At 40.0% G+C, this 72,089-nt stretch overlaps 1 protein-coding gene across 1 annotated transcript; it reads left to right on the forward strand.

Moving 5' to 3' along the window:
* Positions 1-12,971: 12,971 nt before the first annotated feature.
* On the forward strand, positions 12,972-45,275 carry RFX6 (regulatory factor X6; the record flags this gene model as incomplete). The annotated part of the gene is made up of 19 exons (XM_084201748.1): positions 12,972-13,140; positions 13,345-13,501; positions 15,016-15,139; positions 16,377-16,438; positions 23,068-23,145; positions 25,671-25,698; positions 29,177-29,284; positions 31,577-31,654; positions 31,748-31,861; positions 33,836-33,885; positions 34,294-34,453; positions 35,813-35,957; positions 37,198-37,307; positions 39,446-39,563; positions 40,665-40,787; positions 42,026-42,235; positions 42,707-43,216; positions 44,162-44,380; positions 45,109-45,275. The coding sequence occupies 19 exons, from the start codon at positions 12,972-12,974 to the stop codon at positions 45,273-45,275; spliced, it is 2,730 nt and encodes a 909-aa protein (XP_084057874.1).
* Between the last annotated feature and the right edge of the window lie 26,814 nt (positions 45,276-72,089).

Raw genomic sequence — 72,089 nt, forward strand, 5'->3', positions numbered from 1 at the left:
GTACCTTTTAAAAATTCTCCAATTTATTTGAACCTATATAGACTAATATTAAATATGAAAATTAAAGAATGGGAAGATAAATACCCCTTATTTTGATTTGTGGTCTGTTATAAAAAACAAACAAAGACAAAATTAAAAATACACGAACAGTGAAATGGAATTTGGATGGGAGCCAACAGCTCACATTAATTCCTGAGAAACAAACTAACTCAATTTTCAAGTTCATTGAGTTTGTCCTCCAGAGGGTGTCAGCTGAGCTGCATGGTGGGAAGGACAAATCCTATTTTTCTTTATCAGGTCACAATGTTGTAACATGTCTCCTGATGTTCCTTGAAAGTTGAATTTCCCCTGATGCAAATGACCTTGTTGGAATACTTCTGGTGGAAAACTGAGATGCTGGGGCATGGAAGTGCCTTCAAACTCCTCCCTGGACTGTCAGGGACATCCTGGGCAGTCTCACAGCAATTTCTTTTACAGAAAGTGTTTTAGAATCAGTCCATGTTGCACTCATTCAGTGCACCTCTGCTGTTTATGCTAGAAAAAGGATACAAGAAATTAAAACAGAATTGTGAAAGGGCCTACATTTGAACTAATGCCTACAGGTTTTTTTGCTAGTTCAGATCAGATATGTTTGTTTCACTTAGCTTTTCTCTAATAGTTTAATATACTTAGATTAAATTTCAAGTCAAACACAATTTTAATGTGAAAAAATCAAGGGGATTTGAATTTTATGCTGTTGACAGGATATATTTCAAAATTGAATTTACTTGTAAAGTACTGGTTGCTTTTTTAAATAATCCAGCAAGTGTAATCCTATCCCACCCAGCCAAGATAGTAAACTACATAGGTTGGATGCAGGACAATTTTTCATAAAAGCCAGCATGTTAGGCATGTTCCAACTTATTGAGATGACATTTTCAGAATTTTTCAGGTTTTATGTCTCTCCTTTGTTCCATCTCCTCCACTTTTAATTGAAAATCAAGAGAGCAAAAGTGTCATTCATCTGTTGACAATGCAAATATTTGGTCCCAGCCTGCTGTGAAAGGGTCACTCAGAGGGAAAGAAAACCTCTAACTTAGGTATTTGGGCTTTCTCCTGAGAGGCTGAAAGCCAGGGGTTCTTCTGCCAGGGACTGCTCTCAATCCTAGAGTGAGAGCTTTGCTGCATAAAAGGAGGGGACTCATACCTTTCTTCTTCCAGCGTCCTGTACTTACTAGAATGTCACTGAAAATTGGTTTGAGAAAGCCCTTCTTGCCAGAGCAGTAAGAACCTTCCTAAGAGACTCAGCAAATTCAGAAATGTCTGGAATTGTATTGCCTTGTACATCTAGCATGTTTTGGAAAGGCCTGTCAGCAAGAAAGCTGGGCTGGAGATCACGTCACACAAAAATGCCAATGGCAAGCAAGAATGAAGTTTGTGCCAAGCAACTCTCAGTGTTAATTATAAAGAACACAGTTCAAAATAAAATTAGGTTTATAGGAATTTTAAAATGTAAGTGGTTACGCTTTTTAGACATCTCCAAGGGTATTGATTGTGGAGGATCTGAGAGTGTTGGTTTTGAATACAGGCTGTGAAAGGGACAGGCAACCACACAAATCCAGATAGCCATCTTGGTGACCTTGTGCTTATTCTCATTAAATCACTTTTGCAAAGAGCATTTAGTGATTTTTTAACTCTTGCACTGCTTGTCCCACATAAGTTCCTTTAAAAATATTCGCATTTTTCTTCATTCATTTTGGAGATGAAACAGAACTGCTAATATTAAACAGTAACTTGAATAAGAAAAATGAAAATAGGTTTTGGAAGCAGGGACTGAAAGTCAGGTGGACCCCAATTTTAAGGGAATGCCTTAATTAGTAAAATATATCATGAAAATACTCACCCAAATGTTCAAGTCTATTCAAATATCAGCAATAATAATAAGAGAGAATTAATTTGCTTCCATCCCTCAGTATACTTTAACATGAACACATTTGGAAAACATGGGTTTAAAACTCTTCAGATAGAGAAGAAAATCAAGTCCACGTCTCCCAAATGTGCTGACTGGCAGGACCTAGAATGGTGCAGCAGGAAAAGAGCAGGTCTTTCCCATTTCATAAACCTTTATTTTGTTACTGTCTTGAAACCACATATCTTTTCCCTGAGTACTTAGTTATCTGACACACAGAAAGATACTTTGGGGTTTGACTGGAGTATTTCCAGATGCCCCTTCCAACATCATCTATTGTGTAGTTCTGTGATAATGCCACACTCAATAGCACCTGGGAATAGGTGCCCATAGATGCCCAATTCTAGAAGACACAAGTGGGATTTGAGGCTCCTCTCAGGACAAACTACTGTGGGCAGTCCTGAGCTCAGCCAGCAGGTCTTGAGGAACTCTGTTTTTGAGAACCTAAATCTCCTTATGTTTGTACAGGAGATAAGCTGTTAAGAGCTCCTTACCCAGCTGTGAGGAGCTCTGTAGGCAAGGAACAAGATTCCCGAAGGTAGAGAGGTTTTATGCCTTAGTCCAGGCTTGATGCTTATTGATTCAAGGTTGTCATTGTCACCCTTATTCTGGAATTTTTAATTTACTTTGGTTAAGATCTTTTGAGATCCTAAAAGATTTCAGTTCACGTTACAAGATTTAACTGATGGTGTTATAAAAGTAAACATACACCTGCAAAGAAAGTACAGGCAGAACAGGTGACGCTCATAAAAATTCCTTTCAGATAAGGAAAAGAACCCAAAATAGTAAATCCATGAATCACTCTGGAGGCTGACTTCAACCTTCAGATTGAAAGACTGAGGAAAAAAGAAAAAAGTTTCACACATTAACACCATTGGGAAAGTTTATTTCTAAAAAGTTCACAGTTATAATATTGTAGAGTAACACAACATTCTCCACACTTCCTTCAGAATATGGTGCACTACTGTTTAAGGACAGCTTACATATTCAGAAATACTGCATTGCTGACTTTGACTAACAAGAAAACAGCAAAGAAAATTCCGCTGTAATTTCTGTTCCCTTCAAATTGTCTTTGAAGAAATACTTCAAGGATGGATAAACCCATTAATCTGCACTTACTCTCACAAGCATTCAATTTATACACATTTTTTTAGAAAAACAATATGAAGTGGCTACCAGCACACAAATGAATTTGATCTTAAGTTTGGTATTAAATCTCTTTGCAATCACCCAGCCTTTATAGCTGAGGGTGATAGAACAACTATCATGACCTCTATTAATTGGAAGGAACAAGTTATGTCAGCAGCTTTCCAAAAGACAGCAAAAATTTACTGGGATCAACCAAGAACAGAGCAAAATTACATTAGCTATGTGAATTTTTCTTTTACCTGTTGCCAGAGATTTGTTCATATTTTCCCCAGTAGATTTTCAGGCATTCCATTTTCTGCAGTTTTCAGGTACTTCCATCATGGCCTGCATAGATCAAATGGTTATTGCCACACTGCCAGACAGAAAGTTCATGATTTCATAGGAAAGCTAGGAAGTTTTATCTGGAAAAAAAAAAAAAGTTAGTATTTTCCTAGAGGGATACTTAAATATTTCTATGTATAAAGATAGAAATAGAAAAGATAAAAATATTTAGAAATATTTAGTCTTTTCTGTCAGATGGGGCCACTCCAAAGTCTGAAAGGATAAGTATAAAACCTTAGAACAGGTTGTTCTAAGGATTCCCCTTCTTTCAACAGAAAAAGGGGCTTCCATCATACAGAAGTAACCCAGAAGGGCAGCAAGAAAAAAGAACTTAAGGAGTTTGTGGCGAATTCATATAGTGTTTTTCCATCTGTTGTTTTGGTTTGGTTTTTTGTTTGTTTGGTTTGGTTTTAAATTAGAATGGTTTCCTTCTTTTCACACATTAATTCCTTTATGTAAATTTCCACCACCCACTGGGGGAGCTCTGTTTTATGTCACTCCTAGTGATAAGAAAAATCATATTTGTGTGGCATCTAATATCTAAATTGTTAAAAGCTTTACCTCTAATACATTGAAATGCAGATACTGCTTCTTCTAGATCTGTAGAATAAATGTATTTATATGCAGAATGTACTTAGATGCAGAATCCTTTGACATTCATTTGTCTAAGCAGTTTAATAAGGGCAGCAGATTCTGAAGACATATAAAATTGAGCTGAAAAGGACCATTAAAGACCATCTAGTTCCAAAGCTCCTGCCATGGACAGGGACACTTTGCACTAGACCAGACTGGTGAAAGCCCCATGCAATCTGGCCTTGAACACTTTCAGATATGGGGCATCCACAACTTCCCTGGGCAACTTGTTCCAGTGCCTCACCACCCCCATTGTAAAAATGTCTTCCTTATAAACAGTGTAAATCCACCCTCACTCACTTTTAAGTCATTGCCTCCTGTTCTGTCACCACAGGACTTGCTTAAAAGTCTTTCTTCATCTTTCTTGTAAGCCATTTTTGTGTACTGAAAGACTGCAAATATTTTCTTATTGTTCCTGAGACAGTTTCTTGGTTAAAAAAGGTAATGCCATTATTTCTACACAAATGCATTCACAAATCATCAACAAGGCAGGATCAAAACCTGATGATGATGATTATGATGATGATGATGATGATGGTAGTTCTCATTAGAGTCTGTGGATATATCTGTAGGTTAATGAAAAGTGATTTGTAATATCATGATTACAAGAAGTGAGGCAGTAAAAAAGGTCTTTGCACAGGTGCCACATCTAGTCCTATCTCATTAATGAGAAATTAGAAAACAGAAAACTAAATTATATTCTGCATTACACCAGAGTAATTTACAACCTAATTCTTCAGAGGTGTTTAAGCTACGCTCATCTGTACCCCCCCCCCCAGGACTGAAACATAATAGATCTCCACATAAGGTGTGAGACTATCACTAGGTGTGAGACTATTCAGAAATGCCCCAATATGCCTTCCAATTCAAAGATCACAAAAATAGATCACAATGTGATCTGTTAAGTACCAAGGTCTTTGAAGACACAATTTTTAATATGCGGCAATGTAGCACATGCATTGTATTATTAGGAAATGTTAATGGAAACATGAAAGAAAAGAAAGTGAATTTTAGGGTCAGAATTGTTTAATCACATATATCTAACACAAATATTTTGAAAAAACTCCATAGTCACCAGAGTTTCTCATTGGGAATTTAATGCCCATGAGAACTTTTTCTTTGTCCAAAAGTCTAACCCTTATTCAGTCTGGTTTATTTATGTTATTTCAGATTCCTAAACTGAGCATTTCCAAGTGCCTTGTTTTTAATGACATGTAGCAGTAGTATTTGATTGGAATTTTGATATATGTGCAGATATATCCATGTGTATGTTCTGCAAGCTTATATGCAAATACATGAAAAAATAAAATGTAGCTAGATAAAACACCAAGTGCTGCTCTCTGTTGCCGTTGCTATCATTCTTCACCACAAAATAGAATGTATTATGATATTTACAAAGTTTCTCTGTGGAATTCCCCTGGCTGTTGAAATAATGTGATGTGGTATAGTGGCCATGGTGGTGTTCAGTCAAAGGTTGGACTTAATAATCTTGGAGGTCTTTTTCAACCTTAATGATTCCATAATTCTATGAAAATTACTCTATAATTAAAACAAGGACAACAGAACTGGAGAAGGGTAAATCGAACATGCTAAAAGCATGGAATAAACCTGTTTCTTGGAGCACCCTTTACTACCACCACAGTAACCCAGGCATCACTCCAGGATGCCCTTAACTCGAGCTAGTTCAGATTGCAGTGGGATGTACTGCTAAATCCTGCACAAATGCTCTCTGCCCTTAATCACAGAAACCATCTGTTGATAAGGGACACAGTAAAGACCTTTCTGGTGTTTTCAAAACATGTAGCAGGTGGAACAGGTGGTGTTGAAGGTGTTCTGGGTGAAGAAAGGACTAGCTCAGGCTGGCTGGAGCTGAGGAGATACTCAGCCTGCTTCAGCCTGGTGTGTAAAACAGAGCAGGAAACAGGCAAGGTGGCTCATTTAATGTCAGTGATTTAGGAAGCACCCTGATCACCAGGAACCTGGCTGTTACTGAGCACACCCAGTATCCCTTTATCAAAAAATCCTTATCAATTTAGATCCTTTGCATCATGCAAGGTTTCATACTGTGCCCTCCCCAGGGCATGCCTGGCTTTCAGTCCACGATCCCAGCTACCCCAAGGATCTTGTCCTTGGCCAGGATTTATGCTCAGAAGTGCTGAAAACAATATGACCACTTTGTGGTTGAAGTTAGATCTTTGACAGCAAGCAACATAACTCCTCTTATGCAGATATTTGAGTGAATTTCCCTCCAGACCTGATTCCAGAATCTGTTACCAGCAAGAAGTTGTGATTTTTCTTAGAGCACAATACCTCTCTGACCGTGTACATGTCACAATGTGAAGTTTTATTGAGTGTTTGCTTAGCAAATAAGGACCTAATCAAGAGCCCATTGAAGTCAGTGGGAAGGATACTATTGCCTCTGCATCAGGCATTGAATTGCTCCCACATTGTCATTAAATGTAATGTATATATTAAATGCTTTTCAAAATATTGTCCAAATATATAATGAAGGGAAAATATAGTTTTTTCTTCTGTCCCAAGTTTTAAAATAATTGGCTATAACTTCTTCATTACTGGGAAACATCATTTCATCAGTGAAAAACAGGGCACAGTAACAGCAAACACTTGGTTCCTCACCTTAGAAAACACTTGCCTGAAGTAAGTCAGAGGCTAGAGTGTCTCTCCATCCAGGAAACAGCCTCACTTCCTCATCATTCAAAGCCTCACTCCTGCATCTCAAAACTGAGCATGTGCTAGAAATGGGAATATGCAAAGGGGCAAGTTTTGTTTCCAGATTAATTGAGGGCCTGAGCAACTTCCAGGTGAAGGCACTGTTTGTCCCTGTGCTTTTGTGTAGTGTGGCTAATTGATCTCAAGAAAAAAAAATATTCTGGGGTGAAAACCAGAATTATTCAGAGTAACAGAACTCTAGATTCAGATACAGAGCACTTAATAGATTGCTAGTGCAGCATGCTTCTGTTCATGCCTAGCTGGAAAAACATTGGTAACATTCCTAAAAAATAGAAAGGCAAGGCAAGGAAAGGCAAGGAAAGGAAAGAAGGAAAAGAAAAAGGAAGAGGTTTGTTCTACATGACGGAATTGTAAAGTTGCACAGTAACTATGTGAGATTATTTGTTCAAAGGTAGCTGCATTAATCTAAAAAGCACATTTTGCACATCACCCATTAACAGGTCTGTGGTTCCACAGGCAGTTCAGCAGGTTTTATTGCTGCAAAAGGGAGGAAATCTTTCTCCCCTCCAATTCTTATCTATCCTGACCATCCTCTTTCCCTTTCCCTCAGTCCCAGTGGTACCATCCCACCCACATTCTGGCTCTGATCACACTTCTGGGCTCATTTAGCAATTTGAAATATCAGAAAGCCCTTCACTGTTTTCTCTTGGCCTTGTTTCCTGTATCTTCAGTAAATTAAACTGACACAGAAGTGTTGACAAGGGCTGAATGCTAGCAGAAGGAGTATGTGGCTAGGAAAAGGGTGGACAGACAGACACAGAGGGGAAGACAACTTGCCTTGAGAAGTGGTGAGCTGTCTGTGAATGTAGCAGTTTAGTAAGCTGCACCCAGCTGGTGGTAGAACCTTCAGGACTCAGCTTTGCATAGAGAGAATAGTCCCTGGACTTTAGTGGTTTGCTTCTGTTAACACCTATTTAGAACTTGTTTGCAGATAGGCTAGTTACACAAGAAGTGCTGCTAATAGACCTGTTTGGAGTATCTGCAGAAACTCTCAAAATCACTTTAAGGGTGAACATATCCTCTAAGCTCAGCTCTATTCTTGGATCATTCATAGAGGAACACAAGATGTTTGAATAGCTGCCGGGTGAAAAACTCTGCTGGCCTCCTTAATATTCTTTTTCCTGAATGTGCCGACCAAAGCACAGTGCAAATACATGAATGGTGAAGTGGTTGTTCAGTCTGTAAGCTTGTAGGAAGGAGCATGTACTTATATGAATACAAACATTTTCTCCCAATTTGGCACAGGAAGAAAGAATACATACTGAAAAATGGCATTTCAAAATCAATATAAGTAACGTGAGACAACTGTTTAACATTTCCTGAAGAGAGATGAAGAGAGAGGCAAGCATTGAGATTTTTTGCTTCCATGTAGCCACATAAGGACAGAACTACACAGTTTACCTCAACTACCTACAGAGCATAGAGTCTCCCAGGGTTTGTAGAGGATAGAGACATGTGAACTGTGAAAGGGGTTAGTTAATATATAGTTTATTTATTTTGAAGTTTGTTATTTGGGAAGAAAAATAGAAGGGCCCACTCCTATACAAAACAGAATGGGTTTTCATTTAAAGATCATAGGAAGAGGCAGTGAGTAAAATACCCAAACATAAAGAGACAGAGAGACAGGTCTGGCTTTATCATCTGGAGACAGAGCAGGAAATACCTTATTAAACATCACCATCTACTGGATGCCAGCAATTGTTCCTTATAAAGGAAACTGTAAGCTTTTATACTGAATTAACTTGTCAGACAAGCTGATGCTATCACGGATCTTGCCCTGCTTGTAAAGTTATTGGCAGGGCAAGGTTTGTGGATCTTTTCCATACCAAGCTGGGAAAAGATTTTCAAAATTATGGAAACTCAAAAAGTTCAGGGTGATATAATAAAAGCTATGAAATGGCTAATAAGGCAGAATGAGAACCTACAAAAAGAAGGTGGGAATAGTCAGGCATGGAGGCAATAGCATCCTTTGGGTAATCAATTTATCTTGTGGAATTTTTTGTGTAGATACACACACACATGTTCCTGATGGAGTTGAATGGTTCTCCTCCTGCGTAGTTTGTGCTTATTGCAGTTCTGTATTAACTTTTCACTCTGTTGGCTGCACAGATAAAGTTCAACTATATTTGTGTGATTTTACAGCATCAGGACTGGCAGTTCACAGAGCTGAGGTCAAAAGGCAGTAGTGCAGCCCTGCTACAGCTGCTGAGCTGGACTAGCTGGGCAATGAAAGATCCACCTTCCCCTTCCCACTGAGAGCAGAAGTCTCCAGGCCCACATTGAAGGATGCCACTTCCCTTGCCTGGTGCCCTCCCTTCACTTCCACATCTTTATCCACCTTCTTCGACAAGCACCAGAGAAGCCACAGCACAAAGTGACAGCAGTGGGTGATACAAGTATCCTCCTCTGCAGTAGAAGAGAGATGCAATGGAAAAGTGCTTTGAGGGCCCTCCTCTTTTTTTTCCTTTGCTTTCTCTAAGGTTTCACCTGGTTGCATGCACAACACTGGTGACCCAAGACGCTAGAAAGAAGCAAATTCTTTAGAGAAATCACTTTTTCTGACGTATAAGAACCTTGAGAAGGGCTCAGGAAAAAACTGCAAAGACAAAAAAAATTTCCCTTATCACTGAGTGATGTTCTCAAGCCATCACTACAGTTAATTTATCAAAAGAAATGATTCAATAATTATTGGAAACAATAAAGCTAAAATTTTGGAGGATGTTTCAATTTGTTTCAAATTTGACCCTTTAATTAATAGACATTCTTATCTAAAGAAATATTTGTGGTAAAAATCTATTATTGGATATAGGCTTTCGAAAAGTGTTGCCAGTGATAGCATCAAATGCAGGAGCTCCTAGCTTAGTGCACGGATTTTTATTTTTTTTTTAATTTTCAAGATGAGAATACTCTCAAAAAGTAAACACTGAGATGTGAAAAGGACCAAAATAAATGGGAAAGCTATCTTGTTTGAATTGGAGCTGATTAAAACTGTTTCTTGCAAAGAGTCACAGAAAACCAGAAATGGAGTTTCAGGAAGAGCTAAATAGATTCATGCTATACCAAAGCAGAGACAATGACAAACACTGACAATTATGACAAATTGATTTATTATATCCTTGTGGAATACTAATAGGTGCCATATTTTACTTTTATGGTACTATCAGCATATTTGGAAATAAACAGGTATTAGAGTCTACCAAAGAGTCCTGGCATCAACACCATATCAGGGCTTCTGTGTAGTTCATTTGTCTGGGGAGGATATGAGGTGAAACAGTTTCCAACACTTAAGTAAACATCATGCAGGATTACACAGGAACAGATCAATAACAAATTGTATTTCTATTGCTGCATTTATCTTCCAAACATTGTGCAGTTCAAAACAGAGAACCCCTCAGGCAGATTGTTGTTAATGGCAAGTCACACTGATATGAATAAAGCTGAAAAATGTTTTGTTTTCATGCACTGTGTTGGCAACAAGGAAAAGAAAACACTGCAGCAAGATGAAATGGTGCAATACCTGAGTGCTGATATAAAAGATATTTCACATGTGAGTTACAGAAACATAATTCTGCTGTCCTACAGAGCACATGTATCTGATCATTTACTCCAAGCTATACAACAGACTGTTGAATTTTGGTGGGATTACATTACAAAATTCACCTAAAACTAAGCAAGGCTTTCTAGGCTCTCAGTACAGACCCTAGAAGGGAAACAGATTTATGAGAAGATGATCTGTTCACTGGGTAATGTGCCTGGTATGAATTAGCTCTGGGACACACCTTCTCTTCTCCACTGACTCTAAAGGGAGACTGAAGTGAACAGATTAGACTAGGAAAACCAAATCTGAGACAAAGTTAGGCAAGAGGTGTTGCATGCTTCAAGTACAAATTATAGAACCATAGATTAGTTTGGGTTGGAAGGGACATCTCCAACTACATCAGGCTGCTCAGAGCCCCATCCCATCCAGCCTTTGAATGCTTCCAGGGATGATGCATACTCCCACCTTGGGAGTATTCATCTTTGTGCCTATGTATATAAAACCCAGAACAACATTGAAAATTTCTAAGCACAAGCAGTGCTGTAACATCCTTGGCACTTGTGGTTTCAGCTAGCCCAGTTCTATACCTGCCCCATTCTTTCTGTCTACCAAAGGCTGAAATCAAGCATTCAGGTGGACTGCTGACTCCAGCAAGAGGGAGCTTAAATGTGGGGAAGGATTGTCCATCTGCCATAGCTTTTGGTTTGTCTGTCCTTTGCTTCAGCAGGATTACAAATGCTTGCTGCAGGGTGGAAACTAGCTGGTCCCTAGGCTGGACCCTTTACTCAGTTAATCCCTGTGTTGATGATGATGGATAGAATTCATCAGTGTCACTGAGGATATTCTGCCACCATAAGAATCCTGCCCTTTAAGAACAAATAGCTACATTTAGCTCCATGATTCCAAAATATCCATGTTCAATGTCACATTGGATTTCGATCACAAAAGATTCAACACAACAATATGCAGCTGAGAGGTTTTATCATACCATGGAAATACTGGTCATGGTGGACCAAATTGTGAGCACCTGAGCCAGTGCTCAGGTCGGCCAAAAGTCAGAGAGTCAAATGAGATTTTACTACAACCTCTAACAAAGCCATTGGAACCTGCTGAACTGTCCCAGTGAGTTACAGTAAGAATTGACACAGACACGTGTGGCCAAAGCCATATGTAGCATCACTTAATGAAGTAAAAAGGGAACATGGAAACAACGGAGAAATGTTGACTGGAGTAACTGGTAATGAAAGAAATATATTTTTCACAGTGGGGGGAAGAGGTGTAAGCAGAACAGCAGAAAGTTCGGGCTAAATGCCATTTTTTGACTCTGGGACCCTCTCACAGGTCTGCCTTGGGTCTGAAACCCATCATTTATTTTTTATTATGAGGTTTTGGGCCTTTCAGCAGTTATGGGCACACCACATTTGTTAAATAGCTGGTCTGACGATGCATCTCTGCAGGAATGGAAGTGGTCATATTCTGCTGCTTTGTAGTGCTGGTGGTATCAATGACTTGAGGTGCATCAGAAGACTGGAAGAGAGTAGAAGGAAAACAGCTGTTCACGATCTTTGTGTTTGTGACAGCCCAGCACTACTTGATGGCTCAAAGAATGCTTCACAATTCATCCAATATAACATTGCAGGGCCGCTCGCTACCACAAGTCATACTACAATTTCCCAGTCCTTATCTGGAACAGCACAACACCTAACAGTTTTTTTTAATGAGAATTTACTAAAACAGTAGACGTTGCAGTGATCAGACTAGATTTCCATCCTACGGACAATTTTGTTCTCTGGAAAAAGCAAGGACCACTTTCTGTGATCCTCTCCTGCCATCCCACAGTCAGCATGCTGAAATGGAGCAAAGCGAAGACACGTCTGCCAGATGAATGTACAAAATGAAGACGTTTTGCTCCATCACCCACAAAATTACTCTGGGAATTAAGGAAATACGGACAGTGACAGACAGTGCCCAGAAGGGTTCCACCACTGGCGCTGCGGCTGTCAGGAGGCAGCTGCGAAGCGCAGAACGCCCGTCGCCCTCCGCCGGAGGGGAGAACCAGGAGAGCCGCCTCCTGCCCTGAGGGACGAGGGGACCCTGCGGCCGCCCCCTGCCGCGGCGGGCCAGGAGCTGCTCCCGACACCAGCCGGAGCCTCAGCCGCCGGGAGTTAATCATTAAATCCCCGGCAGATCCGCTCCTGGCCGGCTCCCCCGAGCCTCCTCGGCCTTCAGCCGTGCCCTGTCCCCTTCTGGCCTGGCCGAGCACGGCGGCGGGAGGGGAAGCGGAGGCAGGGACGGAGACACCTCCTGCCACGGCCGCCTGCGGGCCGGGCGAGGCGGAGTCCCGGGGCGGGCGGGCCGCCCCTGCCCGCTCGGGAGCCGTGTCGCCTCCCTGGACGGCGCCGTAGGGCACACCTGTTCCCCGCTGCCGCCCCCGCATCGCCTCTCCTCCCCTTCACGGCGGCGCTTGGCCGACACCGTCTCCGGCCGCGGTGCAGAGCCCCGGCCCACGCCTCAGCCGGCGCCCCCGGCCGCCGCCGCCGCGCCCGCCCCGTCCGCCCGCTCCCGTCCCCTCCCGCCGCCCATGGGCGCCGCCCGCGCCGCGCCGGGGCAGAGCCGGCGCCGCTGAGGAGCATGGCCAAGGGACCCGAGCAGGGGGACGCCTTCCTGCACCTCCCGGCCGCGCAGGCGGTGCCCGCCGAGGCGCAGGAGGAGCGCTACGCGGGGCTGCTGGGGCGAAGCCTGCTGCCCTGCGCCCGGGAGGCGCTGCCCGAGCCGCCGCTGTCCGCCGGCGTCAAGGCAGGTAAAGGCGGGGAGCCGGCAGCGTGCCCTGCTCCGCCCGGCCGCGGCAGGCAGCGGCAGCCGCTGCTCGGGCTCCGGCGGGGACGCGGCTGCCGGGCCCGTCCCTCAGCCCGCGGCGGGCAGGGCGGCGGGCGGGAGGGGGCGGCTTGTGGCGGAACCGTAACGATGCCCTTGGGCCTCTCTTCTTGTCCCCCGCGGCGCTCAGAAACACGCCTCGGCGGCGAAACACTCTCCTCGGAAGAAGAGGATGCGGATGCTCGCGACGGCGCGCTGACAACCGCCGAGCAAAGCCCGTGTTCGAAGAGGAGCATCACGCAGATCATGAAGGACAAGAAGAAGCAGACGCAGCTCACCCTGCAATGGTAGGGCTCCGGAGAGCCCCCGCTGTCCGCCCTGGGGGCTCCAGGACCGAGCCGGCGTGTCCGTCTAACTCAGAGGGACCCTTCTCTAACAGCTGAGCCGGCGAGGAGGGCGACATCTCTTCTACAAAGAATTTGTCATTTTTGGGGTGTTTCGTTTGTTGGGTTTTGTTTTCTGTTTTTGTTTTGCGGGTTTCTTTTGGATGAGCCTCATCTACAAATAAGGACACCCATCCCCAAATTTCTGAGTTTTGAAATTATCAAAGGTTTGTCACATAATAGAAGTCTCAGATTCTCACACAATGTGGCTATCAATTAAATGTTTCATCAAGATGTAGAAATGAAACATTATATAAGAATTGCATTTTTTAGCGGCTGCTTTAATTATCCTTTAAAGTTGTGACAGTTAGATTTTCACTGTCTTATAATGTACTTCTTTTACATTATGTTCTCCCACTCACTGAGGCTCTAACTTTGGTTTATTTTATTGGGAAAAAAGTTAACCAAATAAGAGGTCAAATTCTACAGACATTAACTGATAAATGTTTATATTAAAATACACTTGAAATTAGGGAGGAGTTCTGTTGAATTAAATGGGAACTTAATTATGAAATGCAGACTGTCATTTTTTTCCTTCTACCTGAAAAATTAGACTAATCCAAATTGTTCACTTTGTTATTCTAGTTTACTTCTGAATGTAAATAGTTAAGGATTTAAGTCTGGTGAGTCAGTGCAAAATTATTCAATATGCAGCACTTACTACACAGTATTTTCTTACAAATTTGTGTAATTTGAGAAACAAATTTGTTGCACATCATCTCAGGAGTAGTGAACAATGTAAAATGATAAAGAAAAAAAACATCAGGACGGAGAAATATCCAGCTGCTACCAAGGGTTCTCTTCAAGTGAAAATAATCAGGTTTTTGCTTCAGTTTTAAAAATTTTACTTTAATGATCAGCACTTGTATTCTGAAAACTGATTGGGAAGCTACATAGAAATTCACCTTCTTCGAAAAACGCTGTTATTTGCTTTTCCCACTGTGGTTTGAAGCAGAGTGGAAATTAAAAAGCAAAACGATGAAGAAAAGAGAGATTAGCTCAGGTGTAGAGGATACAGTGGGACAGAAGATGTAAGTCCAGATCCCTGCTCTTAAATCCTTTCAAAGGACTGCCTTAAACCCAGGTCTTTCATAGTCTAGTTAGGACTCTTCAGACTAAGGCTGGCTCTTAGGTGATGATAATTTAGTTATTTAAATAAAGCAAAAAAGTGAAGACATTGAAAAAGACTCATTAAAAACAGGGATCTGGTTCCAGGTTTTCCATATTCTGCATTTAGCATGTGGAGTCTGTCTGTATGCCTGTCATGTTCAGGAGAAACTCATTTGTGTGCTCTGATAGAATTATTCAGTAAAATTAAAAAAATTAGAACAACCAAAAAAATAGAGCAAAAACTGGGAAATGCAATCAGGAAAAATGTCATGTTGCTTCTTACTCTGGCAGTTTCTTTCTCTACACAGGCTGGAAGAAAACTACATTGTATGTGAAGGAGTTTGTTTACCAAGATGCATCCTTTATGCACATTATTTAGACTTCTGCAGGAAAGAGAAGCTGGAACCTGCCTGTGCTGCAACTTTTGGGAAGGTAATAAGTGAATGCCTTAATATGTTAGATGAGTTGTTTGGAAGAGTCACAGTTTAGTACACCTGTAAAAGAATTCTTCTGAAATTCACATGTTTTCTACTGCAAATGTTCAAGAAATCAGACTAACTATAACTACACTGTCTCCTGTGAAGGCATTTCTTAACATCACCTGTAGGAGACTGAAGCTGAAATTCCCTTTGATTTATTGCTGTTTTTTATGAAAAAGAAAAAAAAAGACATTCTCTCTGAGTGCTTCTTTTCTTTCCCTGTTTGTTCATGACATCAATAGGCTCTTTCCAGATCTGACATGGAGGAGACTTATAATTATACTAAAGGCAGTGTAAGGTGAGATGTGACACAGGCAATACTACTAGAGGGGGAAAAGAAATTAATAATACAAAGAGCTTCCAAATGAAAAATTGTTGATTCATTCTCTTTTCTACCCTTCTCTACAATTAATCCTGAAGTAATTTAATGTAAGAGAGATGTGAGCGCTCCAAATTAAATCCTGAGTATTTAGTGAAACAGGAAACCAAAAATGCTTCAAGGATCATCTTTTTTTAAGCACTACTGATCTAGTAATGGTTTATACATAGCAAAATGCATTAATTTAATTAAATAATGGATTTAAAATCTGGTTCATAAAATGGTAATTCCCTATTTTATTCCTCTTGAACTAGATATACTAAAAAAATGGATATCTAACTTTCATATACAGTTTCAGTATAAATGAGAAAGAAAATGGGTTCCATTTAAGCATTATTTAGACAGTGATCTGTCTAGTAGATATATCTATTAGATCTACCTCTATTACTGAATTAATTTTTTCAGATCACACTTTCAAATAAAGAAATCAATTTCATTCTAGTTGTTTGTCTTTGAAAACAGAATAGCTAGAAGGCAGAGTTTCCCCTGATGATGTTTGAATCTCTGAAGCAAAAAATACAGTTGTACTTAAGGAACTTGAACATAATAGGATTCTGGTGAAGAAAACTAGATTTTAAAATGTAAAAGGGAAAACAGGTGGGAAGGCTGGAGATACACAGCAAGATGGACAAGGATGGAAGAAAGCCTACAGTGTGAATCATGGCATAATCGTTTATGTTGTGCCATAAGTATTAAAAATGTTAATTCATGAACTACCTTAGACCATATATTTACACTACGATTTTTCTGTGAACAGATTGCTAAGAAAGTTTCCCAGTGTTAGAAATTAATGCAGTTATTTTCTCTTTAGACCATTCGCCAGAAATTCCCTCTCCTTACCACAAGGCGGCTTGGAACAAGGGGCCATTCAAAGTAAGGCACAATTACGTGTGTATCGGCTTACAGAACACATTTTAGGAATCGTGTATTTCCGTGTCTCCTTAATATGTGCTGATTGGCAGGGGAGTTTATTCAGATGGCACACTGCAAGTGATAACTTTCATGTGCGTGTTGAAACTGATACTCAAACTCAAGCATTTAAATTTGAAAACACTGCTGCTTAATTTTAATTTTCAAAATTAAACTGATTAAGCTTCTAAGTCTTGTCATTGCGTTTATAGACCCATGCATATGTTGCAAATTTATGTCAAATTATTAGATATAAAAATTGTTTATAATACATGTATTTTTATAGCTTGTCATCTTTCTATAAATAGTGATTTTATTTCTCTTTTGCAAGCCTAACGACTTTCATTGTGTTCTCTCTCATGTAACAATATGGGTTCACCTAAATATACCACCAGAAAAAGCATTGTTTTAAATTGAAGTTAAGGTATACTTCTGCTCTTTGTTTTGGGTATTTTATAAAACTCTGTAAAATACACTATCTATAGTGTAGTAGTTTCATAAATAATGTATCCTATTAATTTGTAGATTTGATCTGTGAAATATTAGGTTGTAGGAATCGATCATAGACAGCTCTATATCACCTGGTGCTAAAATTTTTATTAGTTCTGGTTCTGGAATTATGCTTTTGGCCATAAATAATTTAGTGTAAAACTATTGTGAAGAGTGGTAATACACATCCATTTTGCTAATGAATAAGATGGAAAACCAGAATAATGATAGAAATAGGAGAAACTCAAAGCATTCTGTTTGCTTGGGAAAAGTCTTTATTTTGAGTTACTTAGCCTTGAAAGACAAAGTTACTGTTGTCTTTCAGTAGTTTATAAGCAAAACTCAAAACAAAAGGAGACTGAAAAGAAAAAATCTACAAGACTCGTTTTCCTAAGTGCTTTGCAATATACTAGAAATGTCTGAAAGATAATTTTTTTTATTTTCATAGTTTTGAGAGTTATTAAATATTGTTATACTTGGTTTTTTTCCTGCCTTAGAAATACAAGAAATAGCTAGTTATTCCACCTTAGTTTTGCTGAAGAATGAATGAGATGTCATTTGTGAATTTTAGGTTTTGTTGCAGAAAAAATGAAGGTGGGGAAGAATTTAAATTCCAAAAATTTGCAAAGGCATTCTATTTCTTGAGCATGTCTCAAGCATTTATTTTAAACAACACTAATAAAATCCAAAGGAAATAAAGTCTTCATAGAACATTATTTCTTTTTAAATTTTTTTATTGTTGGTTTTAACAGAGGATAGTTCTTGCATAGTGTCTCTTACAGTCCTACAAATTTGTAATCCATTCACCTCTTTTAGGAGACAGTATGCAGCCTGCAATGTATAGAGGAAAACTGGACCTGAAGTTCATTTCTCTTTTTGTAGGTGACATATAGATGCTGAGTAGAGGTGTTTTGAAGAGAGCAACTATTAGAAAGGTTATTTATTAGGGAAAAGAGGGTTTTTGTGCATTGTCTGCTGTGCTGAACTTAAGCTGTGATTACAGGTATAAGATGATGTAGACGTAGCTTTGCTGCTGATCTTCTGTTTAAGACTCCAGGAGATCTGGCATTCACAGTCTATGCAGAAATATTTGACAATGTGTGTATTCATCAATGCAGTGGTGAATTCTTAGTCAGGTACGTAACCCAACATATTTGGTGAACTGTTTAGTTACAATGAATGAGATAATGCAAGGGAGAAGTCTCCCTCATGCTCATTATATACTTGTTCTGACATAGCTAAGGATTGATAGACAGGATCCAATGAGGATCCAAACTTCCAAGCATATCCTGTGTCTTCATGATTTAAGCACATTAAGTAAAACTTTATTAAGTAAATGAGTATGTTTCAAATTTGTATATAGCTACAAAATTAATTGTATTGGAACATGTGTCACTGTAGTGTCCTTTTTTCAAAGACATTAAACAATATTAATATAGAAACAACGCATGCCCAACATTTCTTTGGCAGATTCCCTATCCCTATTGACCTTGTTGGTATTATGTGCCATATTTTCATATGGATTAACTGTTCTTGAACAATTTCCTCAAAGAAATGAGGCATCATCAGGTTTTGTTTGAACATCTGGCACTTGTTTCTCTGTATTTTTTCATCAGTTTTCCTCAGAGGCTTTTCCTATTCAACTCTCATTTCTGCTAAGATGCACTTACTTTGATCTTACTGTGCTAGAAAGGACCTCACAAAAGGCACAAATGACAGTATTTCCAGTTCAGAGACCAAATACAGCAGCAAGTAGTCATATAGAAGTGCCAGTACAAGTCATAGAATTATAGAGGCATAGAATGATAGAATGGTTGGGGTTGGAAGGGACCTTAACCCCTGTGCCATGGGCAGGGATGCTCAAAGCCCCATCCAATCCGGCCTTGAACACTCCAGGGATGAGAGATCCACGGCTGCTCTGAGCAAACTGTGCCAGCACCTCAACACCCCCACCACAAAGAATTCTTTTCTAATATCTAATCCAAATCTACCCTTTTTCAGTTTAATGATCTCTGATAATCAATTTTTCTGTCTGTGGTTTTGTAGGCCATGTCCCCCTCAGAACTACAGACTCACAGAGGAGTAAATTAATTTCTGATTTCACCAGGTAGCAGTTAGTCACACAAATGTTATTTACAGAAGTATTTCCATTAAATTAATAATAAAGTTAAGGGACTGTTCTTCAGTTTCAATAAATTACTAGTTATTCTCTTTTTATGTTAGCATGGACTCTGAATGTTACAAGCTGTTTCTGAGTCACTGGGACTAGTAGGAGAGTTGTTACTAGCAATTAAGTAATATTTTTTAAAGCACAGTAGTGTAGTGACATGATATTATTTCTGTCGCTATCTTTATTACCATATAATGCTAGCGCTCACTATTCCTAGCAGTGATGTTTTATATAGCAGTATTGCCCTGGAGCTCTGATCATTGTCCAGGTCTCCAGATGCTGCAAAAGCATAAAAAGCAAGAAGACAATTGTTCTCCAATGGAATAATTGTTAAATTTAGAGGGAAAAAAGTGCCTTCCTTCATACTACAAGCATGCGTGGTGATTTATTGGTAGAGCCTGGCTGTGATCAGAAGAAAGGAAAGAAAGTAATTTCCTTTTTCCATCATCTTCAAGGTGGTGGAAATTATTTTAATTATTTTTCTCCCACTCTGAAGCAAGCTCTTTCTGACATTCTCATGAGCATGGATTGGATTTGAGTAAAAGCTCCTGCACTAACGTATGGAATACAGCTGCTGTCGTAAGGTGTGAGATACACAAATGTTAGTTCTTCCTCTGTTCCCAAACAGCATTTGTCATCTCTAATTCCGGGCAAAGGATAAACTTAAAACTGAGTCTGATGATCCCTAGAATTCAAGTCAGAATCTCTCTTTCTCTGTGTTTACATCCGACAACCCATTTGTGCATAAGTGTCAGTATTCAAGCTCATTTAAACATTGGCCAAGAAGGTCCAACACATTGGACACAATTTTGTTAACAAAATATTTTAGTCTCTCATGCCCATGCTACTCACTGCACATAGCTGAAAGTAAGGAAATTTTCTGTTTTCACTCTGCTGGATGAAAGAAGATGCAGTACCATAAATACTGCAAGCTGCTCTCTTAGATTAGTGTTTCATAAGCAACAGTTCTCGGTTCTGGACCCACCTTTTTGCATTGGTAATTTTGAACATACCGTGGTCAATGCTAGAACTCAGCTGTGACTTTCACCGTACACAAATCACCTGAAGCAGCTATTTGGGAAAATGTAGAAACTGCTCAGTCCAAACATGCAGGAAGACTGTTTGAGCTCAAGTTACAATTTAATTTCTTTGTAGACTTTGATCAATGATGAATCTTAGCTTTTATCCATCATGTCTGAAAACTATTATCTTATTTATTAGGAGTGATTTAGTGGGTTAATAAAACTGATATGGCAGCTGGCCCTGTGATAAGAAGTTATTGCAAGTCCCTGAACAGCTTAAGCCTATCATTTCCTTATCAGCTATCATTTGTGTCAGTGTATGCTAAAATCAGAGCTACAAGTTGTGTAGGAACATATGTTACGACAAACCACTGAAATTAAAAGAGAAAAGTAGTTCAGCTTGTTTTATAAAATGTTTCAAAAATTGAGAGTAAATTCCTTGTAGTAACTGATTACATTTTGTTAATTACACAATAGAAACAATAAATAGTAAAATACAAATATACTGAACATACACATAAAAAAATGCACATACAGAGATAGACGGCATTTGAAGATGTAGGTTAAAAATGTTGTCAATGTGTCTGGTATGGGTATACTACTCTCAGCAGGGAGCCCAAAATAAGCTATTCAGCTAATGGCTTGTAAGAGAATAATAATCTTCATACCCTGTTACTATACGGGGAATGCCAGACAGAGCTTGAAAAGTAAAATTATATTATTTTTAATAGTTTCTTTGTTGTGAATGGAAAGCTCTGGTTTTTAGCAGTAAAAATTCAACTGCATATTATTGAAGAAAAACAGAATGATACCTGCTGTGCCTTTAATACACACAGAATATGTACTGAAAATATCTATTCTCTACATAACAAGATGTCTCAGTGAAAAATTCTGATATCCTGGGATGTTCCAGCAGGAACAAGTGTATTGCCTGCCACTGGATGCTTGAGAATCTAAATCATACAGCAGTTCCTGTTCCTTGCCCAAATATATTAATATTGAATTAGATGTAGAATAATCTAGATACTGCATCATAACTTTGTAAAGAAGTACTGCTTTTCCTTGCCTCTGGCCCACTCCAGCCTCAACTGGAGGGAATGCCAAATTTATGGTGAAAGTCTAAAAGTCTTTATTTTAGAATTTTAAAAATGGCATGTGATTGAAGCTGGGAGATTTAAACTGTTGGAATGAGACGTGAGCAGCTGCTTGCTGCATGGCCAATGACAAATGGACAGATAACATTGTTAAAGAAGCAGTCACAACTCTATTCTGTTTTTCGTCCTGTTCAATGGACACCCTTTGCCATATAAATAGTAAGTAAATGCTGTCATTTCAAAGAATCCATACCTGTATGTTTTCAATACCTCTTGTATCACAGTAAGGAAACAGGGGAGACACTTTTAGCTTTCCTAGGGGTGCCACAGTGCTCTAGCAGTGTTATGTAGACTCACCAGTTTCAGGAAAGCAGTAAAAGCAGTGGTGCCACATTCTGTCATGTTTCTTGGCTGTAAAATCCTGGATGCACGCAACAGACTGTCAGAAACAGAAAAATTATTTCAGCTGAGATTGTCGCAGCTATCTAGGCTAGGCAAATATCCTAATGAACATTTTCTTAGGCATAATTTGTATCTAATGCCTTTAACCAGCTTTGTAAATATAAAGCACGTGAGGGTTTTGCTCTTACCTGTCACAGTTCCATACAAGAACAAACAAAATACTGTGATTTTTTTTTTTTAATGGTCATCATCAGGAAGAGCAGAGATGAGATTAACACTTTTGTTGATGTGCTCTATGAACTATTTGCTGGGGCTTTGTGTCTTAAAAATGCATTTCTTCAAGCTTTTGGGGAGTTTGAGTGAAATAGGTGCAATGTGTTGTAAAGTGGTACTTTGAAGCAGCTCAGTTAAACCAGCTGCCGTGGTACTTTCAAGCTAATTTTAGTAAAAAGCAAATTAACCTTTCTATTCCATCCATAACATTCTTAGACAAATTTGGTTTAACACAATCAGCTTTTAAATCTATTGAGTGGAATTTATAAGACAGGGCCTATCAACTTTGATAGATAACTCAAGCAAACTTTGCTATGACCAGTAAGGAAAGAGCTGCCCCCAGCTTGCTCTCCTGCCCTTCTCTCAGAGGTCACTTATTTTGTAGCAAAATCAGTGGAAAGCAGTAAGTAGCTACTGCACAGCCAGTTTTCTTAGCATCAACTCGACCTTTTTTGTGTCTTTGGTGTCTTTGGTTAAGGTGTTGAGTGTGAGCACTGCAAAGTCCGAGCAATGGGCATGTTTCCTTTTTCAGTCTCTATTTGGGGGCAGTAATCTCCAGGAGAGCAACAAGGGAGACAAATGTGGATGAGAAGTGCCCAAATGGCTTAGTAATTTAGAGTTAGTCAGCCTACAACCTGACAGAAGAATGAATGAATGATCATTATTAGTCATAGGTGACTGAACACTAAGTTATAAGGCGCACTGGCAAGCTATTTTCAACTGAGAAAGGCTCTGAGGGACTGTAAATGTAACAGTGGCAAGCGAGATAAAATGAACCTGATAGATCAAACCCAGCACCCTTTCAAACAAATGAAGTGAAACAGAAGGCATATTAGGGAAAAGAGATGTAACGTGTTTCTGTGTTTTCTGTTCTAGCTACATTCTTCTAGTAAGAGAGAAAGTATTTTATCAGTTGAATTTGGATCAAATCCTGACAATGCTCTTTTCTATGAGACTAGATTTTGTTCCGTGTTTGTGAAAGGAATTGTTATACCCTGTTGAGAAAAGTTTTCAGAAAGCATTTAAAATCAGTCTGACAGCTTCCTTTACTTTCAGTTTGGCAGCTTGGTTTACTTGACATGTCACTCATAAATGCTCTTCTTTTTTTTTTTTTTTCCTTTTTTTTTTTTCTTTTTCCTGCAGATATCACTATTATGGAATTGGCATTAAAGAAAGCAGTGCATATTACCACTCTGTGTATTCTGGAAAGGGCTTAACCAGGTAAACTAATTTCTGAGATTTAATCAGTGAAGTTCTAACTATAATTTTCCCTTAGGAAGGTATATGTTGGACTGTAATTTTTGTTTCTACCAGAACTAGAATTGCTGGTTATCTCAGTGTTTAAAAGGCTGATCTCTATATTTTGCTAGAGTCTTCCAGTTTGACCCCACCACAATCTGTGTAGAGCTGTCAACTTTTAACAGCAGAACATTTGTTCAAGTCTGTATGAGGGAGCAAAATCCCATTTCCAGAACACTTGTCTAATTTTGTTTGCCTGTGTGTCACCCTGTGAGTTCTTTCCCCGGGACAGCTTTCCATTATGAAAGGTCTGGAGAATGGTGTGAAGCTGGCACCTGTGGGGCAGGAGGGAGGGGTCAGTGTAGATTAATATTTACAGGTCCTTTGACTGGCTAATATCAGTTTAAACCTAACCCAGGAAGCTCTAATTATATTTATTTAAGGGACAGCTAGCAGGATCAATATGTTACGATAGCTGCCTGTTGGTTTGCCAAAGATTAATAGTTCGTAAAACAAATGTCTCTGTTCACATATGGCTTGAATGACAGCTTTCATTGTCTGTGGCAGTATACCTGGATAAGTGGGACTCTGAGAAAGGAAAGGAATAAATGAGTTTATAATCACACATAGAAAATTCGTCTGGTGGCAGATTTAGGTCATATCCAAAGAGACCTTTTCCAAGCAATAAGACAAGTGTACAAATTGAGGGTGATGCTGCCAATGATGCCTAGAAAGGGAGGGTTCTCTCCACAGCCGTACTTGGGGTGAAATAGATTAGAATATTCTATTTATTTGTCTGATATGTATCCAGAGCTGTGGAGGTGTTGCTGGTACACAGTGTATTTTTCTTTCATAATACAGAATTATCTTGAACAAATTGTTCATTTTGTTGACTAAAAGACAGTTGTTTTCATTTATAAGAATATAATAATTCCTACTCCTCAGCTTTGTGTTGGGTAGGTACAATCTAGTAGCAATGAGTGCAAAGAAAGTGGAGGTTCTGCAAAATTCCCCAAGGCCAGATTTCTGAAGGTATACACTCACATGAAGATGACATAGATACTCTAAGATTTTCAGGACTACTCACTAGATTCACTGATTAGCAACCTTTTATTTCTATTAGGACCTGTATGACATGTTGAATTTTCAGGGTCCAACAGTTCAACTGCCTCCCTATCTGAATTAAAGCAGAAGCTCGAATGCTCATTTTTCACAGTCTGGCCCATCATAGTAGCTGGGTTTTTCTGTGTGAAGAGAATGGTGCAGTTGCTTGGGGTTAAGAACAAGCTTCTGGATAATGAAAGAATCAGGCAGTGTAGGGATTCAAAACTCCCAGTTCCTGGCTGCTGCATGTAGTGATCCATAAATCTGTCCTTTACAGCTCTTCTAGTCCTTGGGCTCTGGAAAATCAATGCTAGCAGATGCTGCCTCTCATTTTTGCTGTACATGCAGTACATTTTGCTGAACATGTGGAAATCCAGAGTCCAAAACAAATACATCTAGCCTTGAAATTAATGAGATCCACGTTTTAATCAGCTGAGTGATGCCTTCATTTATACTTAACTATCAACATGCAAGGGAACTGTCTAGGTAGCATATGCTGGATTGTCATGTGGTGGGAACTGTCAGGCACCTGTACCAGGCCCAGGCAGGAGGAATTCCAAAACAGCTCAACCTCTGGATTTCTGAGAGCATCTCAGAGAGCAGGAAACAGCCAAGGAGCATCTCAACAGCAGGAAACAATGATATTGCCTCTAATAATTATGAGATTTCATATTGCCCGCAGTATCTTATCAGTTGGCAGCTAGTGGTACAGGAAATAACAATAAATCAAACAACATTTATCATTATACTGATCTATTAGAATCACTATTATTGCCCATTCTCTACTTTAATAGTTATAATTTAAAATCTTCTTCAATGACTTCATTGGGAATCTCTTAATTGGGCTCTTAATAGGACATTCACCATACAGCAACATATTTTTGCCAGTTAAGGAATCTTTTCTCTCAGAAATGTATTTCATTGCATCAAAATAGTACTATAGTAAAAAAAAAAAGGGAAATCACTATGATTTCTTAATTTTTCCAAGAAATGTAAATTTTAGATAAAAATGTGTACTTTTTCTACCCTGAATTTACTCAGCCCTATTAAAAACTGCATGTATTTCCTTATAAAGACATTATGGACTTGCACCTATGCTACCCTTTTGCTGTTTGTGGAGTGGCAAAGATCCAAACAAAAACGTGAAACTGGATTTTATACTTTAGTGTTTAGTCAGTGGTCTTAATTTTCATGTTTTATAAGACATCAGTAGGTTTCCTGTTATCTCCAGGCATTTGAAAATCAGTGGAAGAAGTTAAGGAAAAAAAAACATTAAAAAAACCATAAAAACCTGTAATTGCATTTGGAAAAATGTGATCATTTTTCTAATAGATCATACATCTATATAATCTCTACAAATGTTCTGCCTGGGAAAAAATAATCAAATGTGTTTACTTTCAAAGGTTCTCTGGAAGCAAGCTAAAGAATGAGGTAAGTGCTGTAATCTGTTTCCTTTTACTTCTGTTATAATACAAGTATTATGTGGCCTGTGGTTTCCTTCACATTTTTTTCTTTGAAAATTGCAACATTATTTTTCATTTAATGTTAGACTGCATAACTTTTTTAACAAAGCTGAGGATTTGCTCCTCTGAATATTCAAAGAAAAATAAGATTGGAAAACACCTTTTAGGGTTCCCATTGCAATCCAGTTACCCATAACTGTATTTAAGCAAAGGATCAAGCTCTACTTTTTCTTTTTAGCATGTTACTTTAAGAGGAAGGCTTTTTCAGAATCTCGTATGTCTGACTGGAAGTTCAAAAGAACTTTTTTTTTTTAAATAAATTTGTGCCTCCTTGTCAGTATTGCCTTTCTCTATTTTTTGCTCTTTGTTCTTTATATCTTTTTGGTGCTTTTGCTTGCTGGATGGAAAAAACAGCGGCTTTTAGTAACTTACCAGCCATATAGCCTTCCACTGTACTTGATCTGATTTTAATATCTTTAGAGTAAAATTAATCATAAAGTCTTGTAAATGGTATGTTTCCAATTGCTGTTGGAAATAGCCTTTCTGATGATCCCTAGAAAGGGATCTGGTTTATTGGTTTTTGTTCTCCAGCCCCCCTCAAGTAGTCTACATTTTTATTACTGTATACTATGGTATAGTCACTGTCATTCTGGTCATATTAATAGTAGAAAATTATGGATTATTGTATATTAAAGGCTAAGGGTTGCTCACAGTATTTTTATTTGGTACTGAGTTCAACTGGCATGGAATATCCTGCATCCATATTATTATCTCCTGAATCTGCAAAAGGGACATCTCTGCTACATTGCCACAAAGAAATGTCTCTAATGTGCAGTTTGTGTTGAAATATGACTGGAGGTGTTTAGGATATTGCTAAATGGCATGGGCCAAAAGAATGCCAGAGGCCATTCTGAGTGATACTCTCCTAGTATTGCCTGGGAATGTTTCCTGACACCATTTAATTTACTAGACTAAATATATCTTCTGTGATCAACTGCAAGCCTTTCACCTTTTTAATTTCCAGATAAGCAACTCCTAGCTGATAGCAGACATTTTTATTTGTCCCTGAGAGCGTAGTTTTGCTCTATTGATTTTCATCCCCCTTATTACCATTATCTCAAAGCCATCCATGTCTTTCTACGTGACCTCTTGGTCTTTCTCTGTTGATGATTTCATTAGCTCATGTCAGCCAATATGATCTATTAAATGTTCAGTCAGATTAGACCCAAGTCTGATCTTTGGGAATTTTCATTTCAATCCCTTTTCAACTGACTAGTTTCCTTGTCAACAGAACTTGTTAGCATTTCAGCCAGAGTCAGTTTCTTAAATATTTTTACATTCTTTTACTAATCCCCACTCTCACCAGCATAACTGATCATTTCCCGTGGTGACACCATGTCAAGTATTTTAGTGAGGTTCAGATAGATTAGATCTGTTGGATTTTCCCTGTTCAGATAAAATGGCTATCTTATCAAAAAAAGATAGTGCTATGCCATGGGATATCCCCAACATATTCATGAACACTACTGAAGCATTCATTCATCCAGAGTTTTGGGATGGAAGATATCAGGTTCCTTTGGCATAAATGGATGCATATTTTCTTCCATCTCTGATGTGGCATTCCCAGTCTGCCTTGGAATTGACAATCCCACAAATCTGTCTTGTTTCTGACACAAAGTTCCTCTGTTCTCCCAGAAAAAAAATGTTCACAGATAAGTTGGTGGAAATAAGTGAGAAAGGGCACATCATTGTGAGTTCTTGATTGTCTAGCTCAGCATTGTCTGAAATTATTCAGGCAGGTCTTAAGAGAAAAAAGCCTTTAATGGTCAAAACTGAATTATAATAATCTTAGTATACTGAAATTTTGGCATTATATTTTCATTAGTGTGAACAGGCGATAGATACGTCCTTTCTCATTTGCTTGAAAGTACATTCAATTAAGGATTCCAAAAAGATTTACAACAATTGCATAAGGTGTAATTCTCAGTGGGAACTTAAAGACATTGAAAAGATGTTAAAGCACTGATTGTCTAAATATACTGAGTAAATGGCATTTGAATGAGCACTTATTGAGTGCCAGGGACACTGTTTACTTCTGGTATGTTTTATCACATTTTCTAGTATTCTCTCTGTAGGGGGAGATATCAGCAAATTCTTTTATCTAAACCAGTTAGTGCACCATTAGAGTCTACATGGTTAATTAGGCAGATAATATTACTGTCATTATCTTAATGTTAAATGGCCATTAGAAACAGATGGCATTAAATTGAAAGGGCAAGTGGCAGCAGGTTAAAATATTAAGCCTAGAACTGAGGCACAGTCATATAAGTCCATTAGCAAGGTAAAAAACATTGCCAATTATCTTCTCTTAAACCTCCCACCACAATCACTGCCTTTTTTTTAAATGAACAAATCCCTTTTAATCAGAGCTTTTAATATATTTCATGGGTAATTGCATCATAAAATCATTAGAATTACTCCTGTTAAAAAAATACCCTCCTTATTGCCTGATAGGCAATTATAACACTATAGAAGGATTGACATGAAGAAGTACTAATGTTTCTAAATTTCTACAATTTCTTTTACTTAGAGCTTTATATGTATTTGAATAGTAGATAGCACAGGCAAAATTAGTTTGCATGATGTGTGCTTTTGGTTTTTTGCTGGGTGTTTTGTCAGACATATCACCCTATAAAAATAGGGCTATATTTATGTTGCATAAGTCAGTTACGGGTATGGTTTTCTGAATTTAGTATTTGAGAGAATTTCACTGGAAACTGACCTCCAATTTATAAGTCAGCATTTACAGAAATGCACATTTGCACACTTTTACACCATATGTTGCACTATATACCTACCATTCCCACTTCAGTGAAATCTACCTGTAGGTAAAGGGGCAGAAAAAGGTCACTTCCAGTTCATGTCAAATGCCTTATGCAAGATCATAAATTTCATGCATTAGTACAGAAGGGGTCTGCACAGAAGTAGTAAGATTTTCCACAGCAATATGCAGAAGGCCAGCTTGTGGCTCTGCACACTGACTTTACATAAGGACTGGTTAGGCTAAAATAGAATGAAGGGTTTAAGCCAAATGATCTTTAGATTTGAATGCAGTCCTATGAGAATAACTACAGTTCAGCCAATTAGGGGCAGAACTGTAACACAGATTGTATTTTTTCTCTTGAGGATGAGAGTTTCACCTTAATCATAGCATTTGAGACCTTAAGAGTACTCTGTGGAGTTCAGATATAGACATATATTTAGTTACCTTCTGAGCTGGGGTCCAGCTGGATAAGCATCAATATTTTTGAAGATTTGTCTGAAGGCAAGTATTGTGGAACCTTGTGAGACTCATGAAGCAATATACAAGTTTAGCTTGAATTTTTGGTTTCAGATGTAACAGTATTAGCTATTTCAATGTTCCTGCTTTTCCCCTTCCTTTTCAGGGTGGTTTTACTCGTAAATATTCTCTGAGTTCCAAAACTGGAACACTCCTTCCAGAGTTTCCAAGTGCTCAACACCTTTTGCTTCAAGGGTGCATTTCTAAAGACAAGGTAAAAAGTGAGCTCCTTCTCCTCTGTCTAAGAGATCAACAAATTTGCCACAGAATGTTTCTTCATATCTTAGCCTTTGAGGTATTGACATGAAAGAGCCAGAAATGTCCATAATCAAACAGAGGTGACTGATTTATAGAGGGGGCAAACCTTTACTAACACCGATTAACCGGCTTTCCAATGGAAAGGTGGTTGAATTATTTACCTATTAACTGACCCAGTATTTTACAAACTGATGGTATGTAAGATGGGGAGAGCAAAACAAACAACTGAGAGTCGTGTTCTTTATAAACGCCTTTGGATTTAAGGTAAATTTTGTTCTGATTAGAACAAAACAAATAATTCACAACAAATCGTTAGATGAATTTTACTGTCTTTCATTAATTATTTGAAAAGCAGCTGAAAATCTGAACATGTTTGGGTTTTTTAAAAATTACTTAAATCATTCCTCAAATCAATACTTGGTATTACTTACCCTAAGGATAACTCTTCAGCTGGAAATACCTCTCATGTTTTATGTCTTTGACTCTTTTACTGTGTGTTACATCTGTGTTGTTTCTTGTCCCCTTACAAGCTGCTACATTGTGCTAGAAATCCTTTGACGGACATTTTGAACTTTCCAATTTAGTCTTCAGTGCAAGTGATAATGATGACTGGTTTGAGACGTGCTGTTTTGAGAGCCCCTCCTCCTAAGGTTGTTCTGAGAAAGTAGAGGAGCCTAGCATTCCTGTAGGGAGAAGCTAAACAAAAGGAGCCGTCTTAGCTGGAAATCTTACCATTCATAAAGAAAGCTAAGTATACTTAGCAGTGTGCACCACCTGCTGCTATAGCCTCCATCAGTGAAGTGACATCTCTCATATAGACAGCATTCTCATTAAATTTAAATCTGACAACTGTTTGAGGTTCCTTGGAGACCCAACACAGCAGTATAAGCAAACTGATTTTTACTGCTCTAAAAATGGAGAAAAACTGGCACTTCATTCTCTCTTCATTTCTGGCTCAGCAGCATTATGCATGACTGTCTGCAGGCAGACTTACTGAGTTATGAGGAGACTGTGGGAAGGATGAATTTCTGTAAATCCTGCATTCTCTTTTCTTGCTGTTCTTTCCTCATTTCTTATTTTCTAATTTCCTGTTTTCTTTTCATTCTGCCTTTTCTCTTCTTCAGCTTATCTGACCAAAGGTTATTGAAACTAAGATATTTAGGTACTCTGTTGACTGCAGCCCATACATGAAGTTTGACTCCTGCGTTAAACTCTTAAGGAGTTGCTTGCAACTCAGATGTCTGGGGAGCCCATAAATACAGCAGTCTGCACTAAAATAGATGGGTAATTCCTGCATTAAATATTTCTGGACAGAACTTACACAAGCTTTATACTTCCATCAACTCCTTTCAAAAACAATTCTTTAAAATGTTCTTGAGCACTTTGCTATTGCTTATCAAAGATACATGGTTAAAGAAGCAGCTCTGAAAGTCAGAAAGGTCTGGTTTCAACGAAATCTGCATGCTGAACCTATTGTAATGAGATGGTACCAGCTTCATTCAAAATCTGATAGTAGTTTGCTGGAGAAGTTCATAAATATAACAAACCTTCTGTGACTTGGGACCATAAGAATAGTTTTGCTAGCCCTTTTCCTTCCTTAAACGAGTTTGTGTATTTCTTGTCTTCTAATTTTCTACAATTTTTAAAAATTAGTACTTTTTTTTTTCTTAAATAAGGGAACACTCCATTCAGATAAAGTAGCCTGATGAGATGAAAGGGACTTCTGCTTTTTAAAGTTGAGTTCATGTGAGGCAGCGATTAAACTTTGACCAAATGACTGGCAGCTATTTTCTCATTTGTCCAGCTAGATGATGTTTCAGAACACTCATAGACGCCTATAGTAGCCTAATGATTAACTTGCACTGCTCTTTGGGATTAATCTTAGCTTCAGAAAGGTGAATTTACCATCTGACTGACTAATCTAGCTATTGCCTTACTTTATTATCCACATTTTCACAGTGTATGCAGGTTCAGATGCTGCATGTCTGACCACAGCATCAGTGCTTGACTTAAATAATGACTTAAATAATGCTTAAATAATAATGATATGAAGCTGTTGATAAAGCTATAGATGAGTGATGTCCTCATCACTTCTGGATATAGAGGCTGTCTATTTTTAAATACACATTGCAATACAGTTTATATTATGTGTTTAAATACTAGCTACTCAAAGCAAAAACTTAGATCACTGTAGCAGTAAAGGAAAGATTTAAGAAATTCTGTTTAATATTTCTTTCTTCCAAAACAGGTAGATACTCTTATCATGATGTACAAAACACACTGTCAGTGTGTCCTTGACAATGCAATTAATGGGAACTTTGAAGAGGTAAGGTTGTTTGAACACACACTCTGGGTACATATGCGTGGGAAACCAAGAAAGCATGATTTATGTCTATGAATCTGGTTCCTATTCCTTTAGATCCAGCATTTCCTATTACATTTTTGGCAAGGAATGCCTGACCATCTTCTTTCTCTGCTTGAAAATCACATCATCATTGACATTTTCTGTGTCTGTGACTCGATACTGTATAAGGTAAGTTAAGCATTTAGCTACATGAATAATCTCACCCACAGTACAGCTTCTGCAGCTGTAGAAAGATAGAATGACAGGATGACATGACTGATTTCTGCTGTAAATCAGCAAGGAAATCACTGAAATCAAGAAATGAAATAGGCTCCTGTAAGAGCTGAACTCCAGCCTCAGCTCAGCTGAACACCTGGTGTGTGACCCCGGGCAGCACAGCAACAGTGAAACCTTGACATACTTGCTTGAATGTAGCTAAAAGAAATGCTCATGTGCTCACTGACAAGGCTGACTAAGGTAATCCTGGATGAAAACTGAAGCCTTGTTTTCACTGAAAAGGTTATTGCAATTTCTACCAGCAAAGAGAGTCTGTGGCACATGCGTTGGGTGATTCCACCTGCTGGTCTGCTGCTCACAGGTTATGTCAGGCCATGGTTTCATGCTACCAAGCTGCAACAAGACTGGGTTAAGACATTCTTGCCCCTCCTGCCAGCTGCCTTTCATTTCTCTTCCCTTGCTGCTAGATGTACCAGCAAAACTGCTACACTCTAAACTGCTCTGGGTTTAAAAAAAAATCAAGGAATACTTGTTTTGCAGAGCTTTTGTACTGTATGAGTTCTTTGATCTAACTCATGGCATGACTGCATAAAAAGTTGAAACTAAGTGACCCTTAGTGTTGCAAGGTCAGGAATAAGTTATAGAGTGCTGGGGAAGAAACATTACTTATGCCACCAAAGTTTCCTGAGTTTTTCATTTGGAAAGTCAGATCAGATTATTATTTAGTAGATGCAAAGTACTTTAAGTTTCTTTGATAGGACATGCCATAGAAATAGGAAAGGATTCTCATATAAGTGTCTCTCTAATAGATTTCATATCACATATTGATGAGAAGAAATAAGTATTGGTTTAATAGTAAACACCAACCAATCAAAGCAAAAGACTTGAAGCTTTTTAGCTCTGATGCCTTATTGTAATCTTTCTTTACTGTACAAAAATATGTGTTTCTTAGAAGCATAAAAAGCTGTAAGGTAAGAAGTGTTTTAGTTAGCATAGTAAAGCAAAGGTAATTAGCATTGAGAATCATAATTACTACCCAGGAGATCGGTCATTAAGCCTCATTTACTTGTAGGGGTTATAATGTACCTTGAGTTTATGAGGTTTTTCCTGCTCTAAATGTGTTGTCTCAATAGATTCAATATTAACTTTATTTATGATAGATTTAATGTGACAGAAGAAGGAATACTAGAGGGGCATTAAATTATGAATTGAGTAAGACCGAATTTCTCAGAAGTTCATAAATTTGCTATTGTGCCTCTTTGTCTCTCAGTGTTTCTTATCTATAATCATGTTAGATATTCTTGACATCTGACAGAAGGAAGAAGGAATTACACTGGATTGTTATCAAACTACATTAACAGAGAAAGGAGATTTCTGGAATATTGTCTAACAACTTTGTCCTCCACAGTAATATTCCCTAGGGGGCATGCCAAATGGAACAGTTGTTTGCCAAAACTGTTCCACGCCACACTTAGCTACAGAGAACTCTATGGCTAAACTCTGAATGCCTGCAGTGCCATGTTCAGTTTGGTAGAAAGAAGAGTCAACAGCACTCAGGGACTTGGGAGATGCTTGAGTATCTGCTTTACACAGATGTGGTGATGCTAGAAAAGACAAAGTGTTTATTCTTCTCACTTCTGCTGGTTTCCCTTCTTTAAGACATGGGGGATAGCATGTCTTGTTGGGTTTTTTCCTCATTTTACTGCTATGAAGATACACAATAAGTATATAAATGTCTCATATGTTTCTGTGTAATAGTGATTGGAAAAATCCAGGCATATATATATCTAGACAGTAGGTTGAATGGCTTTTTTCTAAATTTTCTGCAATCTAAGTAGACAAGACAGACATGAATGAATGAATGAATGAATGAATGAATAAATGGCCAGTGGAAGCATGATGTCCTTTTCTGTTAACTTTTTGAAGGTTCTTACAGATGTACTCATCCCTGCAACAATGCAAGAAATGCCAGAAAGGTAGGTGTTTGAAAATAATCACAGTACATTCTGATTTTTAGGCATATTCCAGATAAATACCAATAATTTTATATTCTCATGTATTTATGCTCATTTTTAGAACAGTAGATTATGTATGGAAAAATAGTGTCAGCTCTGAGGGCAGCTATAGAACAGCCTTAAAATATTAGATATCATTTCAGTGTCCCAATTGGCCCACAGTTTTTCTCAGAGGAGGTATGTATCAATATGTAGTCAATATATAGATCAGTGATTGATCATTTCCTGTTTCTTTTGGTAACACCTGAGGAGGAATTTCTAGATATGTTCAGAAGTCTGTTAGCCGTAGATTGAAACTCAATTATTTAAACTAACGCTAGACAATTTTTACTGGCTATTCTCTAAATCACTTTTTTTTTTCCCTTATAGTTTACTGGCAGATATTAGAAGTTTTGCAAAAAACTGGGAACAGTGGGTTGCTTCTTCTCTGGAAAATCTGCCAGAAAGCCTGATAGAAAAGAAATTGCCTATTGCACGAAGATTTGTTTCCTCCCTGAAAAGACAGACGTCATTCCTACACCTAGCTCAGGTAAACAGAATAAGATTATACATTCAAAAATGTGTCAGTTGTAGTCATTGTACCTTTCTGGCTATACAGGACAAGTTTGACCTTCAGCCATGGAAGACTTAAATCTTGTAGTTTTAACCATGAAATTAGATAGTGTCCATAAATAAATCTGACCAGAACTTTTGTGCCAGAAAAGAGAGCAAAGAGCATGGTTGTAATGAACTGCCATCACAGGACCTATTTTCAATAAAACCATCAAGTGGAATATATATGTATTTTGTTTAGTACCAAATTGGAAAAATACCGGATGATCCTTCTTGTCTAGCAAAGATTCGCTACTTTGTCCATGTTGTTCTCTTTCTATTTCTGTTTTTATTTGAGTTTTGAGTGGAAAGAAGAAATGGGAGTGACAGTTGGAGACTCCAAGGCTGTGTTGTCAGGATACAGGTATCTGCAATTAGGAGTCACCTCCATCTGATGGTTTTGTATTTTATCCAAAAGGATACAATGCATATTGTATCCTTTGTTTGTAAAGGATATTGTAAAGGATACAGTCCTCATAAATAACTGTAGGCACACCAGAGATTCATCTTGACCTGGTTTTGTCTTTCATAAATACAAAAGCAGTATATAGGTGATCTTGTTAAGATAATCTGATAGGAAGGCACATTAGAAGAGCATCAGGAGTCTGGGGAAAGGGAAACATCTCATCTGATCTGTGATAAACCCAGCCATGACAATGAAATTAAACACATTAAGATTCATCTCTGAGCAGTTTTTTGGGTGGTACTGGTTTTGGCTAGGATAGAGTTAATTTTCATCATAGTATGGGTCTGTATTTTGGATTTGTACTGGAAACTATTGATAATTCAGGGTTATTTTAGTTACTGCTGAGCAGTGTTTATGCATAGCCAAGGTCTTTTCTGCTTCTTACACCACACTGCCAGCAAGTAAGTTGCAAGTAAGCAAGTAAGCTGGAGGGGCACAAAAATTTAGCAGGGGACATAGCTGGTACAGCTGGCCCCAGCTGATCACAGGGATATTCCTTATCACAATTCAACAATAAAACTGGGGGGAAGTTTGCTAGGGGACCACTGCTCAGGAACCTGGCTGGGCATTGGTTAGTTGGTGGTGAGAAATTCTTTTAATTGTTGTTTTTTGGTGTTTTTTTTTAAAACTTTTAAATTTTTATTGTTGTTGGAAAAAAAAAATCAAACTGTTTTCAACCTAACCAACTAGTTTACTTACTTCTACTCTTTTAATTCTCTCCTCTGTCCCTTGGCAGGGTAGGGAGTGAGTGAGTGGCCGTGTGATGCTTAACTGCCAGCTGGGGCAAAACCACAGCAGGGTCTCAGCATTTTACCTTGCTTTCTCTTGCAGATTGCTCGGCCAGCTCTTTTTGATCAGCATGTGGTGAATTCCATGGTGTCGGATATTGAAAAAGTTGATTTGAATAGTATTGGTTCCCAGGCTCTCCTTGCAGTTTCAGGGAGCACAGACTCTGATGGAGAAGTTTACAGTGAGTGTAAGTCCATGGTGATATAGTTTTACCATTAAAAGTACATTCTTTCATTCCATGCCACAGCAGTCTACTTTGACTGACTGAGACAGGGCACTCATAGACTCTGCTTTCTCTAATCTAGTTCAGCATAAACTTCAGTAGGTTAAGGAAACCAATTGGCTGCCCTAGCATGTGCTACAAGAACAGAAGCTTGTGCTGGAAAGTCATCCCAGCTAGATGAATTTAAATGGTTGCTGAAAAATTAGTTTACATGTCATTTGCAAACCTCTTTTGAAACTTGGCCCTATCCTATATGGGGATATTGAACAGATCAGTTCTTGAAAGGTTTGTCTGAAACTCCATTTCATTATGGCCTGATGTAATGGATATTTAAACTAGTTTACTTTTTTTTAAATTAATAATATCTTCTTCTGAAAGTTGAGCTTTAAAAATACATGTAATTTTCTATTTAGTGTAGCAGCTATTTTCATGCACAAAAGAGAGAGAAGTATAAATTTTGAAGTAGTTAATTTTCATATACATTGTTGAAAAATAGATATAGTCATTTTCTCTGTTAAAAAGAGAACTTTGTTATAGGAGTCAAGTTGATCAGAGTTCCAAGAGTGAAAGGAATAGCTGTGTTTTGTCCTGTAACTATTATTACTTTGATTATGAAAGTTTGTTTTCTTTAATGATTTACAATCCTATTCACATTTTCATTTGACTTGCCCCTTTCCCACTTTTTTGTGTAGTTTTTTTTTTTTTAATTTTATTCTTGGTCTTCTTTCACATTGGTTAAAAAAGAAAAGAGAAATAGCTGGTCCTTCAGGCCCTTTCTTGAAAATGGGAATTGAGGAAAATAACCTTATATTCTATTGTAGAAACTTGTAAAATATGAAGGAAACGTAAAACACTGCAAATCTGTAATATTACAGAGAAAGCTTTATTAGCAAATGCAGTACTAGAAAGGTTTGCAAGATTGAATCTACAAAGGAATGGAAAATACAATAATCTTCTTTTTCTTTTTATTTTCTTATAAAACTTCATTGTCTTACAACCTGTACCATTGTAATGCTTAAGTAATTAAAATCATGTGTGTGATGGATGTGTGTGTGCTTGCTTTGCTGGGGAATTACTTATTTCTTCACTGCTCTAATTCTTTGATTTTCCTTTCCATGCTACAATATTGTCATATGGCTGGTGAGTGGCTTTTTCTCATGTTCAGAGTAGAGTGCAATGATATGTTCTCCTTTTTACATGGTAGATGACTCTATTACAGTGTTCCAAGAACTGAAGGACCTCCTAAAGAAGAATGCCACTGTGGAATCATTTATTGAATGGTTGGATACTGTGGTTGAGCAAAGGGTTATCAAGGTACCTTTCAAATGTTCTGCCTGACTCCAGATCAAGTCCTACTCCCCTAACTCCTTATGCAGTCCCACTGATTTTCCACAAGGAATTTTCATCTCTGCTCCTATCTCCTTTACTGTGACAGGGAAGTTTGTAATTTGGTGTCAAAGATTCCAGTGATATTAGTCCAAGTTAATCATGCTGAGCAGTCTTATGTGTGTGACAAACTAAGAAGCATTGTAGCTAAGACACTAAAGTCAGCACTTTCACAAATTGTACCTGACAGAAACCCTCTGACCTTATGTGTACTGGCAGAATTGCAGGGGGATTGCCCTGAGTAAGGTTGTTGTTTCTTAGAGAAGCAATTCTCTCTTTCATGGCATTTTGGTGGTACTGTGTGTGGTATAAGTTACTGCAACAGGTGGATTCAGAAGTAGCTAGCTGCCTGAAGGATTTCTACATTTCAGGATGGAAGATAACAGTTTTGTAGCTTTGTAAGGTGCTTAACTCAGTAATTGATGGTTTTGATGGGATTCCCCTTCCCATCTCCAATTACAAGATGCATTTTCATCACAAGTATTTTATATGTGTGTAGTTATGTAGGGATTAATAAACTACAGCTCAGAACAGAAGAAAGGATTTTTTCTTATAGCTAAGTAAAAGATATCTACCCACTTTGTGACTCTAATTACTGTAAACTAGTAGAATGAGGTGTTGCATATTGTTGGCTAATAACTGAGCATTTGTCTTCTCATCAGACTTTTTAAATCTGAAAATACAATATCTTATTCATCATTTTAGGTAGCATCTTGATGTGAATGGGTGCAAAAGGATGAGACAGTACAGTTAGCATCAGCTGGGTGGCCAAAGAGAGACTACCACTTACAGGAAAACCATAGGCATGCCCTTTTTCTTTTCTTTGCCTGTGTTCCCCAATTTCAATGGAGGCAGCGATAATTTCTTTCTTTTTAAAGTATTCTGAGTTTCCTAACAATTGCTGACACGTGAGCAGCACAGTGAGGAGCTTTGGATTACTGAGGGCAGCAGAGCCAAAGCTAGTCCTCACATACACAGAAATCTCCCTAGGCAAAAAAATCCCATTGAAGCTGAATAATCTCAATTTATTTTAGACTGGAATGGTTATGGTCTAAATTTCATTCCACAATTTAGAAGACAATTCCTGATAAGCAAGTCAGGTAGAAAAGGTGAAGCAATTTTCCATTCAGCATCTATCATGTGATACCATATTATTAAAGCTAACGGGTATGGTTCCTAGCATTGTTTTCATGTACCTAAGGGAAGAAGTACCAACAAGTTTTGATATGAACCCAGGTCAGCTTGAGCAGAAGCTAATCATTTACAGAACATATAATCCTTCCGCTGCTGTTTGCCTTCTGTTCATGCTAAAGTGTGGCTGCTGTCAAACTCACACAACAGCTTCTTTCTGCCTGCTGTTGGAGAAAGTAACAGGGCATATGTTGCCACACGAACAAATCACGGCCAGAGCAAAGGGACTGTATGAAATGAGCAGTATGAAAAGCATCACTCTGATCATCATGATGGTAACACACCATTCTGTAAGAGAAATTCTGACCAGTGTTACACAAATTAAATTAAAGTATAAAGACTAATTTCTGTTCTCTGTTTTTACAGAATAACAGCGACAGAGAGTGGGTCCTTCCTTCCTTCCTTCCTTCCTTCCTTCCTTCCTTCCTTCCTTCCTTCCTTCCTGCCTGCCTGCCTTCCTGCCTGCCTTCCTGCCTGCCTTCCTGCCTTCCTTCCTGCCTGCCTTCCTGCTTTCCTTCCTGCCTTCCTGCCTCCCTCCCTCCCTCCCTCCCTCCCCCCCCTGTGCAGTTACAGAACAATTTGGCACCTTTAATACTAGAATATGGAGTAATTTATGTCCCATCACAGCCCAAGCAGTTTGCTTCATCTGACATTGACAGACAACATTCTGTGATTGCACTGGAAGGAGTGAAGGCTGCAATTTTACCAAGTTAGGTCACAGAGCAGGGAGATAGTTTGAACCAGGCAGCTTGATTCGCTCTGCCACACCAGCCTGAGTTAGGGAGTCCTTGAACTCTCAGGGATATTCAGTTCTTCTCTCCCGTTGGCAGAAAGCAAGTGAGCATACCTAACAGTATTTTACTGTTCTCTTTCAGGCAAGCAAGCAAAATGGGAGGTCTTTAAAGAAGAGAGCTCAGGACTTCCTTCTGAAATGGAGCTTTTTCGGGGCTCGAGTCATGCATAACCTAACTCTAAACAACGCATCAAGTTTTGGTACCTGAGCTTTATAAAAACACTCATATTTTCTACATATATTTTAAAAACCTATCAGCTTTCTACTGTTTCCTATGCTGAGGAACCCATCCTAATCTAAAAATTCTTTGATCAAAACCACAAGTATTATTTGATGTATTTTTCAAACTAATATTTCACAGTAAATGCTAGCAATATTTTTTGCTGGTAACCTGTGTCACGGGGTTGTTTGTATATGGTATTTTTCTTTTGACTTGCTGTTTTGATACTACTTTGATATTTAAGTGCTAGAAGCTTTGTTTGTTTTAATATGGCAATGACTGCATATCTCAGTATAAGAGACAAAAGATTTAAATTATTGTTTTTACCTGTGGATCAGTTTGGTAAAAAAAATACTGTTGTATATAAGTTTGTGTGCATGATATGTTTTAATAAAAGCAAAAGAAATTTGGCAGTCACCACACACTTAATTCTGGAATCACCAGATGATCAATTTAATAGTTTGTGGCTTTTAAAAATAGTTTTGGCTTTTAAAAATGAAAAATTCATCTTTAGCAATGTTTACATTTTTGGGAACACTCAGAAAGAGCGTTATATAAGAGAGAAGATGGCAGAGCAAGTGAAACAAACTCTAGTATGTAATGTCATATGTTTAGTCATAGGTACATTGTTACCTAAAATTCAGAGGGTATTTGAAATGACTGGATGGACACATACATTTTTTTAATGTGATATATCCTTGAAATAAGGTCAAAGACTTTACCAGTTATTGTCTGGTTATTTAACACAAGGCAAACAGAAATAGAGCAGAGGCATTCTAGCAGACTTCAGCCTTATCTAGTTCCACTGTGTGCTCTCTTCAAGTATAAAGCATGTCTCACTTTCATCAGTATTTTTCTTTGATGTAATTAGTGGTCAAATAGCCTACAGGACAGTAAACAATTGAGCTAGGTGGGCCAGTGCAAAGAGAGATTAGAGCTAGAAGTTAGGCACTATTCCTTGTTGGTCTTGCCAGGTCATTTAAAGTCCACAATTATTTGTTTGTTTCACTGGCTTCTTGTGGAGTGGTGAGAGATGGTCACAAAGATAACTCAGCTACTCTCTCTCTTTCTCCTCCAAAAGGTTCTTTTCATTTGATCCGCATGTTACTAGATGAGTATATCCTGCTTGCCATGGAGACACAGTTCAATAATGACAAAGAACAAGAACTCCAGAATCTGCTGGACAAATACATGAAGAATTTAGGTAACTGGAGCTTGCTTCTTTTGCAGGTACTCCGGTGTGTTTAGAAATTGATGTATTTGCTTAAGCAAAAGCAAGTTTACTGTATTCTGCTGAAGGTGTGGTTATGTGCAACATTGTCAAATTCACCTGAAAAGTTTGTGACCATTCACTCAGCAATTCATTCCCACCTTCCTACCATAGTTAACTTAATAATATTTTGTTGGAATGTCAATACTAAGGATCACTGAAGTTATCTTTGATGCAGCAGAGACTTAGATGTACATGTGAAGGGCCATGAACTGAAGTGTGAAAAGAGGTATAAATAGTAGAAAGGGTAAGAATTACTAATTCAGTTTTTTCCCAAAGCTTAAATATGTAATTACAACTTGAATCAGGAATCTATTAAATGTTGCCAGAGTGCAAATATCCCTTGAACGTCGGAACACAAGTTTGGAGCGCTGTTTACCATGTGGTTGAAGTATTACTATATGGAAGAGAAATAAAATTATTTGAAAGCAGTATCCTTAACATTTTCCATCTACCAGGCTTCTTTAAAGTTAGACAGTTTGAAATTATATCTTCCAGGTCCTTTGCTATAAAAAGAATGAAGATTGATTTGAATCAAGTTCTGGTCCAACTTAATAATTAAAAATCCAGTGAAACTTCAGAATTATTTTTTATTAGCATTAGCACTGGCAGTCAATCCTTAACTGTTTGGTTGTTGTCACTCTAAATCAGCACTTTGCTACAGGAAACATGCATAGGATTTGCCTGACATTAAGTGTTGCACTTCTTTCAATTCAGCCTCCAAAAGAAAAACTTGGCCTGTGCGACAGTTGCCTTATCCTTGTATGTTTAAGTGAAGTACTTGAAACCATAAGGTTGAATCATGGTTTCCTCTGAAGAACAGCAAAACTGACTTTATAAATAGTCTGCAAAAAGCTGAAGAACTCTTGTGTATAACAAATGCTTTTCTCTGGATATCAATATGAAAAGAGAGTTCAGGCATTCTAAAGTTGCCATAGTAATTCTTTAGGAGGAAATGTCGATCCTGATTCACTCTTAATGTACTTTACTTGACTTCATTGTTGACATTTACTTCAAGGGAATAAATCTGATTCATACTTTCAATATGATGGCTTCAGTAAGGAGCTGAAACTGTGTGATGTAGATTTGTGGTCAGGGAAAATGATACAAACAGAACATGTGTGCAGTGAGGATACATAAGAGCCAACAAGGGTTTTCATTTACCTTTCCAGATGCAAGCAAAGCCACCTTCACTGCATCACCAAGCTCTTGCTTCCTAGCAAATCGCAACAAAGCCGCTCCTCTGCCCAGTGACACTTCAGTCAAAAACGAGTGCCTAGGAGAGCAAACCTATGTGTCCTTGTCAGCTGGCCAGCCCAGCAGTGCACCTTCTGGTCTGAACCCCTTCACCACGGGAGATGGGGAGAGTATGCAGCTGACAGGTGTGTATCAGCTCTTCCAGTTTCTCCTTCCTTAGTTTGCTTGTTAGTCTTTCAGTCTGTGGTAACGTTGCTGTAGGAGGAGCAGTGACCACATGCATTTACAAAGACCTCCAGTAAACAACATTTCATAAGCTCACCTTCTGTCGTGATTGACAGAAGTCAGCAATTGTAATTACCCTGCCAGTAGTAGTTCCCCTTGGAAAAATGGTGAAACTATCTTAGAACTCTTGGCTTGGTGAGTTCTTGTGAGTAGAGAATGAACAGTGAACCTGGAGCACATAAGGAGTGGAACTGTTGGGAGTTCCCACTGAATGTGGCACCTCGAAGCTGGAGAATGAAAGGGAGAAGTTTTATACCCTGAAGCCATGAAATAAAAGCTGTGAATTATATAGGTGGAGGGCAGTGCATATCTTTTGTGAAGGTTTCAAATGGTAATGGACACTAACCACGGTTAATGTTTATTTATTCCAGATCAAATGGAGCTGTCTCAAAGCACTGGTCACCTGATGACTCCCCCCATTTCACCGGCCATGGTCAGCCGAGGAAGTGTTATCAACCAGGGCCCTATGGCTGTGAGACCTCCCAGTGTAGGTCCCATGTTATCGACACATTCACAGTGCTCTTCCTACTCAGAACCCCTTTACCAGACTCTGTCACAGACTAATCAGAACTACTATGGAAACAATTCCAGTTACCAGGCTATGTTCAGGACACAGGCCCATTCCACTTCAGGAGTTTACGACCACAGAGCAGAGCCCAGCCGATTCAATGCCTTGAGTGAACAGCAGTTCTCCAGAGACTACTTCAGCAACAGTTGTGCTGTGTCTCCCTACAATGCCAGATCCCCTTCCAGCTATGGTCCCTCCAACATGCCTCAGGACACACACAATATGCAGTTTCTGAATAGTGGGAATTTCAATTTCTTGAACAACTCAGTGTCTGCATGTCCAGGAGCAGCTTATCCTGCTAATGCTTCCAACGGTATTAATACATATTTACTTCTTCCTTTTGTTTCCCTTTCATAGCTGGAGTAAAACACTTTTTCTTTACCTTTTTTTCTATGGAAGATGTATTTCAGCTTTTATTTATACATTCTTGTTTTCCACTTCTCTGATAACACACAGAGATTGTAAAGCAGTTTAATAAGCTACTTAAGGGTTTTCCTCTGGTGAATCCTCAGTTGACCTCAAATGCATCTGCTGCCCTATGTTAATCTTTGTTATCATATCTTGCACAAAAGAAGCAAAACCAGGATGATCTTATGGTTTAAAAATCTCTTGAAAAGCCCCCAAAACATTTGCTGTGAAACAGAGCAGGCACAAGATAGCTTACCTCAGGGATCAGCATAATGGATCATTCAAATTGCAGGGTGGAAAGAAGTATAAAAATGTGCACGAGCAATAGCTGGGGACTTGTTCCCTCTCATTTCTCATACTTCAAATGTAAAATTACCGCTTCTGAGGTATAGTCAGCAAAACACCTCCCTCTTCTGGAGGAAAGGCACAGTGGAAATGTTACTTTCATACAGATTTGTCTATGCAGTGAGTACATATTACCCTGCAGATTTTCTTTCCATGTGTTCTTTCCTTCATCATAAGCTTCAGAAGGAAGCACTGAACTGTGCTTAGGACTCCCCGTGGTGTCTCTTAAGGCCAATGATTGCAGGCTATGTTTGATTCTGATCTTAGAAGGAAAAAAACTGAAGGCATGACTGAACCCTTACCAAATTTTGGTTTCCTTGTTACCACCACTCTTTTGGGTCAGTCTTTACATATGCTGCTTATTTTCCTGAGCTGTGTGTGTATATAAATAATCTTATTGTGAAGGGCTTCATCCAGTAACAAGTACTGTTTTTCCCAGGTTATCACAGGCTCATACACTACCCAGTAGTTTCATTCATCTTCTTTTTTTTTATTCTTCAATTAGGATATTATGGAAACAGCATAAATTATTCAGAATCTCACAGACTTGGAACAATGGTGGACCAACACGTTTCTGTAATCAGCAGTGTCAGCAGCATTCGGCCACTGCCATCCTACAGTGATGTACATGATCCACTGAATATCTTGGATGACAGCAGAAGAAAACAAACAGGCTCCTACTACTCAGAGTCCCCACCTTCAATTGTCTGCCGCACCCCTATGTGTAAGTACAGCCAACAACTGAGGAGCAGCTGTGAACTTCTTAGTCTCCTATCAAATGCTGTGTTTAATTGTTGCTCACATACACAATATATGAAATGCAACATAGAGATGAAACAGCTTGGTACTTAGGATGTGTTTTCCTTAAAACTGAGTTTAATAAATTTGCTTCCATAAGGAGGTCTATAATCCATTGTCCAGGAGCAGTGGAATGATTGGCCTAAGTTGCATAAAAACGTGTATTAGGAAGCACTTTCTGATTATTAAGTAAACTAATAATAGACTGGGCTTTTCTAGGGTCTCTTGGATATCCTCTCTGTCAAACACATCAAATTGGGTGTCTCAATATATACTTCCTGTGCTCTGGTCCCCCATTCTATGCCTCAACAACTGTGTAATAGGCAAAGCTCCCACTGACAGTGAATTTTAGGCAGAAATATCCAATCCCGAAGGGTTTCTTTTGGTATATGTCTTAAACGAATAGCAGCCGAGTTTGGTCTCACATTCCAAAAATGGTTGCATGAAAGATATGAACTAGAGCACTTTATTTCTACACAAGATTACATCTTCCTACTGCTTACCTGTTAATCTTGCACAGAAGATCAGACATTTCTGTCCTTCAGATGATGTGCCTGATAGATAGGAGTTTCCATCAAATGAAACTGGATTGTGATTTCTGTTAAGTTCAATAAATTGGAAACTTGCAGTGATGGTAACCTTTTTTCCCCGCAGCTTCAAACTTGCAAACCACATCTTCGTCGCAGTGTATGTATGGAACATCTGGTCAGTTCCCTTCCCAGGAAAATCTGGAGGTCCATGCCCCACCAAACAGAGATATGGTGCCATCTTTACCACCAATCAACACTGTCTTCATGGGAGCAGCTGCTGGAGGAACCTAACTGAGAGAGACATGTCTGTGCCCTAAGCTTACTTTCCAATCCCAGACCTTAAGGCTATGATGATAATCCCCTTCCAAGTTGGTGGAAGATAAAAGTAGTACATACAGGTGTTAAAGAGGCCATTTTAGCAATGTTATCAGCCCTCCACACACAAAAAATAGCTATATTTAGATTGTGTCCTGCTTTTGAATCTCTCAGGATTGTTCTCACCATTATAGATTTTCAGTCAGAAATTCAGGGTGAGCAGAAAGAGACAGTGATTCTTGCATGCAAGAATAAGTTGTAAAGAAATTATTACATCGACTCCTAATTTATTAAAAATGCTATTTTAGTCTTTCACTTATATCTTTTTTTATATATATAAAATGTTTATTTAATGCCTGTGTTGCTCATTATTTATTAGGACCACAGAGTAACTGTTTACTTTCTCATATTTGACAGATTGTCAAATGTATGTATCCTACCTCCTATGGAAATGTTTACAAGGTCAGTTTTTACTGTTTTAAATGAAACTAAGCCAAACTAAAGTTTTTTACTGTTGTGCTCTAGAAAGTCAATTTCCAATGTTTAGTGCCTACTTGTGTAAGTGAAAGTCCTCAGGAAATAAATAAAACATCTTATGGAGATTTTATTTCTCTTCCTCTTAAAATAAAGCCAACAAAAATATTGTAAGCTAAGTAACTGCAGTAGCCTGCTACTGTAGCTGGATAACTGAAGGAAATGAAACTATGCCACTAAATATCATGAGATTTCAGAATTACCTGTGGTACTAGCCCAAAGTTTTTTCTGGTGGAAATCCATAAAAATAGGTTCATCAACTTTCACTGGTTTAGGGAAACTGTGTAAACTGAGACTGAAAGTAATAAAGATTATTAAAAACTTTTGCAACCCTTCAATAACTATTTTTACTTTAAAAAGTGTTTTACAGATGCCAAGACAATCTGTGCCCAAACACACATTTATTTATGTTTCTGGAGAAGCCAAGAATATTTATTAGTGGTGTTAAAGAAGACAGAGATGGGAACACACTTAAAAAACAAACTTCCTGCTATGCACTCATGAAATAGCAGTTGTTATTTTATAATCAGATTATCCCAACACCAGATTCAGGTTTGGATTTAAAGCCACTCTCATTCAGTCCATTCAATATATGCTGAATATTATGGAATTGAAGAAAAGTGCATTTTTGGTGGAGGAAAATGGATGATACCAGGATGAAGCTTTTCTTTCTAATTCTGTAAAACTTCCTTCAGTATCTCTCTATCATGAGAAATCTGCAGAAAAGCAATCAAAAACATTGACTGGACTAGGTTGTGAATAATTCTGGATATGAAACACTTTATGTAGAAAAAAGACACCATAGTTCAGTAATTGAGAAGTGGAAGACTTCAGCTCAATTGCTTCCTAATTCAGGTTGAAGACTTAGCCTGTGGCCAAAAGTACCATAATGGTGCAAGAAAGCTTTGGTTTCTATACAAATTCACAATGAGATGTAATGGTAACACAGATTGTTCAATATTTCCTGGACAAAGCTTTGTAGCAAATGAAGTAAGTACTGCAAAAGAGTTCTTTCTTCATGACTGATCAGGATGTATTTTGTCCTAAAATTAGTCCTATAAAAGTCAAGTTCCCTCCCTATGTGTGGAGGTGACCTCCATAGTCAGGAGAGGAGAGGAGATACCTCCTGTTCCAAGGAGTTAAGATGGGGAGTACGAAGGTAAGGGATATGCCACTAAAGCAAGGGATATGTCAGTATCCTGAGATCCTTGGCTCCCTCAGCTAACAAATGACATGGCACAAATAATTAATTTAAGGTCAAAACTTCCAGGTTGTTGAATGTGTCTGAGGGGAATGTCTAGAATTTAGAGAAAGTAGGCAATCACTATCAGACAGAGTCTTAGTCCTTTAGGCTCTACATAAAAAGAACTCTGTGTACATAATTTCTCAAATGTGCTATGAGATTTATATGCACCATTTCCAGGAATTTTCTTGTTGTTACATGAACCATTTTGCACTGGGATTTGTTGAATTTTTTGGGTTTCCCCCTCCAATAAATTACTGTGTCTGCACATCATCTGAGATAAGATATGATCATATGTCATTAAATGTGCAGATTCTCCAGAAGTCTGCAGAACACAAAGTTGCATAAAGTATCATGCTGCTGGGAATTGCAGTTCATTGTCAAGAGCAAAGAGCAATAAAAATATTGTAATATTCAAATAGCCAGTTGAGAGAATTCTGTCATAGTGCTGCAGAACAAAACAAACAGATCATAATTGTAACTAGCAAAAACCAAATGAGAAATTTCCATTTTATGACCCATTAGTTCAATCAAATAAATGGTTTGATTAATTCAGTACATTTTTTCTGTATAAGATGAAATAACTTATAGCTTTTCTGAATAGCCCATGGGAAGATTTTTATCTTTTGTGTTGTAACAGCATTACAGTAAATTATATGAAGAATTAATGGAGTCCCTGTTTGGTGGTTTTGTATTAGTAAGTTCAGTTGCATTTCTGTGGATGCATTAATACATTGGTTTTAATATACACATGCCTGGAAATCTCTGTTACAGATTGTACTTATTGAGCACAATCAGTGTCAAATTAATCTTGCCTAAAGGGAAAAACAAAGTCTTTTTTAAAAATTTTTTTTTGAGAAAAAAACATGAAAAATTAAATCATTTTGATCTACTTTGTCAGTATCAATTGCTCTGAACTAGTGCTAGGAAAGGCAAAAGAGGTGGGTGAGCAAGTCAAATTTGCTTCCACTTCTAAATTAAAAATGATTCTAATACAAATTATATCAACCAAGATGAAGCAATGTTGGAGAAGTACCAATTGTCTTGTGTGCCATGAGCCCATGCCCTCACTGTGCAGAATTTGTGCTGGAAGAGGGGTGCAGTTCTTTGACCCTGAAGGTAATTAGGACCATGGGAATATTGCTCCAAACTCAGAATCAGCAAGAAAGCTGGCTTTTACCTTTAAATGTGCAGCGAAAGCGCAGTGAAATAACTTGCAAAAGGTGAATCTGTGTATTGTTCTGTCATACCACACGCCAAATCACTGGTCAGATCAGCATCCTGTCTCCATCTTGTATGTAAGGGATCTTTGGTCACTGAGAGGAAGGGAGTCTTTGGTGCAGAGACGTTTAGCAGAACCTCATACCTGGTGCAGACTATTAGAAGGTCACAGATACACAGGGGTAGGAACAGATGTTTTGTATAGTGCAGCACAGTATTTTTTCCCTCAGTATGGGGTCAGGACTGAGTGGACTTTAGGCTTATGGAGCAAGACACAGTGGTACAAAAAAATCCCCAGTCTTAGAGCACTTGGAGGAAACCTGTAGAGATGTTATCAGTCTTAGAAAAGCAGGTATTTGACACTAAAGAATCAATACAGGTCATTAATGCCATACCTGTGGACAGAGGTGTACTGCTACAGGCTGGGCATCCCACACCACCAACATTTCTATGCTAAAAGTAAAACTGGCCATCAAGCAAAACTTGAAAGGGTTGAGGCTGCCTGCTAGTGATTAGATCAGCACAATTCAGGAGGCTGAACCTGCTTTTGAAACCTGAGCACAGATTAGAATTTGTTTTCGGTTCAGTGTGGTCCAGTTTATAAGTAACAGGCTTTTGTATTAATAGTTTTGGGCTATGGTTTAACTGAAATCACTAACCTAACTTTGAAGTTTAGATTAAATTCTGTATTTGCCAAGGGTTGTAGTCTGGGCAAGGATGGGCTGGTTGACATGGGCCTTAGAACTGTTGCAAATAAGGGCTGGTAAAGCTGTGGTAAATTGCCTGTCTGAAACAGGTTGCAGGTCTAGTTTTTATGATGAACTCTGTAGGATTTGGGAATAGCTGTGACTGGGTTTATGGGCTTGGATTCAGGCTACAATGTTGGATGAGCCTGCATAATATCTGAGCTTGGCTTGTGTCTTTTGCCATAAAGGTTTGCATGGTGTGTTTAACTTAGTATAGTTAACTCTTGACATTTGATGCTTTCTTCCTAGTGATGTGGTCAGGATGGAGCTTAAATCTGATTTGTCTTTGGCACATGGGTTAACTTCAGAGATTGGGTAAACATGAAGCTGAGACCACAAAATATTGTTGGATTTAGTGTCCATTCAAGCTTGACTTAATGCTGCTGCTTAGAGGGACCCACAAACTATACTTAGTTCTAGAAAAAAACAGAATGTAGAGAGAACAATATAGATTGCTATTTTCAGAACTTTCATTATGATTGACTTAGAACAGGCAAAAGTGAGGTGTTTCTGCATTTTTAGCAGTGGCTGTTAAGCTTACACAAAGCTTACTGTCAGACCAGATGGTCTAGTTATAATTTCTTCAAGGTCTAGCCTTAAGACTAGACTTAGAACTGATTTGAAATTTACATTTGGAAGTGAAAGAAGATTAGCCATTTAGGATAAAGCCAGATCTAGAAGAAACAAGTGAGACTAATTTGGAGTTTTAGGTGATGGAGATCACATTATCAATCATAATTCTGAGACTGGTATAGTGAAATCTGAAGTTATGGTTGAGATTCAGGCCAACATGAAGCAATGAATCTGAAATAATTATGGATTTAAGACCTTCAAGGGTTTATGGTTATTATTGACATTAATAAGAGTCATTAGTTCTAGATAAAAGTTGAAGTAAAATCTAGGACTAGGTCAGTAACTGTGTAATGCAGGATTAATGCATGTCCAAGTGGTCATTAGCTGAAACTTCTTTGATGAAAAGGAAATGCATCTTTCACAGCCTAAGACAAGAATGATATCTCTAATGGAAGGACTGTAGGACCTGTAGCCTCAAGAGAGATTCTGCAACATTACTAATGGTTAGACCTTGAGTAACCAACACTTCTGGGATGGTGAAAGGTCAGCAGAGCAGGAGATCTTACTGCAAACTATGCTGCTTCCATGGATTTGCAGCAGCTACAAGTCCCAGCAGAATTCCCTCTTGCAAGGGCCTGAGGCCTTGTGCCAATGAAGGCATAAGCAGGAAAAACAGGAGGAAAGCAGGGCTGAGGTCTGAAATATCATGCCCATTGCAAAATGAGAGTGACATCAAATACCATTTCTCTACATTTGGATTCTTTGCTATTTGCACAGTTTTTGTACATTTAACAATGGCTGGATGTTACAATGCTGCACAGAGCAGTGGTTACACAACTGGGAACACGTAAAAGATTATATTAGCAACTGAACTAGGAAAATCTACTTCCCTTCCTTTTGGCTTAGTTGATTATTATCCCTGATCAAATAAAGGACCACATGTTCCTACTGCCCTTGTGCCCTGGTTGCTGCAGTAAAAAGATACATACAGTGAAATTTAGAGTACTATATGCCTTTTTGATTTCTGTCAAGTTTTCCCATACAATTCAGTTTTGTACAGACTTCATTGTTTAGTCACCTGTTTTGCATCAAAATATGTAGAGATTGCTCCAAGTTTAACTAAAATGACATGTTTTTGAGAATCTCCATTACAGTAAAGATACCAACTGTGTGTAATACGGTAACAGGCCTTGCTCTCTTTCTATTATGGTTTATACCAAGCTTCGTCTTCAGCGTATGATCAGCGTTCAAACACTAGGCCAGATGTATGTAATCCTCTAACAGCATCATTCCCTTGTCTCTAAATGTTTTTTTCCTGTGTAGGTGGGCCATCCAATGACTGACCTGCTGGGTCTGTGCTCCTCCACACCCCATCCACAAGAGCTGTGATTTTCTGACAGTCCCCAGATTTCAGTTCTTGGTGAGCACTTGCATTTTGGAGATCACATGGCCAATTTCCAGGCATGCTTCCGACAGCAGTGACCCAACTTCTGGCTCCTGAGAAAGAACTGATGAAACATTTTCAGTGCCCTGGATGCAACAGTTCTCTTTCACTTCCACTTCTGAAACTACCAAAATATGTGTCATTGTATGATTGATAGTGTGGGTGATGTCTAAGGAATTTTTGAAGAGAATATAAAAATGTTTCCTACAACTAAGTTTCTTTTAGAATTGAAAAGTGAGTTTCATTCTAAGTAAAAGCTATGCGGAAAATTCTTGGGAAATTAATTTCTAAAAGAGTGAAATGTTGAGGATGAAATTGAAATGGACTCAGTCCATTGTACTGGGGAGATAACTTCACTTAAATAAATAAATACTAACTAAGCCGTAGATTAAGTTTGATATTGAGCTATTCCAGCTGATCATGGTTTTTGCTCATTTGGAAGAAAATCAGATCTCTAATCCTGCTCCAAAGTTTACGTGTAGTGGAATGGTGCTATCAGAAGAAACTAAAAACATATCTATATAGTCAGCTTGGTTTTCTCCTCTGTTTGCAGAATGATCTTTATCTCCTGACCGTACAGTCAATCCTGTGCAGTATGGTCACGCTTCAGCTTTTAGCCAAGCTGTTCCCTTTGCAGAAAAATAGTGAAAAAACCAATTTTGTCCACTGCAGGGTCCACATCTACTCTAGATCATCAATGTGATCTCCATCTCTTCACAGTCTTTCAAGAGGAGCCTCCCAGATCTCCTGGTCCATCCAAAGATCTGGGAGTGAGATTCACGCTACTTCTGCCAGCAGTCAAGACATGATGTATCACTGATAAGGGATATGCCCCTGAGGACAGCTCAGATGCAAGCAAAACTGTACTATTTAGGCCTAAAACTTTGTCCCTTTCTCATGCATCTCCAGGCAAAATAGTGTTTGGCAGGTGGATGCTCCTAAGGAATGCTTTTGCTCAGCAAATGCCTTTTCTTAGCCCCTGTTCATCTTAGACATTCTTAGAATTGTGGCTCACATGATTTCCATGAGCCTCTCCATGTATCCTGTGGGAATCTTAGATGCCTCAGCTGAGACTGAGATGTCTGGTTGGCAACAAGTCATGTAATTGTCATGCAGTTAGTACATGACAAGCTTTAAGCCCTGTCGTGGCTGGCTTTCCATGACCCTGGAAAGTCTCACTGGAATCTGCAATGTCAGGGTGAGATGTTTTTCCACCAGCATGGACTACTTGGTGAGCCCCAGCCCCAGGCTGGCTGCAGCCCTGCAACAGTGCAAATGTAAGAGCTAATTCTGACCTCCAAGAAATGCTGGTCACATGGCAGACCAGACTGAACTGGACATCACAAAGCCTATGGGATAAAACCAGATGTTTCAGAGAGTGTGCAGTGGAAAGATCTGTATAATCAACATCTGGCTATGTGCTGTATGTCCTTGTGGGTAAGCTGAGAGGTGAGCAGAGAGATAAGCTAACAAGTGCTTGGGCATTTTTGGGTGGCATTTGGAGTTCAGCTTTGTTAACACTGATGGGTGCAGAGAGCTTTTGATACATATCAGGAATCCTGTAAGTAATAGAAAATATCTTCTAAAAATATCCAGACATCTAATTTATAGATGTCTTGCTTCTATAGCAAAACTTATCTATCTTTAAAGAAATTAATCTTCACCCTTGCACTGCTAAGCAGAAAAGCACACGAAAACATGTAAACCCCCCTGAGACTGCTGGTCTCACATTTGAAAATGCTATCCTCTGTTCTTTCATCTTCTTGACAATTCTAAAGGTAAGGCAAGGCTTCCACATCTGCATTCAGTTTCTCAAGTAAGCAAACAGTTCTTCTGAAGTGTTGCACACTCAGCAGTTCCTGCTGGCTGGCATTAATGAAATGGCTTTACCAGGAAAGTGCATGCTGGAGCGCCACAGAGACAAAAACATAACTCAGAGTGGGGATGGGTTGGGGGGGGCACTGCTCTCACTTCATGTCACTGGCCTACAGCAACACTGGGTGAAATGCTACAGTTTTCCCCAACTACAGCATGGCACAAGGGTCCTGACTTAGGAAAAGAAATAGTTACAGTGGGACTGAAATTGGTGAAACCCAGTGTAACTGATTACAATGGCTACTGCCGTCAGATGGGTTTGAAGTAAATGGGATTTCTTGGCTACCTACAATCACACTGCATTCACCAGTTTTCTGTCAGCCTTCAGGAATTTTGGTGAATTAGTAATTTCCCTGTGAGAGGTCCATGAAGCGACTCAGTGGGACAGGCAGTTTGAGACACACCAAAGAGTGGCCAGCCCTCTATCAGCTTCAGGAGTCCTGGAGTGCTGATACTATTTAAACAGCAGAAATCTGCCTCTCTCAAGCTCTGTTTTCTCTGTTTTGTCCCTCAAGAAGAGCTTAAAGAGCTGTAGTGCCAAACAAAATTAGGCCGAGATCAAAGCACCGGTCTATGCAACCTGTGTGATGGACATGATATGTGCGAGAGCATTTGGATCAGAGATTTAGGTATATTGAACATTTGCTGTCTGATTTAGCAATTTGATCTGTCCTGAAATAAAATTATTCTTTGGCAAATTAGAACAAGAGAAAATAAAAAGTGAATTTTGATGAATACATCTGGGAAGATCCCCTGCCAATTCTCTCTCTCTTCTTTTTTCAATAACTCAGGCTTATGCGACAAGATGTGAGACTGAGTATGTCTCTCTCACATGTTGGTCAAAAGAGCTCTGCCAAGCTGACTGCCAGGGACAGAATGCAGGTGAATACACAAAACTGGGGCAAGACTAAACAAAACTAAAAGACATATTTAACCAAGGGGCACACAGAATTTCTTGACCTAGTGATTTAAATTCAGAGCAGCAAAGCAGGAAGCAGGAATCCAGCAAAAGCCACATCTCAACACACATTCAGCATACATTTGGATCTGCTGAAATTGTAGACCAGAACAACTCATGGAGACAAAACAAAAGAATCCCACACAGCTGGGAGAAAGGAAATTGTTTCACCAAGGGAGAGAAAGATAGCCCAGGTTTTAGTATCTGTCATTATGTATGAAAGTTATATATTTTATGTATTTATTATGTACTATTATATGCTTCTATATCTGTCATTTAATATCTGTCATAACTATTTCAACTAAGACAATCTTCTTTGCAATGACTTAGTTGCATTGGTGAAGGCCCAGAATTCGGGGTTGCCAAGTGCTGATGCTCGTTTCGGTGGGAATGCCAGATCATTTTACCCCTGGAACAATTTGCTATGGCTTACTCCATACTAATTAATGTTACTTGCAGGAATAGGAAAATCCTGAGGTATTTGTGCAAAATTATACTGTGCTACAGTTTGAGCAGCATTAAGAACTTCAGCTACAAGGTGTTGGATTTTCTGGTCAGCAGGGGACATGCTCAGGCAGCCCAACAGATACAAATGGCTTCTCTAAATCTGCTTCTCCCTCTTCTGCTTCACCTTTTCTTCCTTTATCTTTTCCTAAGCACAAAGATCTTGGTGGTTCCCCACAGGAGCAACCTCTCTTACCAGGCTTTGCCCTGTTTGACCTGGGGCTCCATCCCCTTTTCTTACTTCTCCTTGTGGAAATTCCTGGCAAGGGCTGAGAAGTCAGTCAGAAAAGGGAGGTGCCCACTCCGAAGCCCTCTGCTTTGCTCCTGGGACAGGAGGAACCAGGAGTGGAAGTCCTACGTGCACCTCCTCTCTCAAGGAGAGCAAATTCCGTGCACTTTTGCAAGTTGTCTTAGAAAAAGGAAATCATCCTCATTTTCCCCTTCTATCCCCATCCTGAGGGGGTCTTTGCAATTAGAAGCGTGATTGCATTTTGTACCCAGAGAGGAGGAGCAGAGTGGGGGGTGGGGAAATTGCCATGTACCATAACAGATGGTTTAAGTGCGGTGATTACAAAATCCTGAAGTTAAAATAGTTTAATTACAAAGTCAATACTGCCTCCAAGCTCTGCTAAGCCCCCAGTGTAAAAACAACAGACGGTATAGTGCAAACGGTAGGACAATATTTAACCAGAACTTTGCATTAGCTACTGCAGTACAGCTCTCCATCAGGCCTTCAGCAAACGGAAGATCAACTGATTTTCCCAGCCTGTATTTGTTAACCATCTCTGCCTCAGTATCAATGGGCAGCTCCGAGGGAGCCACAAACAACCCCAAGGAAACAAACTGCAATACTATACTGCACACAGAGGCTCAGCAGAGCTGTATGTGAAGCCCAGTATTTCAAGAGAAATTTCAATAAGAGAATTATTAGCACCTTGTCAGGAATGAATACAGAGGTAAAAAAGATGAGCAGGTGGAGGTATTTCTACATGAAAAGAATATAAAATTCAGTGAAATAATTTTTTTATACCCTGGATTTTATAGGAAAAAAAAAATAACAAGACATGGTTAGGCACAGGGAAAGAAAAAGCTGGGAATGATCTCAAATAGCCCAGACTTGATCTTTCACATGCAGGGAAAGCAGCAGCTCTATAGAGCAAGTTGTAAGGAAATGTCACTAAGCTGAGACAGCCTGGTGCTGTACTTAGCCCAGTGTGTACATATGCTGCATATTCTTTAACAGTGACAAACCCTCCCTCTGTTGGCCTGTGTCCCTTATAAACACTCAGTCAAGCATGGGAGAGTCAGAGGAAGCCTGGCTCTGCTTTGTTATCAACATGCTAAAATCCAGTCCCATCTGCCTCCATCATGACACAGCATGAGGTGTCCACCACCCCTGCTGCACATGAAGCACTGTGAGGAGCTGCTCACCCCCTGTCTGGGTGGGTAAATCATGGACTGGGCAAGCTGGAGACAAGAGATATGGACCTATGAAAGTAAAAGCCAAAAGAGACACATGGGAGATCATCTCCAACACTTTTTCTTATCACTTATGACCCCCGGGCAAAATCAAAAAGTAAAGCAAGAGGGAAAATGGGCTCCAAAAGTGATACTACAACATGGAGATCTCATAACTGTGATTCCCCCTTTATATTTTTTATTGCAGGGTTTGAGAGATGAAGTCTAACTTTGTGTGTTTGGGATCATAACTGCAAAATCAAATAAGAGTTTCTAGTGGCTGATTTGTTTCTCTGGGGTTCTCCATAAGTAACAGCATTTGGGTCAGAGAGCTGCACTGGCTAAAATGAGGGGAAAGGATACATTGCTGTATCTAGGGGAAGATCCTCTCTAATGATAAGGAGGAAAGAGGAAACATTCCTAGGACCTGATCCTTCAGGTTGCTCTATATTCCAGTCCAGCTTTTAGGAAGTTAACTTTACATATATGAGTAGATTCATTGACTTTCAATTAAGACTAAGTGCATGTTGAAGTGCTTCGTTTCATTAGAGTGGAAACAATCCTCTTTAATAACAGAAAAAAGCCCCATAAACGAATGTTCTGGTGGAAATCACAGCATGAATGGCATAGCAGTGACAACACAAAACCAGCTTGAAATATTTTTATATATGAATAGAAAATACTTTTGTGTTTTCCTAGAATATGATAACAAATGGTTTTGTTATTAGCTATAATAGCAAATAGCACTTTAAAGTATTTTGTACAGGACTTGTGAATGTCTAGTAATTTCTTTAATTCTCAGGTTTGCCTCCTTTTTTTACCCTAAGCAGGGTAATCAATCCAAATAAATTGGAGGAAATCAATCCAAAGGAATCCAAGAGGAAATCAATCCAAATAAATAAGGCATGGTCACAGCCTTATTTTAAAGACTTTTTATTTAATCTTAGCTTGAGGCAGAACTCATGAGTTTGTATCTGAGCTCAGCCTCTCCCCACAATGTGTGTTGGACACAGTTGCCATGACTGCTCTCAGGATAATCCTGTTTTTAAGCCAGTAGCTCTTTAGTGACTGCTCTCACCCAGAACCACAGGGACTGATGCTCAGTGCCCAGTTCTGGGAGCAGGACTCTTCTCTGTCAGGAGATGGAGTACACCTTGAGCACCCTTTCCTGAGCAGATTCCTTGAGGGAAAAGCTGTGAAGTGAAACCTTCTTCTCTATCTCCTCCTGAACTCCAACAGGAGCTAAGGATGGAGGCTGTCTTCTGTAAGGAGCTGATTCCTACAGGTGTATATTATGTAGACCAAATAGATAAAAAGACATAGGAGCTGGGATACCAAAAGTCCAGCTGGAGTTTGGTACCTAAGAGCTCCTCATCTCTCCTGCACTGGCAGGGAGACAACTGACACTGTTTCTTTGTCCCAGCATCACACCAAATATCCACTTTGTGGAAAGGGCCTGGTATCCTAAGGAGGGCACAAGAAAATAGGTCATTTAGAGTGATTTCAGCTTAGGTACTACTAATCAGAGGCATGCTGGGAATACTGCAGTATTCGGCTGGGAATTTTGGCTGTCGCCATTGCTAGACAAGCACAGCTCCAGGAAAAGCGTGCCAACATCACAGTTATGATGTGTTTCAAGAAACACAACTCTTTGGGAGAAAGTGTGTCTGCTGATGGATTATAACACTGCTGTTACAATCCATCAACAGGCTGTCCAATGGTAGCTGTTTCACACAATGCACATTCAGGATATGCCACATTAAATGTTGGTTTCAGCAGGAATTTCATGAGCAAATTGGGCAGAATTCAGTCCTGATGACTGGAGTCTTTACTTCACACACTCACAGAAGATGACACCTGCAGATTTCCATTCTTTGTGGCATCTCTGTGCTCTGAAGATAGCTGATTTCACTGCAAATTCTTTGGCAAGACTTTGGATACAAGGTGCTGGCGCAGGGGCTATGGGTGCTGCCTTCGCTGTTATCGGTGCTCTCCGAGCGCTTGGCGACACCGCCGGGGATTACAGCCCTGCTGTTCTGGCAGCACCTGGGGCATGGGGATGAGGAGGAGGAGGAGGAAGACAAGTGATCGCCACCCAAAGCTTGCCCTCTGAAAGTCTGGAGGTGAAATGGCACTGCCTGAAGCCTGAAATCTATCTGTGCAGCTCACAGAGGAAGATGCATTTTAAAAAACTAAGCAGGAGGAATGCTGTTGTTGTAGACTGACCTTTTTTCCTCCCAACAAACATTTACCCAGGGTTGTCTCATGACTGGTCGACTTTTGTAATCCATTAGAAGGTGATGCTGTTGCATGACATGATCAAACACCAAACACAGCAGAAAGGCCATAACTATATCTAAAAAGCCTTTGCTTTGTTGAAGCCTTTCACTAATGCTAGCAACAAAATTATTGAGGTCTGTAATGAGCTGATCTCTTGCTAAATAAGCCTCCTTATGAGAGTGTTAAGCTTTATATCTGCTTTCAAATGAAACACTTTGGATTTATTAATGTTTCCTTTCCTCTCCAAATTTCTTTGTTGAGAAGAGGTGCCAGAGGAAATGTACTGGCAACAGTAGGATGTGAAGTATAGTTTAAAATACATTAAACATATGTTGATGGGGCCATTAGCAGAGTTTATAGATACCACCACCTGTCCCTTATTCCACTTGCCATTACTTTAGTGACAGAAATCATACTGTAAGAGAGGTGGTGTGCTACCATTAAATCTTTACTCCTGTGTAAGAAGGAACATAGCAGTAAATTCATGCCTTATTGGTAATAAGCATTTTCAATAATGGTTCACTTATTGAGCCATATACTTTTATTTATAAATAAACCTGAATAAATGAGCAGAGCAGGGGCTAAAGAATAAATACCCCCTGTGATTTTGGATGCAAAAGAGTCTCTGAATATTTGAGAGGGAAAACCTTTGCCACTATAAATACTCGGCGGGGCACTTAATGCTTTACTTGCTCCTTTCCAGCCAGTAAGCATGATCTTAAAGCATCGCTGCCAAGGACATTCTTGGACCCACCACATGAAGGCTTTATTGCCTTCGGATAAAACAGAAAAGGAAACTATTAAAGAAATCCAAACAAACCCACTCAAAAAAAAAAAAAAAAGAAAGAAAAAAACAAGTAACAAAGTAAAACTGCGATAAAATAAAATTAATGAAATAAAGTGAGGGAAGGCAAAGGAGCGCTGACACCGCCTCGGCCCTGGGGTGCCCCCTGGCGGGCGCGGAGCGGCACTGCCGGCCCTCGCAGGGCGCGGAGCGAGCGCGGAGTGCGGGGCGGGAGCAGCGCCTGCTTGGGGCGGGATGTGGTGCGGAGTGCGGGGCGGGAGCGCTGCAGAGCACAGTGTGGGGCGCGGTGCGGGCGCGGTGTGCAGTGAGAGATGGGCACGGTGCGGACGCGGTGCGCAGTGAGAGATGGGCACGGTGTGCGATGAGAGATGGGCGCGGTGTGCAGTGAGAGATGGGCACGGTGCGGACGCGGTGCGCAGTGAGAGATGGGCACGGTGTGCGATGAGAGATGGGCGCTGTGCGCAGTGAGAGATGGGCACGGTGTGCAATGAGAGATGGGCAAGGTGTGTAATGAGAGATGGGCACGGTGCGCAGTGAGAGATGGGCGCGGTGCGCAGTGAGAGATGGGCACGGTGCGGGCGCGGTGCGCAGTGAGAGATGGGCGCGGTGCGCAGTGAGAGATGGGCGCGGTGCGGTCGCGGTGCGCAGTGAGAGATGGGCGCGGTGTGCAGTGAGAGATGGGCGCGGTGTGCAGTGAGAGATGGGCGCGGTGCGGTCGCGGTGCGCAGTGAGAGATGGGCGCGGTGCGAGGCGTGCGCACGGGGCGGACGCAGTGCGGAGTGGGCGCGCTGCGGGAGGAGAGCGGAGCGCTCAAAGCCGTCATTCTTGAGGACGTTCGGAGGGCGGCTCAGGGCCGGCAGCACTGCTGCTGCACCCACCCATGGTGAGAGCCGTGCTGTTTCTAACCCACGGTGAGAACTGTGCCCCGCCTGCCGAGGAACGTCAATTGCCCCAGGGTGCCGGCCTTTGCCGTCTTCCCCAGGGGACCGGCCAGTGTTGGTGCGGCAGAGGAAATCTCAAAAGTGTCTTTGGTGTCATGGTTAAAAGGGATGCGGCAAGGCAGTCACCCCACAGGAAGAAAAAAGAGGCACGAGTGGCAGGAAGGAGGGAGGCTGGTGCAGCCTCATGGAGGCTCAGGGAAAAGAGAACGATGCCAAGTCTCAGTACTGAGGCAGGGAGAGGGGAAGAGACCGGGCAAAGACCTGTAGCTGTTGAAGTTGTATCTGCTAGTCAGACTGGAGGGAGCCCTTCTCAAGAACAGCTCGGGCCGCTCTGGCTCTCCTGTGAATGCAGCCTCAGCCCCTCTGCCTGGGGGTACCCTCTGCGTACACACTCATGGCAAACGGAGCAGGAGTGAGGAAAGGGAAGGGGTTCCTTGCAAAGCACAGCTCCTACCAGAGCGGCCGAGGGAGCTGGGGTTATTTACCCTGGAGAAAATAAGGCTAAGGGGTGAGCTTATTTCTCTCTAGAATTACCAAATGAGGTTGTTGTGAGGTAGGTGTTGGTCTCTTCTCCCAAATAATAAGCAATAGAACAAGTTTAGTGGCTTAGTGGTGAACACGGTGGTGCTGTGTTCAGAGTTGACTCAATGATCTCAGAAGTTTTTTCCAACCTAAATGATTCTCTGATTCTACTATTCTTTCTGGAAAGAGAAGGGAAAATGTTGCTAGCCTTTGTTCCAGTAGGCTTTCATTGGGAGAAGCCTCACGTTTGATCGGGAGGTGGCAGCACAGTTCTGGAAAGCTCGAAAACTCCCCCACCAGCTGTCCCTGTTAGCAAAACCTCAGGACTCTCAGGGAAGCAAAGCACCCTTCTGCTCACTGGAAGAACAACTTAAAAGGGAAACCCATGCATATGCTCAGTAAGTACTTGAACTGAACTTCCAAGAACCCAGTTAAAGATCTAAACTGAAACTGATACTGTGCATCAGAGTTCATAAGCATGATGAGGCACACATCTCACTCCAAAATGTTGCAAACTTTCACAAGAAGAAAAAAAACCTCCCTCGAGATGAAGCGGCAAAGGTAACGCTAGAGACTTCATTGTTTCAGTCCTTTTAAGGTTTTGTATGGAAGTGTCCATGTGTCACCAACAACAGAAAGATAAAACTGTGAAATGCCTCTGTCCTGTTTTCCAGCATAAGCCTTAAATTGGTAAAAAAGGACGATTTAAAAACCTGTTAGAGTGATAAGCAGGGCTTTATGTCAGGCCCACAAAGAATCTGCTGCTTGATGCAAACCCAAAACCAAACCTAAAGAAAACATGAAGTAGCTGAAAAGTGGAACAAACCTGAGCAAAACGAAAATTGCTGCGAGTGAACTATTTCTGATTTATTCCTAGATGAGCTTTCATTCAGGAGGTGCAGGCAAAGGTGTTAATATCAAACCACGTATTCTGCTTCTCTCTGGCCCCAGACTCAGGTTTGCTCAATTTGTGATTGAGGAATTCCCACTGACCTGCAGGTGTTGCCAGGAAAAAAATTTGTAATTCATTAAGTGGTGCTGAAAGTTTTTGCTGGAAGTGCCATCATGTTGACTGTGTCAGCATTTTCTAGAGCTGCTCTACCTGAGGCCTTACAAGGGGAGATGCTATTGAAAAAGCTGTTTGGAGTTAGTTTGGCACCATCTCTTGCCAGATTCAAGACCTTCTGGTATTCACTGAATATACAAATCAGTGCATGTAACCCCTCTTTCTGCACTCCAACATAGTCGTGGATCCATTTGATTTTTGACACTTTATTTAGTATTGGAAACATTCAAGGAACGTAACAAATGGAAATATAAAGTTTAGCCAGATTGTATCAACTGTTGGTATTGGAACATCAGTGAAGCTCAAACAAGTTTCATTTGGCAGGACAATTGCACAAAAGCATTTGATGTTGAATCACAAGCTATTTTCAAGGTTCATACACACAAAAGGGTTGAAATATAAGCAAATCAAAGCCTCGGTATTAATGAAAGATGTTCTCCTTTCCTTCCCACTTGCCAAGTATTTAACCTGGTCAGGAGATAAATTCACATGGGATTAATTCTATGGAGCCGGCCTCGGGTTCCTCCTGAGTTTCCTTGAAATAAGGTATCCTTTGCTTCCTATGCTGCATGGTTTGGTAATGCAGCTGCACATTGTTGAAAAATTGCCACAATTCATGGCGGGATGGCTGCGCTTCAGCAATGAGAGAAGTTATTTGGAATACATATGTCTATGTTTGCATGCTTGTGAAGCTTACATGTCTGGCTTGTTAAGCTCCAGGAAGCTCCCTGATGGACAACACCATGACATACAGTGGATGGCAATCAAGCCATGAACCTGAGTTAAAAGAGGCTGATCATCAGCCCTGTGAACTCCAAAGGAACTTTAGGATACTTTTGTGATTCAAAAGGCTAAAATGTCCTGTAGAGTCAAAAACTATGTAGAAGATGAAGCAGAAGAGGTGAAAAGCCAGGGGTCACTGGCTCTTCACAGATCCCCGTGTTCCATGTGCTGTGGGGATCATGCCTTAGAGCCCGTACGGAGCACCAGCAAGAGATGTGACCTGCCACCACTCTTGCTCCGTGTCCCTGGCTGTGCCCCGGCCAGGCTGGGCACTGGTGGGCACTGGGGGCAGCATGCACAGCTGCTGTTACAGGCATTCTTCTGGGGTTTGGGACTCACTTCCTCCTCCTCTCTCCTGCCATGCAGTAAGGGGGGAGTGTTGGGCCTGGCAGTACAAACACCTTCTGTTTTGGAGTAAGATTAGAAATGGGAGGGAAGAGCAGAGATTTTGGCTGTAATCTCAGTGTTCCAGTCTTTCTTGGGTATGAAGGCACATCCCTGCACAAGTATAACACAGGAAAGCAGAGGGCTCAACAGGGCCTGAATGGCACTGCTGTACATAAAGATGTTGTGACTGGGACAGAGAAGTGCTGGGGCTCATTCAGATCCACAGTGGATTAACGAAACCTGTGCAAGCCAACTCACAACTTATGTAGGCTACAGCCCAGGAACATGATCAGCACATTTGCTCAGCAGCCGTCTAATTGCAAACTGAAAAAAATCTCTCCTTACAATGTGTAGTGGCTGGCACCGACACAGAAAGTGTTTGTGCTAGTTTCATTTGGCCCTGAAAGAAATGTGTCTGCCTCTCAGGTGCACCCGTTCTGTGAGCACTCTTGGTGCCCTTATGCAGGAAGGCCATGAGAATATCATGCGGCAGAAGCCTGCTCTTTCTCCATCTTTCAATTTTAACACAAATGATGGGCCCAGGAGCATTTTTAAACTGATACAATGAAGGCCTGCTGCAAGAGGCCAGATGAAGGTGGGCACAAAATGCTCCTGATCATAAATCCTCGCCACAATGCTGGATTTGTCCCCAGTGCAGCGGAGGGGCTGCGTAGCACCGCTAGCCATCGCCACGGAAGCTGGGAATGGAAAACAATTTTGACATTGGCAGCCTGGAGTCCTGCCCTTCTCAAACACATTTGATGTTCATACATGGTCTTTTGGCTGCTGCTGCTGGGGACCATCTGTTGGGATGGCTTCGTGCCTGATCAAATGGTGGTATGCCAGTTTCACTGGGACATGAAATACATGCCAAACAAAACGCGTCTGGTTTTACTTCTATTACTCTGAATTCAAAGCACATGCTAATACTAATCCCCATTTTAACACCATTGTGGTGCCAGTTAAACCTTCATTTTTTCCCAGTGTCTGCCAGGTTTCTACAACACACTTAGGAACTTAACAAAATCCAGCAGAAATTGTCACTGCCGATTTCACATGAACAAGGGCACTGTTTGCAGGAATTTGGTGAGAAGTGTTATCCCTAACAGCAGAGGTGAATGCATGAGTTTCCTATACATATAATACAGGATTCTTTCAGGAGTTGGACTAGGACATTTATTTGAAAATTGCCTCTGAAACCCCATCCAACTATCATAAAATTTTCTGTCCAATGGAAATGTGACTTATCAATTTAAAAATGTCCCTGAAAACAAAGCATAGTTAAAAAAAAAAAAAGAAGCCTCTGACCACTGCATGAAGGCTTTGAGCAGTATGTGAGTACTGAGATGCTCTAAGCATATCTTCTTCTCGAAGTTCACTGCAGCTCCAACCCTGATTCACAGTAAAGTCTTCTGTGCTGTGGCTGGCTTTGCTGTCTGGGTTTATATGACTAACTCCCTGTGAATGTTCCACATACAGAGAAGTGTGTTCTGACCTCAGCCAAGATGAATATTATTGTCAAAGCTGCCATCATTGCAGCTACTGTGGGTTTTCAGATTCTTCCGGTGTTTGTGGGGAAAATCCATCTGCTACAGATGTTCCCTTGGATGATGGATTTTCTTCTCTAGTTCCATAATGGGTCAGAAGAACCTAAGGAAACATGCCCTGATGGGATTCCCTTTGCTCCTCATCCTCCTTCTGCAGTGCAGTGCTAAGAGGCTGGAGATCTTGGACACATTCTTCCCCATCCTTTTCCTCCATCTGCCCCTGCAGTGGGACATGATAAAGACTCAGGGCTGGCCTCCTCAGACCAGATCCCACTCTGTGAAGGATTCAGATGTGCCAATTGAGGTTCCCAGTTTTAGGAAGTGCTGGGACTTATTCAAGGGTTTCCTCCATTCCTAGATTCATTATGATTTAAAACACTTAATTTTGCTAATAAAGTAACAAATTTCTGGGTTATTCTAATTTAATAACCTTAATTAACTTCTTAATCACCTTCCTTACATTGTCATCTTGTGTATGCCTGAAATAAAAGTTATTATAGAAATGTGAAAAAAATTGCCATAAACAGTTAAGGAAGTTTGGAGAATATGCAAGTTTATGAATGTCATTTAGCATTATACTGCCAGAAAGAAAAAGAAAAGTATTCTTTGAAACGCTCAAGTAATATGGCAGGACTGGGAGCATAGGCCAACGAGTGGCATGTGGACCGGCCATAAAATTAAAAATAAACTTAAGAGTAAATGTGCAGCTAAATGCAGACTGTGAGGATAGGATGTGAACTTCAGCTATTTCCTGGAGCTAGTGTGGTTCCAAAGTTTAACAGCTTTAGCCTTTGGAGACCTGGAGGCGTGCATACTTGTGTTCAGTTTCTCCTCCTTTCATCTCCCCCCACTCGGAGCCCCACCACCCCCCAGCTGCCCTGCTCGCTCGGCTCTCCCTGCAGAAGGACACTCCTCCTGCCCTCTAGCCACCATCCCACATGGCTCTTGGCACTCAGCACCCCCTGCAGCAGCAGCAGAGCCTTCCTTCCCATCCTTGCCTCCTTCAGCCTGCTGTGGCCCAGATTCCCATTTGCCCTCAAGGCTACTGGATTGCAAAGGATTCCCTGCTACCTGTGAGGGCAATCCGGGGATAGCAGCAGGTACCTGGCCCAGCAGAGCCAGCTGCTCTCAGGGCATGCTGGCTAATGCCTGATAGTGAAGACTTTTTTTCTGTGCAGTTGTGATGTTTGGGCACCCTTCTTTCACAGGTAAATTGTTGTCATAGTGTTGTTTTTCCTGAACAAATGTTTCTCAAAATGTTGGTGCTACATGATTGTAATTTCTTGAAAATATATTGGCCATTGCAGAAGGCTCAATTCTGGGAAGTAGCAAGCTCCCAGGGCTGAGACCTCAGTGGACACTTTTTTTTTTTTTTTCCTATGAAAAAAAGAGGCAAAACAAATCTTAATATGCTCTTGGGTTGGTATTTTCCTTGACCATAGAGCCTTAAGATCTTGGTAAGAATTGGGATGATAGAGGAAAAATAATTGTGTCTGCTTTATGTGCTACACAGTCCACCTTTACACTAATTTTCTAAACACACTATGCTCCAATGTTATTTTATTCCAAATGTGGTGAATAACATAGTGTTGCATATTAAAATAGCCCCAAGATGAATAAACATATACAGTATTAGTAAACGTTTCTAAGGATTTTACTTGTATGAAGGATTTTCAAGTTCCCCAAAAATAATTTCCTCTTTGTGCTGTAAGTCAGAAAAGACAGAGAAATTAGAGGCCCACACAAGGAACCACACCAGATTTTGGGCTCTCCTTTCCTTTTTATCTGGTAATTAAGTCAATGGAGACTTAATTACAGACTGGTTTTTCAGTGTAATGCCTTAATGTTTGTGGATCTTTATCGTGCAGCTACCACTGACCCCTTCAGGCTTCAGCTTACAAAACTCTCAATCCTGCAAATGATCTACCAAACTGATCATTTGCAGTGAGGGGAAAATCCCACTAGTGGCCCTGTGGTAATAAGTGAAACAGTTCTCAAAACAAAGGCGCAAGAAATAATCCTGTATTTGGAATACTGATAGGAGTTTCATCTCTTGAAGTAACTCTTCATCTGTGCATTCAGTCCTCACAATGTTTCAACAACAGTGGCTAGCTGTCACTTCCAGGAGAACATTATCACCTGTGAAGGAATTGGTACATCTGGGGCCAACTTCACCTGCAGTTTGGGGAGTGCTTTCTACCAGGAATTGAAGGGTGGGAGGAGGCAAAACAGAGATTTTTTTTTTCACTATATGATTCTGTGTGCAAAATCTTGAAAAAGAAAGTGTTTTGTAGATTAATTGTTTGAGGAAGTGTTTTGTAAGTGAATTGTTCCTCTGAGTGACCTTTTCTTTTACAGTGCCTTCATGAAATGTTGGTGAAAATAGCAGCTTTGCTGAGCATATTAATAGCAGCAGTTTGTACCCTGCAAACCATTTCATGGGTCACCAGCTAAGACAGAGCTCATTAAAAGATAATTTAAGTTCTTCTTCAGTCTAGGCAATCCTGGGGTAATTCCAAGGTAAGCCAATTCATGTTAACAATTAAAACAAAACCACCTGAACAATCTTAACTCTGCTTTATTGTGCATACACATTGTGGCATAGCCTTGAGGTACATCCCCATGTGCTGCTTCAATCCCACACCAGCAGGGCTTTCAGCTGATCCTGATGGGATGATGAAGGGGCTTTTTCATAGTACACTGCAAACTACAGTTCTCCAGCACAGGATTCATCTCATTAACTTTAAAAGTCATAAGCCCTAATTATGTAGCCTCTGTAGGCACTCTGTACTCCTTTCTCCAGAGGATGATTCATCTGACCTATTTTAGACAACCACTCAGGGTGAGATGTGTGTCTTGATTTGCACAGTTGTGTTTCCTGTGAAATGATTGAACCCTCAGCTTCAAACCAAACACTAATGCAATCTAGGATGTTCAAATTGGTCTTTTGTCAAAATTTTCCGAATTCCTTGTCTAAAGAAACAGTGTCTCCTGAAAACTAGTGGGAGTTTTAGACAACCTATAAAGTTATTAGGTTAATTAAAAAGGTAAGTGGGTGTAAAGAAGATATCAGGCTTTAACAAGAGAGCTGATGAAATGATGCAGAGAGATCTTCTGAACACTAGTTCTTGCTGTCATTTTTCAAACCTGGATCACTTGCCATAGCTTTCTTCTTCAGTAAAAAATGCTCAGTTCTTTCAGCCAACAGACTTGCCCCCAAGATTTAGTCTAGCCTGCAGCAGACTGACTGTCCTTTTTAGGCTACCCCTCTCAAACTGTGCATGACTCAGCTGCCCACGTGTCAGTATGAGCATGGATCCTACCCCCCTTTCAGGGAGCCTGGAAGTTCACAGTTGCAATGATTTTCTTTTACTGTCAGTTTTATTCTTTGCATGTATAACAGGTCTGTTCTTCATACATCTGTGTTATAGTACGTGTTGGTTTTGCATTATACAGAGTTATCAACATTGTCTGTTAGCACTGGCATTAAAAGGTTTGTGCAATGTTTTGCCATGTCACTAATTTATCTTTTACACAAATAAATAAATAGCATATCTTTATTTCACATATTCATCCTTCATCTAATCTATTTATCAAGCAATGTGAGCTAAAAACTGTGGAGAAGTACCAGGGGATTCAGCAGAGAAAGTGTGTTCTGGTCTGTATGCTGGCTGGTGTATCATAAAACCTTGTCTCCAGCACACGCCTCCCAACCTGAGCAGGGCTGTGGGTGCTGGAGTGGTGTAAGCCAACTCCACCATCAGGCATTACAGGCATTTCTTTCATTGGTGGGAAATATCTGGAAAATCTCTCTGCATTTTTGGCACTGTGAATCTTATGCTTAGCCACAAGTTAGAGATAAATTATAGTACATTCAGCTGCCATTAATTTTGAATTAGGAGGGTCATTTATATTTATCTTTTTTCTTTTTCTTTTCATATAAATATCATTAAAGCTACAGATTCCAAAAGTTAGGATATACATTAACAGAGTGTGCTCACTAATCCCAGGAAGATCATGCCTCCTGTTCCATGGGATTTAGGCTTGTATCCGATTCAAACAGATTTGTGATGTGAAATGCTAAACAGTGCTGCTGGTGACTACTTTTTCACAAAGGCCAGTGCTGGTACCTCATTTTTCTTGCCCTCACACACTCTCCATTGCACTGGAAACTGAAAAAAAAAAAAATTGCACTGGAAACAAACAAGTGAAAAAAGCCACGGTGTTTTCTTCCATGGTTGGATGCCAGTAGTTGGCAAAATGAAAGCCTGGACTGAGAACTGAAGGCTTTTTCCATTCTTCCTCCTTGCCATACCAAAGGGGACTCATGACCAGCAGCACGCACGGCTGGATTCAGGTGTGACCCGGCTCTTTGTGTCCTTGACCCTGGGCTGCTTGGGCAGCCTGTGACACCAGACTAGAGCAGAGCCCAGTGACAGGATGCTGACACTGTTTTCTGGTGGCCACTGTCAAAATCTGTTTAATTTATCTGCTTTGCCATATGTGTGCAGCAAGTTCCCTTGGCCCCGTCAAGACACTGGCAGGGAGAGCCAAGTCATGCCCCTTGGCTTGGCTCACCTTTGGCAATTGTTCAAGCTTTCATCTTGCCTTGGAGTAGATGACATTCGCTCACAGCAATCCTTTGTAAATGTTCACCCTTCAGAAGGCAGGAGTGGTCTCTGTTAGTTTATATGGGTCCAGTTTGAAGCAGCTAGGTTTGAGGCCTGAGCACTTTCCATCCTTAAGGAAATGTCATGGGGAAGTCTACAGGCTCTGCAGAGCACCAGATTGAACGGAAAGCTTTTTTCCCATTCGAATAGTTTTCTAAATTACTTCTTAATTTTCCTTAAAAATGAGAGAGGGAACCTTGTATCTTAGAAGAGAATTAATAACGTTGTTTTGTGCTGGAGAAAATCCTCCTTCAGGGTGTGAACAATCAGATGATGAGAACAGTTCATCTCAGAGACCAAGCCAGCCAGATAGAAGACAGCAGACCTGTTATCCCTGTTAGTGCCAAGCTGAGATTGAGGCAGCAGATGCTACCTCTCAACAGAGCTTACTAGGCCATGCCAAACAGCATGTTGACATGGTTAGATGGTATCCCAACTTCTTCTGGCCTGCAACAGCTTAGCTCATTGCAAAAGCAAAGGAGCAGGCAACCACACAGGACCTGGCAGACACACCTACACAACAGGACTCTGGGTTGGTGGAAGAGTTGAAAAGCAGCAGGGTGAGCTGAAAGCTGTTCTTTGCACTTTGGAAAGTCTCCCCCTTGCCTGGCAGACCAGTTCCCTAGTCTGTGGCTCTCTGCATAGCAGAGCATTTGTTTGTACTGCAGAAGGGCTGTTGTTGTTGCACTGGTGACCATGGACCCACTGACCATGGACCCAGCACATGCAGGGGACATCAGGAGAGCTCTTACACAGAGGGGCAGTCAGACCATTCAGCTACCAGAAGTCAGTTAAATGAAAACTGCAGTTTTAACCACTTTGTCCCTTCCTGCCCCCCAGTATGTGTCCCAGACCTGGGTGCCACTTTTTGTAGTTGCTTACACCAATACTGCTTTTCCTATGAGACGTGCCTTGTGGGTACCTGCTGTGATTCCCAATGGTAAATTATGGTTTAACTTTTAAATCCCAAATATTTTTTAACATTTATTATTGTAGCCAGGTCTCATCTTACAGTCATCACTACCCAAAGTTCTGTCACGCATCAAACTCTTCAATAATACTGTGACATGCAAAATCTAAAACTAAAATAAGGATGTTATGCATGTTTTACCTAGTAATCATTGATAATTTAAACTAATGTCTTCAGCATTTTATGGAAGGGTATTTAAATAGCACAGAGAGGATAATTCCAGTGCTCCTTTGGAGATTTAATAATATTAAACAACTTATATATAATAAAGTCTCGATTTTATGGCTTCAGAAAAAAAAATTTTAAGCACATATCAGTGTTGCTTTGTTTAAAATGACATCCACAAACCAAAAATACAAGTGACTAGTCTTATGGGAAACTTATTCTGAGATCAAATGGTGGCAGTGTAATGGTGACTGCCATTGCAACTGCCTCAGGTGGCATGGCCTATAAGCAGGGCTAGACAAGATGAAAACAAAATGTCTTAAAATTATTTATCTTCTTCTGGCCATTTCTGTTCTTGACCAGTGACTGGTTCTGTTTGAAGTACACCCTTTGCAGAGTCTGCCTGTGAAGACTATTCCAGAGACTAACTTTTCCATACAGATTATTTTTTCCAGTCTAGTCTTTCCCCTGTATTAATTTTTTTTGTTGCTTCAAAGTTCTAGTAACCTGCCAGAGAAAATAACAGCAGAAGTTCTGCAAGATGGAGAATGGAGAACTAGCAAAAAAGACACAGAGAGAGCTACTGCTTGTAGCAGAACTACGTAAAGGAATGGTTTTTTTGGTGAAAACAGCAGTCAAGTGTGCCCTACTTATCATTCTGTCACCTTTTCTCTGTGAGTCACAAGTTGTTTTCTTTCTGGAGCTTCACTTCCTTTACCTCAACAGTGAGAACAAGCAGAAGGCCTAGGACAGTTTGACTCACTGAGCAATGAGATCCTTTCATACAAGGGATTCCCTGTGCCAGTGGGCATCAAGGAAACCAATGCCCAGCTGCACTTAGCAACCAAGTCAAGTTTTTGGACAAAAATCACCTCCTTGCCCTGTCTCTACAGGGACAAGAAGCCAAGAATTGGACCTCATTGTGACTTGTTTTCCTGAACATAAGTCCCAGAAATCAGTTTATTATTATCTCCAACTCATTCCTTCTAAGTTTGTATCTTCCCTAGGCACATGTAATTTCAAAAGACTTTGTTCATTTTTGAGTCATTGAACTTTACAAGACTAATACAATAGTATGAGGAAAGGCACGAAAAGGGCTGGTTTATATACTGCAATATCACAAACCACCTGGAAGAACTTGATGCAGAACAAAATGTTCTTACTCCTACAGGTCATTTAAAGGCACATCTTTACAGGCCCAGTCTTTGATACTCTTTTTGTTTGATGACTTTTATGACACACATGATGCCTTCCAAAATGAGCAGTCAGGGTGAAAGCATAGCTGTTGAGATAGTGAATGCAGCATTCACTCCTCAAAGTTATGAAAACATAGTGTCAAAAGGCAGATGAAGTGACAGTGACCTGAAATAACAGGAAGCTGGCCTCAGCTGTAAATCTGGCAGGGGCTGAGGGTGATGGTGATGGAAGCTTGTGAGCTGTATCCAAAGCCATGAAATATAGCCCTGCCCCTGAATAAACTGGAAGACATATTTCAGTCTACAGCAAGTCAGAGTTCAAGCATCAGCGGCCTTCAGAACCTCTGTTCAGACCTTGTTCAGATCCAAATACAGAAGCTTTAGAGTGATCTTTTTACTCTACTGTTAAATTTCATTGGCACCTATGTCTTCCCTTCTGTGCAGCTGTGGGATTTCCCCAACAGAGTCACTAGCATTCGTATTTCCCTTGTGGAAAATGGAAATGAGAGGGTAAACTCTTGCATTAACTTTAGCCCTCTCCTGGTAGTCTGGAGGACAGTGCTTGAGAATCCAAACTCTGGCAATTCTTTTTTCTTTGCCTTAGAACATGCAAGGTTTTGTGAAATCTGTTCTGCAAAATGGCTAGCAAAAGGTGAAAGAAAATCACGAGGAAAAGCAAAGAAATGTGTGAAGTAAAACCAGACTCATATAAGAAAGAATTTACTTGAACCTGGGAATCTGATTTATTCCATCAGAGAAGAAAAAGAGAATGAGTGCTCTGTATGGAAAAATTGTATGCCCTGATGCTTTACGGGGCACAAGCATTTCAGAGATTCACACATGTCTGCATCCAGCTCAGACCCAATGGCAGCAGTAATGAGGATTAGTCTCCCTTTGCCCAG

This window comes from Fringilla coelebs, assembly GCF_963513975.1.
Source record: "Fringilla coelebs genome assembly, chromosome: 3".
In the NCBI taxonomy this organism is placed as follows: Eukaryota; Metazoa; Chordata; class Aves; order Passeriformes; family Fringillidae; genus Fringilla; species Fringilla coelebs.